The sequence below is a fragment of the Bubalus kerabau genome, chromosome 6 (genome assembly GCF_029407905.1).
Source record: "Bubalus kerabau isolate K-KA32 ecotype Philippines breed swamp buffalo chromosome 6, PCC_UOA_SB_1v2, whole genome shotgun sequence".
Classification (NCBI taxonomy): domain Eukaryota; kingdom Metazoa; phylum Chordata; class Mammalia; order Artiodactyla; family Bovidae; genus Bubalus; species Bubalus kerabau.
The window spans coordinates 43,430,517-43,502,605 of NC_073629.1; the positions used below are offsets into that span (position 1 = coordinate 43,430,517).

Below are 72,089 nucleotides of genomic sequence, written 5' to 3' on the forward strand. Positions count from 1 at the left end.
ATACAGAGGCCTTACTTCTAGTCCACCAGGAAACAGTTAAATGAGATCAGTTAGAGTTGCTTTTAGCCAAAAGGGATCAGTATATCTCCCTTCTCTAACCTTGCTAATTACAATATAATCACAAATGAAGGAGTGTTAGACAGAGCCCAGGAAATATAATAAAACAAATCTAACCCACTTTCCAATTTCAGGATAGGACAAGCTTGTGGAGGCAATGTGACATAATGCTAAGAGAAGAACGTTGTAGTCAGAAGAGAAAGTGTCACTCTTTACTCACTGAGTGACTGTGGCCAGCTCAAAATCTGATCTCTCCGTTTATTCAGCTGTTAAATGGTGATGATAATGACAACACCAAATTTACATATAAGAAAAAGCGGCTACCAACCCCCAGACTAAGTGTTTTAAATATATTCTAGCCTTATCACCAGCAATTCTACTCCTGGAGTAAAATTAGAGAGTCCAGAGAGATTCTTACACAGGTTCTTAAGGATCACATACGTGAACATTGACTTTGGCACCCTTTGGAGTGAGGTAACTAGAGGTAATCTGGGTGCATATCACTGAAAGACTGCATAGAGGAAATTGTCATTAAATAAATGTATCACAAGGAAAATATACACACTGTATGGTAGTTAGAAGCAAGGAACTAAATATACACATAGTACATGTTGTTGTAGGTGCTAAGTCATGTCTGACTCTCCTGGGTCCCCATGGACTGTAGCCCATCAGGCTCCTCTGTTCATGGAATTTCTCAGGCAAGAATACTGGAGTGGGTAGCCATTCCTTTCTGCAGGGGATCTTCCTGACCCAGGAGCTGAACCCATGTGTCCTGCATTGCAGGAGGATTCTTTACCGCTAAGCCACGAGGGAAGCCAGCACACAGAGTACATGTGCAAGTCGTTCAGTCATGTCTAACTCTCTGTGACCCCATGGACTATACAGTCCATGGAATTCTCCAGGCCAGAATACTGCAGTGGGTAGCTGTTCTATTCTCCAGGGGATCTCCCCAACCCAGGGATCAAAGCCAGGTCTCCCACATTGCAGGCAGATTCTTTACCAGCTGAGCTACATGGGAAGCCCACAGAGTACATGGATGAATCCTAAATATATGGTCCTGAGTAAAAGAAAATTTTAAAGTAAATAGAAACATAAAGCATGATATTATTTATGTAAATTAAATGCAAGCAAAAACACATGCATTTTACAAGAACATGTAAAAACCCAAAGGTACATGTTGAATACAATAAAAATGGCTATCTGTGGGGAGAAGGAATGGGAATGACAAACAGAAAAAAAAGAGAAAAAATAAAAAAGGACTCTTGCTTTGAGCAGTGATGATAATGTGTCAAATGAGGGAATTAACTCATCCCCTGATGTCCAGAAAGGGAAAAATTATGTAAATGAAATTTGTTAAGAAAATAATTGTTGCCTCCTCTCCAAACTCTTCATCTCTTTCTTTCAACTTTTCATTGAAGAATTTTCCTTCTTTTGATCCTCATTCATTAACTATCAGTTCAGTTCAGTTCACTTGCTCAGTCGTGTCCGACTCTTTGCGACCCCATGGACTGCAGCTCGCCAGGCCTCCCTGTCCATCACCAACTCCTGGAGTGTACTCAAACTCATGTCCATTGAGTCGGTGATGCCATCCAACCATCTCATCCTCTGTCGTCTGCTTCTCCTCCCACCATAACTCTTTCCCAGCACCAGGGTCTTTTCAAGTGAGTCAGTTCTTCTCATCAGGTAGCCAAAGTATTGGAGTTTCAGCTTCAGCATCAGTCCTTCCAATGAATATTCAAGATTGATTTCCTTTAGGATGGACTGGTTGGATCTCCTTGCAATCCAAGGAACTCTCAAGAGTCTTCGCCAACACCACAGTTCAAAAGCATCAATTCTTCAGTGCTCGACTTTCTTTATAGTCCAACTCTCATATGCATACATGACTACTGGAAAAACCATACCTTTGACTAGAAGGACATTTGTTGGCAAAGTAATGTCTCTGCTTTTTAGTATGCTGTCTAGGTTGGTCATATCTTTTCTTCCAAGGAGTAAGCATCTTTTAATTTCATACCTGCAATCACCGTCTGCAGTGATATTGGACCCCAAAAAAATAAAGTCTGGCACTATTTCCCCATCTATTTGCCATGAAGTGATGGGGCCAGATGCCATGACCTTAATTTTCTGAATGTTGAGTTTTAAGCCAACTTTTTCACTCTCCTCTTTCACTTTCACCAAGAGGTCCTTTAATCCTTTTCACTTTCTGCCATAAGGGTGGCGTCATCTGCATATCTGAGGCTATTGATATTTCTCCCAGCAATCTTGATTCCAGCTTGTGCTTCCTCCAGCCCAGCATTTCTCATGATGTACTCTGCATATAAGTTAAATAAGTAGGGTGATAATATACAGCCTTGACATACTCCTTTTCCTATTTGGAACCAGTCTGTTGTTCCATGTCCAGTTCTAACTGTTGCTTCCTGACTTGCATATAGGTTTCTCAAGAGGTAGGTCAGGTGGTCTGGTATTCCCATCTCTTTCAGAATTTTCCACAGTTTATTGTGATCCACACAGTCAAAGGCTTTGGCATAGTCAATAAAGCAGAGATAGATGTTTTTCTAGAACTCTCTCACTTTTTCGATGATCCAGCGGATATTGGCAATTTGATCTCTGGTTCCTCTACCTTTTCTAAAAACAGCTTGAACATCTGAAAGTTCACGGTTCACATACTGTTGAAGCCTGGCTTGGAGAATTTTGAGCATTACTAGTTTATGAGATGTCCATGCGTAGAGTATTCTCTTGTGTTGTTGGAAGAGGCTATTGAACGCACTATGACCAGTGCATTCTCTTGGCAAAACTCTATTAGCCTTTGCCCTGCTTCATTCCGTATTCCAAGGCCAAATTTGCCTGTTACTCCAGGTGTTTTTTGACTTCCTACTTTTGCATTCCAGTCCCCTATAATGAAAAGGACATCTTTTTTGCATGTTAGTTCTAGAAGGTCTTGTAGGTCTTCATAGGACCATTCAACTTCAGCTTCTTCAGCCTTACTAGTTGGGGTATAGACTTGGATTGCTGTGATATTGAATGATTTGCCTTGGAAATGAATTAACTATAGCAATTCTTTATTAGAGAAGTTGATATGAATAACTTATTTAGACATTGTTTTTTGTATCCCATTGTGGTATTTGCTATAATACTATTTTTACTACTAGGTAGAAACAAAACTTAAAAGGCTCTCGGCTTTATGGTGGAATTTAACACCAAGGCAAATGGGTGGACTCTTTGCGATCATAGTGTGTCCTCCACCGGTGCAAGATCACAGACATCCAAGGTCATGAGAGATCTGTGGCTGTAGATTACAAATTTGAGTAAGGTCTCATATAATCAAAGTTACCACAAGAATCTGATTACCTTCTGTCTTTGAAAGTTGGCTTAAATTAGAAGCTTTCGGGTCAAAGTGGATCCCGTACCATTCTTCCCTAACAAACAGAAGGTTTATTTAGTGAATATGCCTACTTTAGTCTATTAACCCCTTTGTGATTTTGTGAGTGGAGTGATACAGGAGAAATGAGGTACAGTCGAAAGACTTGAATATCCAGGATTTGGAAGTAACAAACAAAAGACTGTTTAATGTAAAATGCAGTTTCCTGGATGCGTTGTCCAGTTTGCTGCCCAGTAAAATCTCTCCCGCCAGGCACCCTCACCCTGCCTAGTCATCTAATTTACCCTCATGAGGAAGTGAAGGGGTTACAGTGAGAGGCTCTCCTTTATGTATTAACAAAAGGGCAGGTATTTGTAGGTGTACTGTGGAGGAGGCTTCTGACGTTTCTTATTCCATGGATTATGTTTAACTTGTCACCTTGACATCTTTCTTTTGTGTTTCTTATTCTCCCCCTTTAACATCTTCACCTTATTTTACCGACTCCTTTGTTCCATGAGATGTTAAGGGTCATCAAGCTTTCATAGCCGTTGTCAAGACATTGTCATTTTTCAGGAAAATCAGTCAATGCACTTGTCCCCTTCTACCTGGTAAACTTCTTTGTGAAGTTTAAAGTTTTGAAGACTCTTCTTCTTTGCCCAATTTTGATTACTTAGTCTCTCAGATCTTCTAAGACAATGAAAGAGCATAATATCTGACCTGTCCTTAATTTGGAAGACTTATCTTTCAAAATATCTTCCCCAAATAGTTAACAGCAAGAGTACTGACATCTCTTGCTCTTTCTCTCTATCTTTTTTACTTAATTTAGGAGCATTTTTATAATAACTATTTCACCAGCATGCTCTGTGACTTCTAAGAAAGATCCAAATATTGGGTAAAATAAACAATTTTAATACATCATTATTTATGGTATAAGTACTATATTTATTGGTATTTTGACTGACTTCCCTACAGGCTTTAATTTTAGTCATTTATGGGAGTTTAAATTCAGTTATTATGTCCAAATAAGAATAAAATTTCAACTATATTTTATTTTCCTGGATTTCCTGTGGCCTAGTATTACAGAGCCACATAGAAGTATGTTGTGGAAAATTCAACATAGAAGTACGTTGACCAGGATGGATGCTATTAAGTTGCACTAACCAGTCACAAGCCAGTGTCAGAAATTAAAGGCATAGGAGAGTTGTGAATTTTTTCCCTCTTGGTTTCTAATTTGTGGATCCAAAGGAAAGAATGATATTCTTAGGTGAATGATATTTTGTACTAATAAGAGCAGGTGTTGGTCAAGGTACAGCTATATCTTCTTATCTTTAGGAGCAGTTCAGACAACCAGCTTTCCTTAAATGCACATCTACTCTTATGCCTAGGCTGAAATGTACAATTAAGAACTTTTTAAAAATCCTATGATCAGAGCATAATCTTAATTGTCTCTTTCTCCTCAGAATGATTTGTCAGAAAAGAAGAGAGCTGTGTGAAACATATCGCCAGAAAAGCAAAACAACATTACCAATAAAGTTAATCACTTTCCATATGCTGAGGTTGCGGTGGCTTTGGAATGTATCAACTTGGCTAGTACGAACTACATTGCCAAGAATTCATTTCTCTGTATTTCCAGTTAGACTTCTGGGCAATATTGGATGGTGGAAGTGAAGTAACACTCAGATTATTTTGTTTTCTTGTTTGGTTGTTTTTGTCTTGTTTGTTTATTTTCTCAAACAAAAGCAAGATAACCAGGAACTGTTGAAACTCATAAGCATTGCCAGTTTGCTGGCTTACTTCATGGACATCCAATGATCCAGATTCTCCAGAACCTCCTTCATCTTTTCTGATTCAAGAGCCAGATGTGTTTGGGTCCACAATGAAGGGTTCCAGTGTCTTACTGCCTTGAGACTGAAAGCAGTGGGAACTGACATGGGTTCCCATCCATCATTGCAGGTTCCAGCTGATGCTTATAAGTTCCAATTTTTCCTTGCTGTCTCTGACTTTACATCCACATTTCCCTTCTGACTGACTTCCCTACAGGCTTCAAACTCTAGCATCAGAAATGAAGACAACAGCCTTGCAGAGACAGTTTAACCAGCTCTTTTCCACTGTGTAGGCTTGAATCACTATAACAAATCCCTTAATATAGAGAAATAGATATATTTCCTTCAAATGATTCTTCCTGGACTGATGCTGCTACTGCTAAGTCACTTCAGTCGTGTCTGACTCTGTGTGACCCCATAGACGGCAGCCCACCAGGCTCCCCCATCCCTGGGATTCTCCAGGCAAGAACACTGGAGCGGGCTGCCACCTCCTTCTCCAATGCATGAAAAGTGAAAGTAAAGTCGCTCAGTCATGTCCGACTCCTAGTGATCCCATGGACTGCAGCCTACCAGGCTCCTCCATCCATGGGATTTTCCAGGCAAGAGTACTGGAGTGGGGTGCCATTGCCTTCTCCGTCCTGGACTGATACAGAGATCTAAAAGCATGTTACAAGGAAAGGAAAAAGAAAAAGCAGTCCTCTAAGTGAAAGCATGACAAAAATTAGCCAGAGAACAGTGTCAACTGTGGGGAAGAGGAATAATAAAGAGACAATGGAGAGTCTTGACACCCCTCCTGGGATGGCTTCCCTATTCTACCCTTATCCTTAAATTTACCACAAGGGTAACAGTTAACCTGGAATTTAACCTTCTCATGAAGGCTAGTGAATACTCCGAAAGACTGTGAGCTCACAGGCACACTAACAAGATGTTTGATACCAGGATTAAAAAAAACAAACCAAGAAACTTATACCTGAAAAATAACACTTAATTAGCTAGAGACTTAAAGTGAGCATTATAATCATCTTCAGAAAGATGAGGAAGATATTATTAACATAAAGAAATAGCTAGCAGTTATATGGTATAACCAAGTGGAAATACTATAGCATAAATAAAAATTTGAAATAAAGAACTCAATGCATGATATGATAGGAGAGTAAAGACAGTTGAAGAACAAGCTAGTGAGCTGAAAGGTAAGAATGAAGAAATCTATGAAAGCACTAGGAAGAAATAAGGGCTTCCCTGGTGGCTCCGATGGTAAAGAATCTGCCTGCAACGTAGGAGACCCAGGTTCAATTCCTGGGTCAGGAAGATCCTCTGGAGAAGGGAATGGCTACCCACTCCAGTATGATTGCCTGGGAAATTTCACGGACAGAGGAGCCTGGCGGGCTACAGTTCCTGGGGTCACAGAGAGCCAGATACGACTTAGCTACTAAACAGCAAATACCCTAAAGTAACTACTAAAAAAATACAAGTAAGCCAACAAGAAGGATAAAATGTAATTGCTAAAAATATAATAACCCAAAATAAAGCCAAAGAAGAGGAACTATAGATTAAAGAACAGTGGGATTATTTTATACCATATACAAAAAATTAATTCAAAAGAGACAAAAACATAAACATAAGATCTGAAACTGTAAAACTCCCAGAAGGATACAAGGGGAAACCAACAAAGGACTAGCATCCAGAATAAATATATATGTGTGTGTATGTGTGTGTGTATGTGTATATATATATGTGTATATATATATATAAAATGATCCAGGAATAGAATCTGTGTCTACTGCATTGGCAGGCTGATTCTTTACCACTAAGCCACCCGGGAAGCCCATTGTTTTAGGGTAATACATGTACATATTCTAAAATATATAAACATATTTTAAAATCTCCCTGAAATCAATAAGACAACCAATCACCAGGAAATCAGCAAAAGAAATGTACAGATATTCCACAAAAGGGCCAGCTCCAATGATCCTAAACACAGAGTCCTTAGATATATGATAAGATGTTCAACCTCACTAGTAATCAGGAAAATACAAGTTAAAAAAAAATGGGAAATGATTTTAAGCAATAAGAAAGGCAAATTTCTAAGTCAGACAATGTCACCGGTAAGCTGTTTAGTAATAAGCAGCATTTATTTGCTGCTGGTGGGAATATAAATTATTTCAACTGCTTCAGAAAATAATTTAGCTTTCCTTATAAACCTGAAAGTGTACATTTCCTACAATCCAGTGATTTCATTAGAATATATACACTTTAGAGGAATTCTTGCACCCTAAGTTAATTCTTACTTGTAATTCAGGAATATGTAAAACAGTGTTTATAGACATTTTGATCATATTGTAAAAACTGTAAACAACCCAAATATCCATCAACAGTAGGAGATACACACACACACACACACACACACATACATATATCCTATATAAATAAGTTGTGGCAAAATCTTATAATGAATAGACATAGCTAAATATAACAATATGGATTAATTAAGCAAAAACATAATTTTGAGTGAAAAATAAAGTCACTATCAAATATACCATTTGATTATATTTAGGGGCTTCCCAGGTGGTGCTAACAGTAAAGAACTCGCCTGCCAAAGCAGGAGACACAAGAGACAGGGTTTCCATTCCTGGGTTGGAAAGATCCCCTGGAGGAGGAAATGACAACCCACTCCAGTATTCTTGCCTGGAGAATCCCATGACAAAAGAGCCTGGAGGGCTACAGTCCATGGGGTAGCAAAGAGTCGGACTCGACTAAAGTGACTTAGCAGGCATGAGTCATAAGATTCAAAAGCTGGCAAACGAAACAGTGTTCTACTTAGGGTTACCTATATAGGTATAAGGGCTTCCCCGATGGCTCAGCGGGTAAAGGATCTTCCTGCAAAGCAGGAGACATAGGAGACGTGGATTCCATTCCTGGTTTGGGAAGATTCCTTGCAGAAGGAAATGGCATCCCACTCCAGTATTCTTGCCTGGAAATCCCATGGACAGAAGAGCCTGGCAGGCTCCAGTCCATGGGGTTGCAAAGAGTTGGACACGACTGAGTAAGAACATACATAGGTATAAAATCCCAAAGAAAGGCGGGGAAAAGTTAATGTATAATTCAAGATATTGTTGAAGTCTCAGTAACAGAGCTACAATCAATGAATGGCATCTAAGAGGCTCTGAAGACCAATAATGCTCTATCTCTTCACTTGTTTACTTGCTGCCCTTTAACATGTCCATGTTCATCTGCATTCACTCTTTCTGTGCATACCATATTAAAATTTTTTTTAATTTAATTAATTTTTAATTTTAAATTTAATTTTTTAATTTAATTTAATTTTTTTTAATATTAATAGTTCCAAGGCTACTAAACCAGGTATTTCAATTCAAAAAGTTAGGATGAGGATGGCCCCAAGATAAGTAAATATCTGTAAAGTTCTCATGGTGATTCTGATAAAAGTAATCTGAAGAGCACACTTCAAGTAGATATTATTTCTGTGGGTTTGAACTCTCCGGTATTTGGAACTTGACATTATCAAAAGAGCTACAACATGATTAAAGGAGGCAACTTATAATAAATAAACACACAACTCTTTCAATTCCAGAAATCATCGCTTTACTATACAAAAAACCTAACATTTACAAAAGAAAATCAAAAGAGGTTGAATTTTTAAACCACTTGGGAAAATTACACAAGAGTCTAATGAACAAACAACATCAAAAAACGTCTCCGTACCGTGTCAGTACCTCCCAGAGAAATCCAGTTAACCATTATACCATAGATTGAAGTGTTTAGTACCTGAAAGTCAACCCAGTGCCCTCTTGGTTTATCGTTTGCCTATGAGAATATAAAATCCTGGTATCTTTACACAACATGAAATTGTTGCCCATGAACTTTATAGGAATAAAACTTTGTTAAAGGAAATAAAATATTAAAAAGATGACATAGCTCAGCTGCCAGTTGATATTAAGTGCATTAAGTTATAACAATCAGTTCAAGCAACATTTTAATAATTTTAGATATAGTGACTCTAGTGTGCTGATATTCCAAGCAACCTTGCTACAGCATAGTTTTACATATATACAAATCATGTTATTGTATATACACATCAAGAAATTACTCCAGTCATCTCAGTGGTAGTGCCTAGTTTTTAAGCAGAAATTTTCCTTTGGCTTTTTGTTCACAGTAAGGCCATAGGCAGCCATTTCTTTCCAAGCATTCACTGAATTCAAAGAAGCCTGAACTCGCAGTTTCTGTTTTTCTCATTGAATGAGGAGCAGTATCGAGGATCTGAACTGATAGTGTCTTTGGTAGAACCTTTCAAGCATTAGCTACACTTTTGTTCTCTGTGCTTCTACAAGGCTGTATGACCCTGTCATGTTGGCTTTTCTAGCAAAGTAAATAATAATTCCAATGGCAGTTAATATTAAGGCGGATGCGCAATAGAGCACGAGAAATTCAGGAGAAAAATAGTCCTTGTTACTTTCTCTTCCTGGAAAATAACAAAATGGATGCAATTAATGTCTGGTATGAAAAGAAATTTTTTAATAATAACAGTCACAAGTTTTATTTTAATAGTACCACTAGTTCTCTGAAGAAAAGTGAATTAAATCAGTGATAAGAACCAACAGGACTCAAATGCACATTTCTCTGAATTAATCAAATAATCAGTTAGCAGTTGCTATGGTCATAATGAGTGTAAAGATGACAGCTGCTGACTTTCACAAACTTGGATTCACATCCAATAACAGGATGGAAGGAAGAGCGCAACTTTTTAGGTCTCATTTAGAAGAGTAAGAATGGGACAAGAGTGTTTGCTTTGGGAAATAAAAGTATGTACTAAAGAACTAGGACTCTGATTATTAATGAGTTAAAATAACTAACCAATTCTCCAAGAAAGGTCTTGAAATACCTACAGTGCAACCATTATAGTCAAACATCATGTACGAAATAATAAGAGAAAGAATTCTTGCTGATGGTTTTTTTAGAAATATATAGAAAATTTTATATTTTGTATCTCTGAAGTAGGGCATCTCAATATACATTATTCCTCTTCAGCATTTATATCATTTCTTGACAATATGAAGTTCTCTGGATAGCTTTATATTTTTGCTTAAGTGTTACTTCCTCAAAGAGGTATTCTCTGACCTGCATTACCACCAGCCTAAATTAGGAATCTTAACATACAGGAGGAGAAGGGGGCAATAGAGGATGAGATGGTTGGATGGCATCACCGACTCAAGGGACATGAGTTTGAGCAGGCTCCAGGAGCTGGTGAAGACATGGAAGCCTGGCGTGCTGCAGACCATGGGGTCGCAAAGAGTCAGACACAAATAAGTGACTGGACAACAACAATGCACTTTTTCCCCTGTATGCTTTTATAACCCACTACATTTTCCCTCCATAGCCCTCATCACAGCTTATATTTAAACATTTGTATGTTTGATTATCCATTAATTTTTGTTCCCTCCTTCAGACTGAATTACATAAGGGCATGTATCTAGTTTCTTTTGCTCCACCACTCAATAGCTAGTAACTGGCTCACTGCTTGGAGTAACTTGCACCCAATAAATATCTTTTTTTCCCCCAATAAATATCTTTTGAATAGCAATGTATATTGTTTTCTTTCTACATCCTGTCATTGTCATTTAGTTATAAATGATTAGCATTGATTATATACACCCCTGTGTCATTTTGAGTGACATGATCCAAGGGATATTGTTGTGTTTCGAGGAGGTATTGTGAAGAAAACATGGTAAAGCTTATAATCTTGAGAGATTTGATGAGATGAGTAAAATTTGAACCCATTTTCTGACCCAGGTTTAAATTCTCTTTACATTGATACTTGTTGTCTCTGGGAGCCCAGTGCCAAAGGCTCTTAAGAGTTGTATTTGTTTACAATCACGTTTGTTTCAAGTTTGGCTTCCAGTACACAGTGGGAGCTGCTTACCACTCAAGGCGTGGAAGACTGAGCAATAAACGCTGACACTTTCTACTTCCACTAATAAGATCAACAGATCCTACTGTGAGTTCACAGATGGACTGAAATTAATCTGGCCCCTGAAATTCCTCTGCTGGGGCCGTTGCCCCCTCCCTCCCTTTCTCCATCAGAATACAGCAGGATGGACAAGGAGCTTAGATATTCTAAGGAAGTAATTTTGTAGTCTAGAGACGCCTTTACATTGTTCAGCATTAAGATCATCATTCTCAAATCCAGAAAAGAGTCAATCTGGAAAATATGCAGTCACTTCTTGTTCAGAGAGTGATACTGTCTTTGGGTAGGAAGGAAATGGGTCTAGATAAACCTTTCTTTTTCCATGTGCCAATTCTACTTTTTTAGTTTCCCTATAACTCCCAAAGAAAGGTTTTGAAAATACATTTAAACATGCAAGATATGCAAGACCTCAGAGACCAAGGATAAATTGTCAATGTTTCAAATAGCAAATGGGAATTCTACACTGATTTATGATAAATGTCAGCATCCTGGCTAAACTCCTTGGGACACAACACCTGTACATGATTATTTTAGGAAACACTAAGAAATAACCATAACTGACATGGAATTCAGTTCCATTTTGCCAACTCATTCATCTAACCCTTGAAATTCTTTACAATCCACCAAGCTTCAGACCTGTTATAAAAATAACAAGAAACAAAAAACAACAAAAAAAACAAACTAACCTTTAACATCAAGTGTTAGGCTTCTTAGCTGTGAGCCAACTTCATTTTTAGATTCACATTGGTATACTCCCGCATCCTCTAACTGAGCCCTGTGGATGGTATATGCACCACCTGTAGACTTTAGCACTATGTAGCCAGTCTCTGCTTTTTTCTTCAGAATTATCAAAGTTGGGGGAACATTCCCACATATACAGGAGATAATGACAGTGTCTCCTTCCTTGACACTCTCAGAGGGAAAAGCTGTAAGTTGTATATCTTTTGGAGCAACTGTGGAAAGAATTTAAAGATACCTCTGATTGAATGAAATAGAAACAAATTCCGTATTAATTTAATGACAGTAACAATAGTTGTCAAGGTGGTATTTGTGCTTACTGTTTGCATTAAGTATTTAGAGGGACAATTAAAGAAGTCAAACATTTACTGGATTCTTATAAATGATCATATTTTTAATAAAAGAAGACATCTCCTGCTTCTCTCATGTCCCTTATACAAGGGTGCCAAACCCTCAGGCCATGGACTGGTACCAATCTGTGGCATATTAGGAACCCAGTCACAGGCAGGAGGTGAGCAGCAGACACGTGATGCTCCATCCATATTTACACTCCCACCCCATGGCTAGCATTACCACCTGAGCTCCACCTCCTGTCACATCAGTGGCAACATGAAAGTCTCAGAAGAATGAGCCCTTCTGCACTTGAATCACGCTGAAATGAGCCCCCTCCCCAACCCATGGAAAAACTGTCTTCCACAAAACCAGTCCCTGGTGCCAAAAAGTCTGGGGACTGCAGCCTTAATGTAATTCTTACCCAACCTTAGCCAACGAATGGGTGTTTAAAAACAGTTGGAGATTTCAAATGTGGAAAATAACATTTTTTTTGCTCACTAAGTTATGCAACTATTTCTTGAAGTATAAAAGGCTTCTGAGTTTTGAGCTAGATCATTCCAGATCAAGAAATTAAGCTGTGCAGAGATGACTCTTACAATCCTTAACACACCAGTTGTTATCCTGGGCTTAGCATCTGACATACAACATCTCTGTTAATATGTAACCTGTGGAGGGAGGTACCACATCACCATTGTATAAGTGAGGTTCCCATTAAGATTATTTGCTTTGTGACTTGATACTCTTTCCTCAACCAAATCTACATCCTAAGAGCTTTCTTTATGGTAGTGCATTGTTTTTCCAAGTTTCTTCCTTTCCTTTAAAATACAAATAATTATTGTAACAAGGGAACAAGACAGTCACTAACACCTTAGTGGAAATGATACCAAGGGATAAGAGAGGAACTGACAGCCCTAGTGAAGAAGAGAACCTCGAACCCCAAAAGGGAAGATATGAGGGAAATCCAAAATGACCACTTCATGACTTTGCCCAAAACTGCCTAGAGCTTCAACGTGTCAACTAGAAATTATTTTGTTCTCAGTTTTGCCTCTCCATCCTGCAAAGAATAGGCCTGGATCTCCTAACTTAATCCATCCTAGTGATTCTGTGCCATTAAATTTATGAATCAGAGTGAAAGGTCAGTGCTACTCAATCTCTGAATTTATAAAAGATTTAAGTGCCTTCTTAGGCTTCTAAGCAAATCCTAGCAGTCATCTTATGAGATTACCATGAGGAATTTAACCCAGTTAGATAAGGTGATTTTGTATGGTAGGTGCTAAGTTGCTTCAGTCATGTCCGACTCTTTGCAACCCTATGGAGAATAGCTTGCCTGGCTCTCCTGTCCATGGGATTCTCCAGACAAGAATACTGGAGTGGGTTGCCATGCCCTCCTCCAAGGGATCTTCCGGATCCAGGGATCGAATCCACTTCTTACATCTAACTCACGTTGACAGGCAGATTCTTTAACACTAGTGCCACCTGGGCCCTAAGAAATTCCAAAATATGTATGTACATCTTCCTATCCTTTTTTCAACACCATAATCAGTGCCTCATAAGTGTTACTGGAACTATTGGCACAGTTCCTAGAGCTAGCCTTCCACTTGAGGTTGAAAGAATTTTAGGATAAGTGACTTGGAATGGTTCATGAAGAAGTACTATTCCAGATTTCCACGCAGAGCTCTTCAAAACGTTCAGTGCATTTTGTTTTAGAAAATTTGTTTTAAAAGGCCTTTACTCAAAACCAGTAACACAACCGAAATAAGACTAGCACTAATAACTCATTTAATCACTTTAGCTCACCTTGGATAATTAAGTTGACTTCTTTTCTGCTTATTCCACCCTGGTTAATGCCTTCACAGACATAAATACCAGAATCTTCCATTTTTGTAGACATGAAGCTGAGAGTTGCATTCTCAGAAATAGGCTGTAGATCCCCATTACTTAGCTGCCTGCTCCACAAGATTTGGGGAGCTGGAAGACCATTGCTAGAGCATGTCATATTCACAGAACTACCTTCCTCCAGGATGGAGGAGGGACTGACCAAGATGGTTGTATCCCTGGGAGCAACTGAAAAGGTAGGGACACTTGTTAGCTTGGCTGTTTATACCCAAGTTCCAAAGAGTTTTTATCAGTGTTGCAAAATTGGCTATGTATTTGTGGATTAGAACTATTTATAAACCTTGATAACTTTACCAAAGGAGTTTTCTGCCCTCATTTACTTTAGCAGATACAAAATGATTGTTTTTGTTCTTTAGTCCCTAAGTCATGTCTGATTCTTTGTGACCCCATGGACTGTAGCTTGCCATGCTTCTCTGTTTATGGGATTTCCCAAGCAAGAACACTGACGTGGGTTGCATTTCCTCTCCTGGGGCTCTTCCCAACCCAAGGATTGAACCCAGTCTCCTGCATTGGCAGACAGAGTCTTTACCACTCACCCACCATGGAAGCCCTATACAGAATGATCCAGAGTAGAATATGAACATATCAGGGATATTTTCTAATGGAAATAAATTCTATAGAAACATTCTTGTTGTCAAAAATGGATGGTCAATGATAGTGTGTATTGACATTTATAGTACATTAAACATGAACATGAACTTTGTAAATCGCCTATGAAAAGGTGGACTCTATTTGTCTACCTCTTGAATCTAGGCTGTCCTTGTGACTAACTTTGACCAATATACCCTGGAAGAAGTAACTCTGAAGGACTTTCAAGCCTAGGCCCCAAGAAGCCACCTTCATTTTCACTCTCCTGAAGCCCTGCACTCTGGTGACTAAATCTATGCTACCTCTCTTCATATGAAGAAAGGAAGGTCCAGGAACTCCCAGAGAAGGCCCAGGCTTATCAGTGAGGCTACCTGAGACCATCCCCCACTGAACTTCCAACAGACTGAAAATGAATATGTGAGTTCATCTGATATCATATTGAATAAACTGCTCATCTGACCTCTTCCCAAACTGCCAGCTTAGAATCACAAGCAAATAAACAGTTGTTTTAAGTTTGAGGGGTTTTTTTAATATAAAATCATTATTTTGTAGTTTCTTTTCAATTATTTCATTTCACACTGTTTTTAACTATTAACTTCATGTTAACTATTACCTGGCAAACATGATAAAAAAAATTCACATTAAATTGTGGATACATCACACATGTACTTACCATTAACATAAAGTATCTGTGTACTCTGCCTTTGTTTGGGTTCAAATTCCATTTCATCAATAGGTAACTGAGCCAGACAAACAAGAACATTTCCAGTATCTTCAATGGTGGGGATGAAGGTCATCTCTAAACTCTTGGTCTCTAGGGCTTTCTTACTTACATCTTCCAAAAAGGTTTTATTCATCATAATACTCTCCCCTTTAAACAATTCAATCTCCAGCCGGTCAGAAGGATACACATTAGGAACTCTGCAGCTTACAGTGACTGGGTTTCCACTCACTAATGGACCACTCATTTCAATTTCTGGATCACTAGGGAAAGCTGCAAATATCAAGCAAAATATGAGGTTTATACGTGACACTAGAGGAAAAACGGAACTAATCTTTATTAAATGCAAAGTTCTCAAAGTGAAGGTTTTAATTCACCTGGGATAAAATGATTACTAATAGATGCATCACACCATTAAATATAAATATTTATGATATCAAATATAAATAATGCTGGAAACAAAAAATACCTAGCCCATCAAATCATCAAGAAATAAATATACTTCTTACTCTTCTCTCCTTAGTGATACAGTCTTGCTGACAGCTAAGGACTAGTCTTTTCAAAGGACATATCAGCTTCCACCATCTTACTTAGTATACATATATTTTAAACATTTTAAATATTTTCCATGATGTATTGGATGTTTATTATGTGCTGCGGCTGCTGCCGCTAAGTTGCTTCAGTCATATCTGACTCTGTGCAACCCCATAGACGGCAGCCCACCAGGCTCCCCCGTCCCTGGGATTCTCCAGGCAAGAATACTGGAGTGGGTTGCCATGTCCTTCTCCAATGCATGAAAGTGAAAAGTGAAAGTGAAGTCGCTCAGCCGTGTCCGACTCTTAGCGACCCCATGGACTGTAGCCTTCCAGGTTCCTCCATCCATGGGATTTTCCAGGCAAGAGTACTGGAGTGGGGTGCCATTGCCTTCTCCGTATTATGTGCTAGTCCCTTAATATTCATTATCTCAGTCTTCGAAACAGTGTAATCTAATGGATATTAACTTATTTTAAAGCTAGAAAAACGCACAGAGAATGTATTTGATAGCTAGGGAGACTTATTAAACTTATAAAGGCTAAGAGTCTGCCATTTGACACCATACCTAGTAAGTCACCCAGCTGAGATCAGAATTTCTATTTTCTGAGCTCAGAGCCCAGGCTTGGGTTCACAGAGCCATGCAGTTTATACATTTTTATTTTGAATGGCCAGGTTTAGGCAGAAAGTTTTAAATGTTTCTTGAATAATACTTGTAGTTCAGAAAAAAATATAAGAGATTCAGATTCTAAGTAATATTTATAACACATCTTGATACAAATCAACAAAAGTGAGATGAGAACAGTTATCGAGAGCAATGCTACAATTTTTTTCTCCTGAAGCAAAATGTTGTCAAGTGACAGATTCACTAATGTTTCCACGTGACATAAGGCTTCACTGCTGGTTCTCATTGCTGTGGGGAGTGTGCCTGCATCAGCAGCTCCTGGACTCTTGGTAATAAGATAAAGCAATAAGTTAACCTGTCTTTTGAGAGATTCAAATCCCTTTACAGACATACTCTAACTCATTTTGAGCAAAATCCTGAGGGGTAACACAAGTTTGGGCAGAATTTCTGGAGGAAAATATCCACAATTGTTCTCTTGGATTCTGCTGAATAAAAAAAAAGGCAGAATGTGTGTGCTGTGTGCTGCGCTTAGTCGCTCAGTCATGTCTGACACTAAGCAACCCCATGGACTATGCAGACCCCCAGGCTCCTCTGTTCATGGAATTCTCCAGACTGGAATACTGGAGTGTGTTGCCATTTCCTCTTGCAAATGATCTTCCTGACCCAGGGATCGAACTCACATTTCCTGCATTGCAGGTGGATTCTTTACCATCTGAGCCACCAGAGAACTTTCTGATCACTTTGCGTATCTTGTCCTCATTCATTATAAACTGAGGAATTCCAGCAATGTGAATTCATAGAAATTGGAAGCTCTACGATTTTGTTAAGGTGACAGGAATAGCAAGAAGTGTAGCATATGTATGTGGTATAAATCAACACTCAAATCCAGTGCAATCCTCTGCTTCTTCTTTTCACGTGAGCTGCTGTGCTGACCATCCCCGGTGATCATTTTAACTCCCAGGTTTTCTCCTGCTCCCCATTGCCTCATGTCTCCATCCTGCCAATCAGCTTTCAAATGTGCCTTCAAAACAGTAAACTTGGGCCTCACCCTCCAATTCGAATAATTCATCATCCCACCCCATTATCTGAATGGGCACTGTTTTTACTCTTTGAAGACAACCATCTCTGTACACACCATATACAACCAGAGTAGGGTGGGTAGCAGGAGGCATGCAGTATGTTCAAGTCCATGATGAGAGAGTATAGACAAGACACAAACTAAGGATCAGGGATCTGGATTCATATGTAACATATACATCAAAGTTGCATCAAAAACTTTGGTTTGGAGATTTGAGAACCATTCATAATGCTAAATTCCCTTCCTAAACACAAAGATCTTGTTGTGTATCACAGATTTGCATTCCGCTTCTTCCAATGGAACCGGTAAAAACAACAACAACAAAAACAGTAAACAGTTTTGAAATCTACTTACAGTAGAGCTCCACCTGGATTCCCTTTTCCAGTTTCTTTTGCCCACATATCACAGTGCACAGGTAAAAATGTTCGTTCTCAAAACTCACAGGGCTCAGTGTCAACGTGGACTTGGAGCCCTCCCTCCTCACCTTCCCATTCAGAGGGCTGTCTATCTGGGTTCTCCAAGAGAAAGATGGGGACTCGCAGTCCCTGACATCACAGGTCAACACGACTGAGTCGCCAACCTGAGCAGCAATCTGGGGTCCAGGAGAGATCTCAACAGTAAACATTTTCTCTGGTGGGGAGAAAAGAACAAGACAAAAATAAAATTCTTCCACCAAATTTCAATATACAGTCTTTTTTCCCTGACTTCTTTTTAGCTAACATCTGTGCCAAGAATATACTACTCCTTTCCACATTGGGACTATCAGGAAGGGAACCACATCTTTTAAGAACAAACATACAGGATGCTGTGATTCATTCATTCAACAGAATGAACAGGGATAAAAATGTGTCAAGACAGAGACTGGCACATTTTCATAACAAAAATTCATTCTCCACTCAACGTGTTTATCATATTCTTATAACTATGGGACAATAGCTCAAAAATATAAGGTTCCAGTGTGTCAAGCACTGCTTAAACCACTTTACATATATGAATATTATCTCATTTAATCCACACAACTTCAGGATCTGGTATCCTTGCTTCTTCTCCTTGACTCTCAGTGTCTCATTCTACTTTTCCTTATTTTCCTTCCCTTCCTCCTTTTCCTTCTCCTCCCCTTTCTTCTTGAGGAACAATAACACCACCCAACCTGCAAGTGGCAAAATTAGGGCTTGAAGCCAGGTGAGTCTGATTTAAGATCCCAGCTTCTCACTTAAACAACTAAATCAAAATATCCTCAAGTGGAGATAAAACCAAATCTAAGGAAAGTACTGAAAAAAAGCTATATAAATATGGCTTCTGATTAGAAACATTACCTGTAACAGACCAGTATTTAGAGCTTCTGTATCAACAGAATTGTTGTAACATGAAAGTCACACAGAATCACACTGAAAACACATACTGAAATCCCATTATCAGTATGAAATCAGTATGATTTCAGAATCACACTGAAATGTCAAAATCTAAGCATTAAAGTGGTATGCAAGCCACCTCTTAAATTTGCTTAATACAACATAAAAATACTTTACAATTATTTCAATGGCTGAAATGCCAGGGCAAACTCCTAAGTCTGAAATATCTAGCAAAGTTCTTTGACTGCCAATTCAATCCCCGCAGAGCACCCCAGCTGCTTTAGGATGACTACTGTCTAGGGAGAAAAGTAATTTTAAATCTTGACTCTATTCCCCTAGCAAAAGTGGGAGTGGTTGGGCACCTCTTAAAGTGACAGAGACTCCACAGAAAACTCACTAAAACTTGCCCTTGTAAATAGCCAGCTAGAGATAGAAAAAAGAAATCACAGCATATACATAATCCAAAGGCACTACATTTTGAAGGGTTCTCATCCATGCCAGAAGATTTTTTTCAGTTTGATTTGTCTAACATGGTCATTATGGTATCTTCCAAAGAATGCTTCCCTCAAATTACCGTAACAAACTGACATGCTATCAGATTTTTGAAGGAGAAAGTTCATTCAGAACAATAACCAGTGTTTCTGAATTCCTTATATGCTAATGTGAGAATGGAGAACATAAAGATCTACTTCCTGCCTGTGAACAGTCTCAGATTGTATTTTACAGTAGCTGCATATGTTACCATGTAAACGCATGACTGCTGAAAGAGTAACTGTGAGATAGAAAAAAAGTGTTAGTCGCTCAGTTGTGTCCGACTCTTTGTGACCCCATGGACTATAGGCTTCCATGCTCCTCTGTTCACAGAATTCTCCAGACAAGAATACTGGAGTGGGTAGCCATTCCCTTCTCCACTTCTCCAGAAGATCTTCCAGGTCTAAGATAACTGAAGTTCAATTCTCTCTTCAGCACTTAAGGTTGCTAATGTCCTGTGATGCAAAATGAAAAGCCTAATCCCAGAAAACGTTTCCTCTTCACATTGAAATGGGATACAGCTAATCATAGGGTAGAGTTATTCCAGATGAAAGATTAGCTTTACCTGCTTTTATCAGCGTAATGTTTTTCCTGGTTTCTTGAGAAATGCTGACCTAAAAGCCAACGGGTTCATCTTTTGAGAGAGTTTGATTTGTATCTTTTTAGCAATGCAAGTTCAAATTTCATGCTTTCATATTTTAAAAGTATGTTTTTTAATTTATGTTCACAAGTTATTCATTCAGTATCTACTGAGCATCTCTACATAGCAGGTACTTGTGAAACACACACACAACAGTCCCTACCTTTAAGGAGTTTCCAGTTTAATGGAAAGACACACTTACATAAGGATTGGCTCTTACTAAAAAAGTTTAAATTATCTATTTATACATCTACCAATCTCTAGATTATAAGTTCCTCTAGGGTAATCACTATAACTTTTTATGTCTGTACCCCCAGCACCAAGCACAATTCTTCAATTCTTGGACAAGGCACCTTAATTAATGTATGTTAAACTGAACAACCTAGAGCCAGAAGTCCTGGAATGTGAAGTCAAGTGGGCCTTAGAAAGCAGCACTACGAACAAAGCTAGTGGAGGTGATGGCATTCCAATTGAGCTATTTCAAATCCTGGAAGATGATGCTGTGAAAGTGCTGCACTCAATATGCCAGCACATTTGGAAAACTCAGCAGTGCCCACAGGACTGGAAAAAGTCAGTTTTCATTCCAATCCCAAAGAAAGGCAATGCCAAAGAATGCTCAAACTACTGCACAATTGCACTCATCTCACACGCTAGTAAGGAATGCTCAAAATTCTCCAAGCCAGGCTTCAGCAATATGTGAACCGTGAACTTCCTGACGTTCAAGCTGGATTTAGAAAAGGCAGAGAAACCAGAGTTCAAATTGCCAACATCCGCTGGATCATGGAAAAAGCAAGAGAGTTCCAGAAAAACATCTATTTCTGCTTTATTGACTATACCAAAGCCTTTGACTGTGTGGATCACAATAAACTGGAAAATTCTGAAAGAGATGGGAATAACAGACCACCTGACCTACCTCTTGAGAAACCTATATGCAGTTCAGGAAGCAACAGTAGAAGTGGACAACAGACTGGTTCCAAATAGGAAAAGGAGTACGTCAAGGCTGTATATTGTCACCCTGCTTATTTAACTTCTATGCAGAGTACATCATGAGAAACGCTGAACTGAAAGAAACACAAGCTGGAATCCAGATATCTGGGAGAAATATCAATCACCTCAGATATGCAGATGACACCACCCTGATGGCAGAAAGTGAAGAGAAACTAAAAGGCCTCTTGATGAAAGTGAAAGTGGAGAGTGAAAAGTTGGCTTAAAGCTCAACATTCAGAAAATGAAGATCATGGCATCTGGTCCCATCACTTCATGGCAAATAGATGGGGAAACAGTGGAAACAATGTCAGACTGTTTTTTGGGCTCCAAAATCACTGCAGATGGTGACTGCAGCCATGAAATTAAAAGATGCTTACTCCTTGGAAGAAAAGTTATGACCAACCTAGACAGCATATTGAAAAGCAGAGACATTACTTTGCCAACAAAGGTCCGTCTAGTCAAGGCTATGGTTTTTCCAGTGGTCATGTATGGATGTGAGAGTTAGACTGTGAAGAAAGCTGAGCACCGAAGAATTGATGCTTTTGAAGTGTGGTGTTGGAGAAGACTCTTGCGAGTCCCTTGCACTGCAAGGAGATGCAACCAGTCCATTCTAAAGGAGATCAGCCCTGGGTGTTCTTTAGAAGGACTAATGCTAAAGCTGAAACTCCAATAATTTGGCCACCTCATGCGAAGAGTTGACTCATTGGAAAAGACTCTGATGCTGGGAGGGATTGGGGGCAGGAGGTAAAGGGGATGACAGAGGATGAGATGGCCGGATGGCATCACTGACTGGATGGACATGAGTTTGGGTGAACTCCGGGAGTTGGTGATGGATAGGGAGGCCTGGCGTGCTGCAATTCATGGGGTTGCAAAGAGTCAGACACGACTGAGCGACTGAACTGAAGTGAACTGAAACTGAACAAAAGCACATACAAGTTCATAAGAAGTATTGAATGTACATGAAGGCATCAAAAACTAGCTGTGCCTAACACAAACTGGAATTGGGAGGCTGACATGAGCTTGATCTTGAAGGATGGCTAAAACTTTGCCAGGTAAGGAAAGAAAGGACATTTGAAGCAGAAGTTATAGCATAAACAGACACAGAGTCACCCACAAAGATGCAAAGGTCATTTCTGACTAGATTCTGAAGAGTTTTATGCAACTATTTTAAGAAATGTGAGTTTTAATTTATATACAATTAGGGTCAAATTGAAGTCATATAAAATATGCGGTCTTCTTGTTTCAAGTAGATAACTCTGGTAGGAGAAGGCAATGGCAACCCACTCCAGTACTCTTGCCTGGAAACTCCCATGGATGGGGGAGCCTGGTGGGCTGCAGTCCATGGAATCGCTAAGAGTTGGACACGACTGAGCGACTTCACTTTTACTTTTCACTTTCATGCATTGGAGAAGGAAATGGCAACCCACTCCAGTGATCTTGCCTGGAGAATCCCATGGACAGAGGGGCCTGGTGGGCTGCAGTCCATGGGGTCACTAGAGTCGAACACGACTGAGCGACTTCACTTTCACTTTTCACTTTCATGCACTGGAGAAGGAAATGGCAACCCACTCCAGCGTTCTTGCCTGGAGAATCCCAGGGACGGGGGAGCCTGGTGGGCTGCCGTCTATGAGGTCGCACAGAGTTGGACACAACTGAAGTGACTTAACAGAAGCAGCAACAGCAGCAGCAGTACAAGGGATTATGTTGGGGGACAGAATGATAGTAGGGGAACCATTTAAAAACAATTAGCCATAGTTAAAAAATCATGGAGTTTGGAGATTAAATGGGTCTATGTTAAAATCACAGTAAATGCCACTAATGAGTTATGTGATGTGGCAAATTGGAACTATTCTGAGCCTGAGCTTATTCACTTCATAAGGTTGTGGCAAAGCCTAAAGTGGTAACATTTATAAAGTAGCAAGGAAACTTCTGGCAAGTATTAGATGTACAATAAATAAGAGCCATTATTAATCTCTGTGAGACACTATTCTCTCACTGCTAAAATGAATATAAAGTACTTACTCCTTAGTCATTTCTTAAAGATCACAGGAAACATGTGTAAAGTGCCTGGAATATAGCTGATGGTCAGTAAAGGTTATTTAAGAATATCTTTCAGGAGCCCATGGGGCTCAGACGGTAAAGCATCTGTCTACAATGCGGGACACCTGGGTTCCATCCCTGGGTCAGGAAGATCTGTTGGAGAAGGAAATGGCAATCCACTCCAGTACTATTGCCTGGAAAACCCCATGGACAGAGGAGCCTGGTAGGCTACAGTCGGCTCCTCTGTCCATGGGGTCACAAAGAGTTGGACATGACTGAACGACTTTCACTTTCCTTTCAGGAGCCCAAATGAGAGATGATGAAGTAAAGCTATGGCAAGAGGTTTGAAGAATAGAGGTCAGATTCTAAGAGGGATCATTTTAAAGTAGAACCAACAGGTTTTGATGATATGGAATAGGAACATGAACTTCAGAGTAAACAGCATATATCCATAATACATAGCTCAAATATTGGAAGTGACAAGGGAAGAGGACTAGACATGCGAAACTGAGAATACTAATATACAAGGGGCAGAAGGAAGAGCTGAGGCAATGAAAGAATGATGAGAAATGAAAAGGAACCAAAACAGCAGAACCAAGGAAGCTCTGGCAGAAAAGATTTCATCCAAAAAGCATGAGCAAGGTGAGTATATAATTGTGCTACAGTACAGAACAGACAAATGGATCATCGTGAAACATAATGAGGGTTTCCCCAGTGGCTCAGATGGTAAAGAGTCTGCCTGCAGTGTGGGAGACCTGGGTTCAATTCCTGGGTTGGGAAAATCCCCTGGAGAAGGAAAGGGCAACCCATTCCAGTACCCTTGTCAGGAAAACTCCATGGACGGAAGAGCCTGGCAGGCTACAGTCCATAGAGTCACAAAGAGTTGGACATGAGAGCGACTTCACGCACTCACTCAAAACGTAATGAAGTATTTCTGGCACTGAAGTTATTTCACTATTGCTTAAATCTGAATGATGGCACCTTTTTCAATTGTTGCTTACCTTGAACAATTAATTTCACCTCTTTTCTGTCTTTCCCAACAGGGTTATTTCCTTCACACACATAAATCCCAGAATCTTCTGCCCTCATAGAAATTAAAGTGAGAGTTGCATTCTCAGAAAGGAGCTGTAGATTCCCATTGTCTAATTTCTTGCTCCAGAGAATCCGTGGAGCTGGCAGACCTGCACTGGTACAGGTCATCGTCACAGAGTCACCTTCCTGCAGCCTCGTGGAGGGATTCACGGATATAGCTGTGTCTTTGGGGGAGACTGAGAAGGCAGGGCACAGTATTAGCCATTGCTAAGCATCATAATGGTCCCACAGGGCGACTGTAAATACTCTCATGGACTGTATTTACAGCTTTCTCAATCTGACAAACTTACTCTGCCAAACTAGTATAAAGAACTGCTGAGTCATGAAAATTAGTCAATCCAGTTTCTGACTGATTTGATGGAGTTACTTTTTTTGATGGTTGGTGTTTTCAGATGGCCATAGACACTCAGAAATTAAGAAAAACCCTTAGAATTATGTGATTCAATCTCCCAGGTAAGGTACAAATTCCAGCTCAGCTTCCTCGCCGAATGTTCATGCAAGACAGCTTCAATACTTCTGGCGCACAAGGCAGTCCACGGCCTTATAGTAAATATCATCCATTTGATTTTTGGACAGCTCTGATTATTCGAACATTTTCCCTCTATTGAGCTGAAATCTTTCTCTTTGTAACTAACTTCTGTACACCGGTCATAGTTCAGTCCTCTATTGCTAAAGAATAATCCAAATTTCACTTCTACATGACAGCCATTCAGATACTTAATTATAGCTCTCATTTCCAAGTTTTATATTCTCTAGGAAAAATATCTCCTATTTCTGACTATTCTTCTCAAAGCATTTATAAAATCCTTTCCATCTCATTCTGTCTCAGCTAGACATGTTGTAGAAGGCAATGCTCCTTTTAACTATGGTGTCTAGAGAAAACCAGGGCATTTTAGTCTAGAAAGAGCTCAGTGAGTCACTCCTACACAACTTTGGGATGACAAGACTGCCTCAAATTCCCCGGCCATCTCCGAGAGAATGGAGACAATCAAATCTCATCTCCTCTCTCCCACCCCATGCACACGTGTCCAGGTGTGCACACACGTATACACTCACACACAGACTAAGTGCTCTTGTAGAACTTCTATACCTTGATATTTCAATGCATGATGTAAGAGTTTACAAAACATAATTTAAAAATTTTATCACTTGAGCCTATTATTTCTCACTACCCAATCAGGTGGTGGTGATTTAATCAAGTAGGGTCCGACTCTTGTGATCCCATGGGCTATAGTCCACTAGTCTCCTCAGTCCATGGGATTTTCCAGGCAAGAGTACTGGAGTGGATTGCCATTCCCTTCTCCATGGGATCTTCCCAATCCAGGGATAGAACACTGGTCTCCTGCATTGCAGGCAGATTCTTTACCGACTGAGCCACCAGGGAAGCTTCCCAATCAGGTGGTATTATTATTATTCCCCTTTGATAGACTGAGAAATTAAGTGAAGCAAAATCACAATTAATGGAGCCATCCATACCTTAAGTTCAACTTTCTCAACCTTAATTCGATGTGCTTTTTATTGCAGTTGACAAGAATTATGCTCTCAGTGAATCAAAATGGTATAAAAACTACAAACATGTTTCTTCTTGACTGTAGCTGCTCGGTTTATTGCTGTGTACATCCAAGAGTATATTCCCATAGACAGACACAAGTACTTACTGTAGACTTCCAGTTCTTTTGTAGTTTTCCTTACTTTGGGTGGAGAATCATCATCATAAATGCGTAATGTAGCTTGACAAACAAGAGCTGTCCCAATATCCTCATCAGTAGGCGAGAAGGTCACTTCCAAGCTCTTTGTTTCCTGGGCCTTTTTTTCTGAAGGCTCCAGAAATTCCTGTACTTTCATGGAACGGTTGCCTTTCAACAACTCTATCTCCAGCCTTTCAAATGGGTAAACATCAGGTACTGAACACGTGACTGTGACTGGCTTCCCGACCTCTGGGGGGCTACTCAAATGAATCTCTGGATCCTTAGAGAAAGCTGCAAAAGTCAAATGAGTACATGCATGTGGATTTTTTGTTCATATTGTGCAAAGTCCCTTATGGGAGTTGGTGATGGACAGGGAGGCCTGGCGTGCTGCGATTCATGGGGTCACAAAGAGTTGACATGACTGAGTGACTGAACTGAACTGAACTGAATCTGAGTCTAATATTTTTGTGAATACAATCTTAATACAGCAGAATGAATTATTTAAATAGCCTTTCATGGTTTGGGGTGCATTCAAAATCAGAACAATCTGTTAGACAGTTCTTCAGGTCTTCTGATTCTTCATGTACAAAGGGTTGCATGTTGCCAAAGTAAAAGGAGGGAGAAGAAACTTATGTTTATTGAATACTGATACGTGCCCATCCCTGTACTATTCATTTAACATTGATGACTTTATTTGATACTCACAACAACCCTAAGAAATAGGTACCACATTTCATAGATATGAAAGCGTAGACTCAGCATATTTGCATAACTTTCCTAAGGTTACACAGCTAGTAATGGTGAAGCTGGGATTTAAACCCAAGATTTTTATTATTCCATATGACTACTGGGACTTTCATTGTGTTATATCACAGTCTTTTATTTTGGTCAGGGTAGATATATTTCATCTTACAGATAAGGAACCTGAAGCTTAGAATATCATTGCAAAGAATAATTATTAGGTAAGACATGCTAAGAAATGAAAAGAGCAGCTCTAAATAATTGGCTTTGAACAGGCATTCATCTACCAGAGACATACACCTGTGCAATCTTTAAGTTATGGAAGGCAGATTTGCCTCCCAAACGCCTGACTCAACATCTAACTAATATCCCACTTGAAATGTTTAGTGCCAAGGAAAGCAGTAGTTCAGTGAGCCATTACTTTCTTTGCAAGGCTGCTTTCTATCGCAAACCGCCATGATGATAACATATTGGCTTGATTCAAGACTGTGAAATAAGAAGAATACAAAGGTCCCAACTCTAAAAAATACTATAATCAAATGTGGAATGGAGACAGGACTGTTAAATATAATGAAAGACAGACACTCTTGAAGAAAAAAAAGAACGAAAGACACTTCAGGCAAGATAACTAAAGCCAGAAGGGCCTTCATTTTCATTTTTAAATCTTCAACTATTTGGTTCCTGCAAGGAGAGGCTAAGGAAGTGGCAAAAATTTGTTATGTGAAGAAAGAGTACTTTTCATTTTTCCACCAATAATTTTGTTCCTTGTATTCTGAAAGAGATGTGCCTATAATCCACATAGTTTGCTGTCAGATAATGTAAGAACTGCTACTTTCCCCTGTATTTACATAAGGGAGCCTTTCAAGGACCTCAGAAAGCTTCACAGACATAAACTCTGCATGTACAACCAGCATAATTGAAAGCAGCTGGCCAAGCACAGTTTATTGAGAAACATTAGCTACATAAGGGATTATTGAAGAATCAGTTAAGGTTATTGGACCAAGTTGAGCTCCGCTATTGCAAAAGAAAAGCAAAATAATTAGAAAAGATAATCAAATAAGGTCTTCCTAAAGAGATGACGATCAAGGAGTCCAGTTTTCTGGCAGAAGCAGTAACCAGAATGCAAGTGATGTATTTCAGGTTATTTTTCACTCCTTTTTGCTAACTTTCTTGCTGGATTGAGAATGGACTGAAATACATTTTGGTAGGCTAGTAAACACAGGCTATTCATTCACATTCACTAGGCAAATCGAGTTCATTTTCCAAATATCCTTGAAGTTAAGCTGTTGAACATTAAGAGTTAATTGCACCAAACAAAAACAGAAGTAAAACCTTCTAAATTTATCTCTGCCGAAGTCAAATGAGTGAAAAGTTTGCAGATATTTTTCTTCTGTCTAAGGGGGAAGCATTTGTACCAAAGCCCAGTATTAAATTATATATCTCCTCCTTAAACTTTAAGTACCAAATTTTATAAGAATAAACAGAAAATCCCTGAAGTATGGAATTCATAAGTCATTTGGACATATGAACAAGTAAACATGTAAGAAACCAATTGGATCAAATTAAACACACACACAAAAAAATAAAAAGAACCTTAGAGAACTTCACTTTATGGCTAAGAAAACTGAAGCCTAGAGAAGCTGAACCTCACCCGTGGTCACCATATTCGTGGCAGAGTTGGAAACAAAAGCCAAGATTTGGGTCTCTAGTCTGGTGGTAGATTCAGCTGTCTTCTAGATTTCTTGCTGCCCTATGTCCCCTAGCCAAGAATCTGGACATGAGTATTCTTTTTCTTTTTTTCTTTTAAAATTATCCTTTTAGAAAATTTATTTTAAAGCAAAATGGAGAGAAAATCAAATATCGACTGAAGTACTCACAGTAGATCTCCACTCGGATTGCTTTCTCCAGTTTCTTATCCTTGCAAATCGCTGTGCACAGGTACTGGTGTTCATCCTCAAAACTAACAGGATCCATGATCAGCGTGGATGTGGTCCCTTCATTTCTCACCTTCCCGTTCAGTGGACTGTCCATCTGAGTTCTCCAAGAAAATGATGGAGACCCACAGTCTGTTGCGCTACAAGTCAGTGAAACAGAGTCACCAATCTGAGCAAAAATCTTCGATTCATCTGGGAATATGCCAATTTTGAAAGCTTGAGCTGTGAAGGCAAAAAGAGAAAGACAAGCTTACCACTGGTTTGTTTAGTATTCTACTCCATCTTCTCTGTTCTAGTATAACACTCAGATCTGACTGCTCTCTTTCCTAAACTGCTTCTAAGTAACGCAAGGCAGCTCAGGAGTCACTGCCAAAAGAAGTTGTTAAAATCATCTTTGCTTCTGAGAATTCTCATTTCTGACCTTGATGCCCATCTATTAGTTGTTTTGTCACTTGCCAAGTTTTATCTCATTATCAAGCATAGGAAACTAAAGAGACAGACCTTCCTAGAAACAGAATCCAATTTCGCACACAACATTTAAAAAATTCAAAAAACAACAACTTTGCTGCTCTAACGACGACAATATAACGGTACATATTAACAGCAGTAGTCAGTAGCACATTAAAAGTTAGGCTAAATTAAGTTTTCCGATTCTTTAAAAATCCAGAGCTACGCTGGTGGCTCAGATAGTAAAGAACCTGCCCGAAATGCAGGAGAGTTTGATTCCTGGGTTGGGAAAAGCCCTTGGAGGAGGGCATGGCTACCCACTCCAGTATTCTTGCCTGGAGAAACTCCATGGACAGAGAAACCTGGTGGGCTACAGTCCATGGGGTTGCAAAGGGTTGGACATGAATGACAAAGTACGCACATTGCCTTTCTTTATTATCATAACAAGGTGAAGTCAAAGTCAGGGCTAAAATGGAATGCTAGCATTTGGAGCAAATCAAGGAGAAGAACTTACAAACTGCAAACACCATCCAAAGTATATTTGAGACTCCAAAGATCACAAACATCTTCTTAGGCATTTACACTGCTGTTCTTATGAGAAAATAATGATTCCAAAATACTTCTTTCTGTTCCTCTTGAAGCTTCCTGGGAAGAATCTTGAGCTCTTAAAGCCAGTGAGGTTCGGTGAGGAATGAAATAGAAAGTCGGCTCTTTATATAGGGTCTTGTTGCAGAGATGCAGAAGCAGAGGAAAATCCCCTCAAGGGGAAACCTGGAACAGAGCCAGAAAAAAAGTTTAACTGACACTCAGCCAAGTCCACATTAACCCCTTCCGTGGCACTCAGTACTGAAACTGCTCTCTCCATCATAGAGAAAGAAAACACTTTCAAGGCTAAAAATTAAAACTTTTCCTTGCTTTTCATTCCAAAAGGATGTTTTTGCGTGAAACTAATGTTTGTTTCAGAATGGGATTTTCTGAATCCAACTGGGGAGAAGAGAGACAGAGAAAGAGTAAATTACACTCTAGTTCTTGAAGTGGCTGAACAAGCACTATGTCATGTGAACTGATTTTTCTCCCTTATGAAGATATGTTTGCAATTCAAAAACAGAGACTATATTTTCTCTTGCAAGAAAAAGGAAAAGATGCTTTCTTTTGATGAATTATTTTTAAATAGGGAGACAGCGTAGCTTCTGAGTTTCATATATTTTATTCACAAAATAGTTTTTTAGGCAGCAAAGATCAAGTTTCTGAAATCATTTTCTTGAGTAGAGAATAATGGAATGCTACCAAAAGAAGAGAAATATTTTCTTCTTTTGTTTTAGAAAAGTTATAATTCTCTATTCAGTTGCTGGATAATTGAGAGTCTTACATGCAGACTCGCATGCAAATGATGGAATTCCTCTGAAGTGGTAAATCTCTTAGAATGTGAGACTTAACCACAAAAGCTTAAAACATGAAAAATAATTTGTTTCTCTTATATGAGATGAGGACAACAATTTTATGCTCTTTATTTCCCCTCTAAGGAAATTACTTTTTAAAAGGTATTTTTAAATAGCTGTTTTTGCCTTGCACACATGTACTTCAGTCTTTGCAAAACACTTGCCCATCATAAAGAAACCAGAACAGCCGCTTCCTTGCGATATACATGTGCAGGTCTTTCTCCCCTGTGGATCATCAGTTCTTACCACGGTCTCAGATCAGTTCTTCTTCATCATTGTATCTACTTCTGCCTTCCCAAAGTCTAATGCATGTTTTTACACTTAGCGGGTACCAAAGAAGTGTAGCCATAAGTAGTTTAAATTAAAATTTAATTTGGAAAAGAAACTTCCAAAATGTTAGCAATAATATGTAACTACTGCATGAGAAAAAATGTTGGATTCTAAAAAAAAAAATTCCAAAGCTCACAGACTCCAAGGGATGTGTACAATAAACAGCCCTGTGCCTTTTGACAGAGGAAGACCATAACTGAGATTTGGAACTAATAACTGTTCCTCATGGCTGGAGAGGCTCTGGACCTCCTCTTGGGTGCAGATGAGGCTCCCATTCAAGGATAAGGAGAGAAAAAGAAGCGGAAGCAGCTACTGACTGTAATAACATGTAAGTGTGACTTCATTTGCCAAATAGCTAAGGATCAGAAAAGTAGCTTCGGGCAAAATTAGCTGATGAGCAAGTAATCTACTTGCTGATGATGCTGTGAAAGTGCTGCACTCAATATGCCAGCAAATTTGGAAAACTCAGCAGTCCCACAGGACTGGAAAACATCAGTTTTCATTCCAATCCCAAAGAAAGGCAATGCCAAAGAATGCTCAAACTACCGCACAGTTGCACTCATCTCACACGCTAGTACAGTAATGCTCAAAATTCTCCAAGCCAGGCTTCAGCAGTACGTGAACCGTGAACTTCCAGATGTTCAAGCTGGTTTTAGAAAAGGCAGAGGAAACAGAGACCAAATTGGCAACATCCGCTGGATCATGGAAAAAGGAAGAGAGTTCCAGAAAAACATCAATTTCTGCTTTGACTGTGTGGATCACAATAAACTGGAAAATTCTGAAAGAGATGGGAATACCAGACCACCTGATCTACCTCTTGAGAAACCTATATGCAAGTCAGGAAGCAGCAGTTCGAACTGGACATGGAACAACAGACTGGTTTCAAATAAGAAAAGGAGTACGTCAAGGCTGTATATTGTCACCCTACTTATTTAACTTCTATGCAGAGTACATCATGAGAAACGTTGGGCTGGAAGAAGCACAAGTTGGAATCAAGATTGCCAGGAGAAATATCAATAACCTCAGGTATGCAGATGACACTACTCTTGTGACAGAAAGTGAAGAGGAACTAAAAAGCCTCTTGATGAAAGTGAAAGTGGAGAGTGAAAAAGTTGGCTTAAAGCTCAACATTCAGAAAACGAAGATCATGGCAACTGGTCCCATCACTTCATGGGAAATAGATGGGGAAACAGTGGAAACAATGTCAAACTATTTTTTGGGCTCCAAAATCACTGCAGATGGTGACTGCTGCCATGAAATTAAAAGACGCTTGCTCCTTGGAAGAAAAGTTATGACCAACCTAGACAGCATATTGAAAAGCAGAGACATTGCTTTGCCAACAAAAGTCCATGTAGTCAAGGCTATGATTTTTCCAGTGGTCATGTATGGATGTGAGAGTTAGACTGTGAAGAAAGCTGAGCTCCAAAGAATTGATGCTTTTGAACTGTGGTGTTGGAGAAGATTCTTGAGAGTCCCTTGGACTGCAAGGAGATCCAACCAGTCCATTCTGAAGGAGATCAGCCCTGGGATTTCTTTGGAAGGAATGATGCTAAAGCTGAAACTCCAGTACTTTGGCCACCTCATGTGAAGAGTTGACTCATTGGAAAAGACTCTGATGCTGGGAGGGATTGAGGGCAGGAGGAGAAGGGGATGACAGAGGATGAGATGACTGGATGGCATCACTGACTCGATGGCCATGAGTCTGAGTGAACTCCGGGAGTTGGTGATGGACAGGGAGGCCTGGCATGCTGCGATTCATGGGGTCGCAGAGAGTCGGACACGACTGAGCGACTGAACCGAAATGAACTGAAGTAATCTACAGGTCCTTTACAAGCTCATGTCATGGAAGAAGATGATCAGAACCATGAAGGTTGACTGCTTAACTCAGAAGAGATAGAAAGGGAATTATAGAATTTCAGTGTAATTTTTTGGAGTGTAAAGACAAAAGTGAACAATAGGATCCCAAAATGAGATCACCAAGAACAAGTTATTGCAAAAATCTTCTCTTTCACACTTGAATAGGATTCTAAACTTGGAACATTGGGGAAATATCTAATCTATTGAATTAGTTCATAGTTGTTTCAGCAAAATTGCCTCATGGTATCTTTGAGTTGGATGCCATTTCAGATCCTACCTGTTCCTCCCAGGTTGAGATGACTGTATTCTCCTCTGTGACCTCTCCACAAGAGCACACTGGCAGTGAAGCACTTGTCATGCTGCATTTACCTCTTAACATGTTGATTGTTCCTAACTGACAAAACTCAAATAGTTTCATTTTCCATTATTGCATCTAGACTAGAATAAGGTATTCATTAAAATTCACACAATGAATGATTGAATAGAAATTCAAATATAAAGATAACATATTGAGACTCATTAGAGCATTACTGTATTCTGTGTTTGAAATTGTTCAGTTCAAATTTTTATCATTAACATAGAAGATCTGATTGTTTAGCATTCATAATGCAAGATAAAGATAGCTAACCTTAGAATCAAGATAAGGATGATCCAAAAAGATGTAATAATTGTCCAGATGATGAAGTGAAATTTAATGGAATGCATTAAAATCCCACATTTAAATATAGAACATCAGTTCAGTTCAGTCACTCAGTCGTGTCTGACTCTTTGCGACCCCATGAATCGCAGCACGCCAGGCCTCCCTGTCCATCACCAACTCCCAGAGTTCACTCAGACTCACGGCCATCGAGTCAGTGATGCCATCCAGCCATCTCATCCTCTGTCATCCCCTTCTCCTCCTGCCCCCAATCCCTCCCAGCATCAGAGTCTTTTCCAATGAGTCAGCTCTTTGCATGAGGTGGCCAAAGTACTGGAGTTTCAGCTTTAGCATCATTCCTTCCAAAGAAATCCCAGAGCTGATCTCCTTCAGAATGGACTGGTTGGATCTCCTTGCAGTCCAAGGGACTCTCAAGAGTCTTCTCCAACACCACACTTCAAAAGCATCAATTCTTTGGAGCTCAGCCTTCTTCACAGTCCAACTCTCACATCCATACATGACCACTGGAAAAACCATAGCCTTGACTAGATGGAGACCTTTGTTGGCAAAGTAATGTCTCTGCTTTTCAATATGCTATCTAGGTTGGACATAACTTTCCTTCCAAGGAGTAAGCGTCTTTTAATTTCATGTCTTGAGTAAAATATGGAAGAGATTTGACTTGATGGTCATCATAGGAAGATTGATGGTTTTAGTGAATGACAATGTGTACACATGCCAGCAGTGCCAAGGGAAACCAAAATAGACATTGATAACCTCAATGTGCACTCAGTCAAGAAAGCATTCAATCTTCACATCACCTGAGGCCATGGTCTCTAAGACCATATTGGGAGCAGAGGTGTCAGTTCAAGGTTCTAGGCCTTATGTGAGAGACTGACAAAATAGAGGGTGTCCAGAAGAAGTGATAGGGCAATAAATGACTCCAATATCCCTAGCCTGGTAGGAGCTGTTGAAAGAATTGGATATTTAGTTTGTATAAGAGACACATGAAGGCCATGGATAACTTAATGACTGATGTGCAGAGGAAGGAATATACTTGCTGCACTGTGTTATATCAAAGGCTAAGTGTAGAGTTTTTTGGTAGTAATTACTAGATTATTAGCAGCAAGAAGATCGGGAGTATGTGTCCAATTCACCAGTAGATCCTCAGCACTTAATACAGTGACCAGTAGATAGTAGGGGGCTCAGTAAATCAACACTGAATGGACAAATTAACAATTTGAAAGAGATCTTGACTTGGATCTCATTAGTCTTAACTACAAATCCACTACTTTATGTAGGAAGTATACCTTGTACAAGCATAGGCAGCCTCCCTGCACTTTGTTTACACAGGTTCAAATAGGGATAATAGTATCATGTCAAGTAATTCACATGATTTTATGATTATCAAATCAAAAGTGATTGTGTGAAATCTCTTTAAATATAAACAGCAAAGTGATATGTAGTAATATTTAAATACAACCCTATTAAGTTCACTGTGAAGAAGGACATTCTAGTTACTAAATCTTTTCAGCAGTGGAATGGGTCCCCTTAGGAATTCGGCAACTCCTAGTCACTGCAGGTTGTCAAGCGAGGTTGGTGACACGTCCTAAAAATGTGATAGATGTCAGGTTTTGTTTCTATGAGATATCTAACTGGGTGACAATTAAGGTGACCTCCAATATTAAGATTTTCCTTCTGTGTTATCCACCCTTTCTCGTCTAACTTCACCAATCCCCTCGTTGTCCATTTCAAAATTCTAAGCATCTTCTGATGCTGCTCTAGTTGGACCCTGAGAAGTTTCAGGAGTACTTCTCTCAGCTGGTTTCATAACCACGACATTTGTAGCAACTATTTTAGGACTTCCAAGTAATCAATTTGTTATGTTATGGGCCTCTCTGGAGCTAAAGTTCCTCGCTTTTTCTACCACATCAGAGGTAAGTGACATTCCTCGTAGTAAGAGTGGCTCTTTATGCAGCCGTACTCACCAAGGTGAGAGGAGGAGCAATTCCTTTTCAGGAGGGAATATCAAAATGAGAAGGGAACCTAAAAGACCCCTTCAGTAAATTCTACAATGTCAATTCCTCCCCACTTTGAGAAGTGCTCTGGATAGCTTAAAAAAAAAATCAATCTCTGTTACTTCATTAGGCCCTATGCAGTAGGAGTCTCTCATAGTGACTTAACAAATATGAGAGCTAAGGATATGCAGTTCAAGGCTGTTTCAGCTACTTTAGAAAAACTGTGAAAACCAAGATTTATTCTAGTTTAAGAGATTGTCATCTATAGCTTGTCACTAACCCTCATGATCATAGGACAGCTGCTTCATCTCCAAACATCACATCTGCATTTCAGGCAAGAAAACCAGAGAAAGGCAAAGGAGCAAACAGAAAAAACCATTGGAGATTATCCCCTTTTAAAGAGCTTTCCAAGAAGTCCCAGGGAGTAACTTACAGTTACATCTCATTGAAAAAGGTGAAAGATTGAATATTTTAACTGAATACATTGTTGCCCCCAAATAAATCAGAATTCTGTGTATAAGAAAAAGAGAATGGATAATAAAAAGGCAATTAGCAATATCTGTCACAGTTTCCAAATTCAGCTCAATTCAAAAGATGTTTACCAAGAAACACTATACAGGCACATGCTAGCCCTGGGGATATATAAATGAAGGTGAACATAATTCCATGTCAGAATGAAGAATAACTGCACCATATCAGAGAAGAACTTCCACATAATTGAGAGGCCACTTGATTATCTTTGTCTATAATTAGAAAATAGAATGTGGGATTCCTTGGTGGCTCAGTGGTAAAGAATCCACCTACCAATGCAGGAGACATTGCAGACCAATGCAGGGTTCGATCCAGGATCTGGGAAGATCCCACATGCTCCAGGGCAACTAAGCCCAGATGCCACAGCTACTAAGCCTGTGCTCTAGATCTTGGCAGCCACAACTACTGAGCCCTCATGCCATAACTGCTGAAGCCCGTGTGCCCTAGAATCCTTGCTCTGTAACAAGAGAACCCACAGCAATGAGATGCCTGCTCACCATAACTAGAAAAAGCCCGCATAGCAATGAAGATCCAGCATAGCCAAGAACAAATAAGTAAATAAAAGGAAAGAAAAGGAAATATATTTTAGCCACCTGATATAAGTTTGACACTTTCTGGAAAACAAACTAGAGGAAGGATCATTGGTTAAATTCTACTTCATCATGGATTTATTGTGGCTTCTGGAATTTTGAGGAACCCATTACTTATCATTAAGAAATATCTATTTAATGAATATATATACCTGATAAGAGTGACTTACTGAATTTTTAATCTGGCATTAATTATTGGACAAAATAATAATAGGAAGAAGACTGCCAACATAAATATTATTTCTCCTTTCCCTTTCACATGTATATTTCACAGAATTCAGGCTTTAATCATTTGTGCTTTGACTATCCCATGTATTTAAGTTCAACATTTCACACGGACAAAGGTGTCTTTGTGTATTTCAGTTCTACTGTTTGGGATAACTTTCCTCTACTCTCTGCTAATTCCCACCCCTGGCCATTTTTGAAGGCTAAGTACTGGAACAACTTTTGCTGAGCCTTCAGAATCTGCTGCAGGTGTAGAAGAATCAGAAGCGTGAGCAGACACTATGGGAACACATTGTTCAGACTGACTTTTAGTTTCCTACTGAGGTATAATTCACATATAACACTGCATTAATTTCAAGTGTACAACATAAGGATTCAATATTTGTATATATTGTGAAACTATCACCACAATAAATCTAGTTAATATCCATCACCATGTATAGTTACAAATTTTTTTTCTTGTGATGAGAACTTTTGAGATCTACTCTTTTAACAACTTTCAAATACACAATACAGTATTATTAGCTACAGAGACTATGTTGCCTGCAATGCAGGAGACCCAGGTTCAATCCCTGGGTCAAGAAGATTCCCTGGAGAAGGGAATGGCAACCCAATCCAGTATTCTTCCCTGGAGAATTCTATGGGCAGAGGAGCCTAGGGGGCTACACCCCATGGGGTTGCAAAGAGTCAGACACCGCTGAGTAACTAACAATTTAAGTTTCACTATGCTGTACATTGCATCCCCATGACTTATTTTATTTTATGTTTTAGTGAGGTATAGTTGAATTATAATGTTGCAGGTGTGCATCAAAGTGATTCAGTTATATATACACATACATATATATATATATATGTGTGTGTGTGTATATAATTCTTTTCAGATTCTTTTCCATTGTAGGTTATTACAAAATACTAAATATAGTTCCCTGTGCTATACATTAGGTTTTTTTTCTTCAATTTTATGTATAGTAATGTATACATGTATCCATTCTAAATTCTTAATTTATCCCTCCCTCCTTCCCCCTTTGGTAACCATAAGTTTGTTTTCTATGTCTATGAGTCTATTTCTACTTTGTAAATAAGTTCATTTGTATCATTTTTTTTATATTCCATATGTTAAGTGATACATGATAGATGTCTTTCTCTGACTTACTTCACTTAATATAATAATCTCTAGGTCTATCCGTGTTGCTACAAATGGCATTATATTATTCTTTTTATGGCTGAGTGGTATTTGATTTGTACATCCCATTTGTATATATGTACCAATGTACATATTCCATTTGTATGTGTGTACCGCATCTTCTATATCTATTCATGTGTCAGTGAACATTTAGGTTGCTTCTATGTCTTAGCTACTGTAGTGCTGCTATGAACACTGGGGTGCATGAGTTTTTCAAATTAGAGTTTTCACCTGTGACTTATTTTATAACAGAAAGCTTATACCTTTTGATTCCGCTTTATCCATTCTGCCCACCCTTCACCCACTCAGATTCACTCTTGGTGGCTAAGACTCTAACTTCAAAAGAGGAATTCTCTTTGTCTTTTGTTGGAGTTTAGAAGGAGAATTAGAGCCCCTGAGCATCAAAACATACTTCCTAACCATTCTTGGAGCTGCCTCCAGTCAGTTTTAAGTGGGATTTCCTCAGAAACCAGTACCCTAAGACTGTCCAACCGACTTCCTGGCCCCAAATGATTCTAACTCCATTCTTCATTTGCAACATGAGCAACACTAAGGAATTGAGGAGATGAAAATAATCAAGTCCCCATCTGTTCCAAAATTGTTATGAAACATCTGTTTACATTGTAAGGGGAGACTTGGAGAGGGCATTTCATGAGCTTATGGTAGATAGGGACAAATAAAAACATGAGAAAGAAGAAAAAGCAAATGCGATGGGAGAAAATCACTCTAAACCAAAATATGTTAGATATATAAATAAATTACATTTTTTATTTGGGAATAGTCTTAGGATTTACCCTGACCATAGTTTTGTGTAAAAACAACAAAAATATTTTTCTGCCATTTGACTAGCATATCTATGACTAGCTTAGATATTTTTCCCCTAAAGCACAAGAAATCACCCTTTAAAACATAATTGTTTAAATTTATGTGCTGAAATTCCCATATTCTTAAACAACATACAATTTTTTTTGTAACTTAAACCCATTTTAAGAATTGTAGCTCAGCATTGCACTAAACTGTTTAGGAAGACATTTTAACAGTTGTATGATGCCATGAAGAAATGGGCTTCCCTGGTGACTCAGCGGTAAAGAATTCACTTGCAGTGTAGGAGCAAGGGTTCAATCCCTGGGTTAGGAAGATCCCCTGGAGAAGGAAATGACAACCCACTCCAGTATTCTTGCCTGGGAAATTCCATGGATAGAGGAGCCTGGCAGGCTATAGTCCATGGGGTTTCAAAAGAATAGGACATGACTTAGCAACTAAACAACAAGAAACATGAAGAAAAAAGAAGTAGTCACGAGTAAGGACACCTGGGTTTTGCCTCTATAAATAAAAGTGTAATCTAGAGACTGAGACTTTACTTCCAGGGTCCAAGATTTTTCATCTGCAAAACAGAAAGGGGCAGGATAGACGGCTTACAAAGTCCTTCCCTTTCATCATTATGATTTCTAGGCTAAAAATGAGTAGCTAAAGAACCATAGACATGCTGGCCAAATATTTGCTTGCCCAGGTTTTATGTGTCTAAGTAAACCAACACAGGTCGTTTTGCAAGGCACATATTTCTTTGCAGGAACCTCATGGAAATCTTATCTCATGGCATTTTAAAAAATGGACGCCATTGCTTTTTTATGCCTTAAACAAACTTTCAGCTGTTGGCTGAGGCTCTGCGCTCTTGTATTTACTCTGCATGTCCCAATGTTTGTACTTGAACTTCTGGAAATAAACATGTCTATTTCCTCTCCACAGCTAAGGTTGGTGACAAAACGAATAGACGAATAGTGAAAATGTTAGTGGCTCAGTTGTGTCTGGTTCTTTGCAACCCCATGGACTGTAGCCCATTAGGCTCCTCTGTCTATGAAATTCTCCAGGCAAGAATACTGGAGTGGGTTGCCATTCCCTTCTCCAGGGGATCTTCCCAAACCAGGGATCAAACCCAGTCTCCTGCATTACAGGCAGATTCTTTACCATCTGAACCACTGGGGAAGGAACAGATTGCCCGCTATGTGCCAAGCACTGCTCTAGGTCCTCAAGAATACAGTGATGACAAAGCAAACGATACCCCTGCTTGCTTTCGTGAAGTCCACATTCTAGTAGAACTAAACAAAAAATATAAAGAGAAGTGAACTAGCAGAGGGAAAGTGTGAAAAGACAGAGAAACAAAGCAAACCCCAGGTGAAAGTTGCAAAGTGTTTGAAAAAGAGGATGGTGAGTGTCTTCAGAAATCCCTCCTCCCATTTTCTTTTATCTATTAAAAAAAGGTATGAGTAGCCTGAGATATAGAATACGGTGTGAAATGAACATCTTAAGAAATCACATTCCTAAAACAGTCACTGATTTTGCCCCAAGCAGGTTTAGCTTCAGCAGTGCAAATTCTGCATGGTGTAATGTTGGAATGAACAAAGTTCAGGGTTTGCCAGGTATGGACAATGGAGAAAAATAAGGACACAGGAGGTGAGGGTTAATCTGGAATACAGTATATGGTAGCAATAAGACAGAATCAAAGAACTATTAAATCTGGATTGTAGAACAGTAAGTGAACTGAAGAAAACATAAGGAGTTAGCAGTCAGAAAATAGGAATCTGGGGACTTCCCTGGAGGTGCAGTGGTTGAGACTTTGCCTTCTAATACAGGGGATGAGATTTCAATCTTTGATCGGGGAGCTGAGATCTGACATGCCTCAGGGTCAAAAACATAAACATAATCATAGAACACAAGCAGTATTGTAACAAATTCAATAAAGACTTTAAAAAAAATGGTCTGCATCAAAAAAAGTTTAAAAAAAAGAAAAAGGAATCTTGATACCAAAATTTCAATTAGGAATAGTTTTGGTGATGACAAGTTTTAGAGAATGACTATGAGAAGGAAGGACTAAGGTTTGACAGAGGCAGTGATTGTTATGAACAAAGAGGTCAAAGAATTTAGAGGTCAGGTCCATGAAGGTATTTGAGCTATTAGGTTAAAAGTAAGAGTAATGGAGAGGAAGAGATTGAACCACATGTCAAAATAATTAATAAATAAAGTAGGGTCACCAGAAGTTATGGACCTTAAAGAAGATGGACTCTGAGAGGTAGTGGAGAAGACCAATGCTTGAGAATTGGCACTGAGAAGAAGAAAGATCCTTAATCTCAACTTAAGTTCAGTGGTCACCATAGGTCAGGACTCCAATGGAAAGAGTGTTATAAAACCAAGCCAGTTTTATATTGTAATAAAAAGATGAAAGAAAGGCTTAGTGAAGGTAGAGATTATCAGAGATTTTGCAGATAACGAATCTTAAATTCTAGAGATCACAGTGAAAGTCTTGGAAGACCAATAATTGGTACAGAATAAGGGAATCACAGGGAACTGGAATGCCAAAGTAGAAAGTCAAGAAATACCTGGAGTAAAAGGCAAGTTTGGGCTTGGAGTACAAAATGAAGCAGGGCAAAGTCTAACAGAGTTTTGCCAAGAGAACTCACTGATCATAGCAAACACCCTTTTCCAACAACACAAGCAAAGACTCCAAACATGGACACCACCAGATGGTCAATACTGAAATAAGATTAATTATATTCTTTGCAGCTGAAGTAGGGAAAAGCTCTATACACTCAGCAAAAACAAAACCAGGAGCTGACTGTGGCTCAGATCATGAACTCCTTACTGCCAAATTCAGACTTAAATTGAAGAACCACTAGGCCATTCAGGTATGATCTAAATCAAATCCTTTATGATTGTACAGTGGAAGTGACAAATAGATTCAAGGGATTAAATCTGATAGACATAGTGCCTGAAGAACTATGGATGGAGGTGTATAACAATGTACAGGAGGCAGTGATCAAAACCATCCCCAAGAAAAGAAATGCAAAAAGGCAAAATGGTTGTCTGAGGAGGCCTCACAAATAGCTGAGAAAAGAAGAGAAGTGAAAGGCAAAGGAGAAAAAGGAAGGTATATACCCATCTGAATGCTGAATTCCAAAAAATAACAAGGAAAGATAAGAAAGCCTTCCTAAGGGAATAATGCAAAGAAATAGAAGAAAATAATAGAATGGAAAAGACTAGAGATCTCTTCAAGAAAATTAGAGATACCAAGGGAACAATTCATGCAAGATGGGCACAATGAAGGACAGAACTGATATGGACCTAATGGAAATAAAAGATATTTAGAAGACGTGGCAAGAATACACAGAAGAACTACACAAAAAAGATCTTAATGATACAGATAACCACAATGGGGTGATCAGTCACCTAGAACCAGACATCTTGGAGTCAAGTAACCTTAGGAAACATCACTATAAACAAGACTAGTGGAGGTGATCGAATTCCAGCCTAAAAGATGGATTCTGTTAAAGTGCTGCACTCAATATGCCAGCAAATTTGGAAAACTCAGCAGTGCCCACAGGACTGGAAAAGGTTTCATTCCAATTCCAAAGAAAGGCAATGTCAAAGAATGTTCAAACTACCACACAATTGCACTCATCTCACACGCTAGTAAAGTAATGCTCAAAATTCTCCAAGCTAGGCTTTAACAATGCATGAACTGTGAACTTCCAGATGTTCAAGCTGGTTTTAGAAAATGCAGAGGAACCAGAGTTCAAATTGCCAACATCTGTTGGATGATAGAAAAAGCAAGAGAACTCCAGAAAAACATCTACTTCTTCATTGACTACGCTAAAGTCTTTGTGTGGATCACAACAAACTGGAAAATTCTTAAAGAGATGGGAATACCAGACCACCTTACCCGCCTCCTAAGAAATCTGTACACAAGTCAAGAAACAACAACTAGAATTGGATATGAAACAACAGACTGGTTCCAAATTGTGAAAAGAGTACACCAAGGCTTCATATTGTTACCCTGCTTAGTTAACTTATATGTAGAGTACATCAAGCAAAATGCCAGGCTGGATGAAGCACAAGCTGGAATGAACATTGCAAGGAGAAATATCAATAACCTCAGATACGCAGATGACACCATCCTTATGGCAGAAAGCAAAGAGGAACTAAACAGCCTCTTGATGAAGGTGAAATAGGAGAGTGAAAAAGCTGGCTAAAACTCAACATTCAAAAAACAAAGATCATGGCATCTGGTCCCATCACTTCATGGCAAAGATGGGGAATCAATGAGAAAAAGACAGACTTTATTTTCTTGGGCTCCAAAATCATTGCAGATAGTAACTGCAGCCATGAAATTAAAAGATGCTTCCTTCTTGGAAGAAAAGCTTTCAGTTCAGTTCAGTTCAGTCGCTCAGTCATGTCTGACTATTTGCAACCCCATGAATCGCAGCACGCCAGGCCTCCCTGTCCATCACCATCTCCCAGAGTTCACTCAGACTCACGTCCATCGAGTCGGTGATGCCATCCAGCCATCTCATCCTCTGTCGTCCCCTTTTCCTCCTGCCCCCAATCCCTCCCAGCATCAGAGTCTTTCCAATGAGTCAACTCTTCACATGAGGTGACCAAAGTACTGGAGTTTCAGCTTTAGCATCATTCCTTCCAATGAACACCCAGGACTGATCTCCTTCAGAATGGACTGGTTGGACCTCCTTGCAGTCCAAGGGACTCTCAAGAGTCTTCTCCAACACCACACTTCAAAAGCATCAATTCTTTGGTGCTCAGCTTTCTTCACAGTCCAACTTTCACATCCATACATGACCACTGGAAAAACCATAGCCTTGACTAGACGGACCTTTGTTGGCAAAGTAATGTCTCTGCTTTTCAATATGCTATCTAGGTTGGTCATAACTTTCCTTCCAAGGAGTAAGCGTCTTTTAATTTCATGGCTGCAGTCACAATCTGCAGTGATTTTGGAGCCCCCAAAAATAAAGTCTGACACTGTTTCCCCGTCTATTTCCCATGGAGTGATGGGACCAGATGCCATGATCTTCATTTTCTGAATGTTGAGCTTTAAGCCAACTTTTTCACTCTCCTCTTTCACTTTAATCAAGAGGCTTTTTAGTTCCTCTTCAGTTTCTGCCATAAGGGTGGTGCCATCTGCATATCTGAGTTCATTGATATTTCTCCTGGCAATCTTGATTCCAGCTTGTGCTTCTTCCAGCCCAGGGTTTCTCATGATGTACTCTGCATAGAAGTTAAATAAGCAGGGTGACAATATACAGCCTTGACGTACTCCTTTTCCTATTTGGAACCAATCTGTTGTTCCATGTCCAGTTCTAACTGTTGCTTCCTGACCTGCATATAGGTTTCTCAAGAGGCAGGTCGGGTGGTCTGGTATTCCCATCTCTTTCAGAATTTTCCACAGTTTATTGTGATCCACACAGTCAAAGGCTTTGGCATAGTCAATAAAACAGAAATAGATGCTTTTCTGGAACTCTCTTGCTTTTTCCATGATCCAGTGGATGTTGGCAATTTGATCTCTGGTTCCTCTGCCGTTTCTAAAACCAGCTTAAACATCTGGTAGTTCACGGTTCATGTATTGCTAAAGCCTGGCTTGGAGAATTCTGAGCATTACTTTACTAGCGTGTGAGATGAGTGCAATTGTATGGTAGTTTGAGCATTCTTTGGCATTGCCTTTCTTTGGGATTGGAATGAAAACTGACTTTTTCCAGTCCTGTGGGCACTGCTGAGTTTTCCAAATTTGCTGGCATATTGAGTGCAGCACTTTCACAGCATCATCTTCCAGGATTTGAAATAGCTCAACTGGAATTCCATCACCTCCACTAGCTTTGTTCGTAGTGGTGCTTTCCAAGGCCCACTTGACTTCACATTCCAGGATGTCTGGCTCTAGGTCAGTGATCACACCATCGTGATTATCTGGGTCATGAAGATCTTTTTTGTACAGTTCTTGTGTATTCTTGCCACCTCTTCTTAATATCTTCTGCTTCTGTTAGGTCCATACCATTTCTGTCCTTTATCGAGCCCATCTTTGCATGAAATGTTATCTTGGTAACTCTAATTTTCTTTAAGAGATCTCTGCTGCTGCTGCTGCTAAGTCGCATCAGTCGTGTCTGACTCTGTGCGACCCCATAGACGAAAGCCCACCAGGCTCCTCTGTCCCTGGGATTCTCCAGGCAAGAACACTAGAGTGGGTTGCCATTTCCTTCTCCAATGCATGAAAGTGAAAAGTGAAAGTGAAAGTGAAGTTGTGTCCGACTCTTAGCGACCCCATGGACTGTAGCCTACAAGGCTCCTCCATCCATGGGATTTCCCAGGCAAGCGTACTGGAGTGGGGTGCCATTGCCTTCTCCGAAGAGATCTCTAGTCTTTCCCATTCTGTTATTTTCCTCGATTTCTTTGCATTGATGGCTGAAGAAGGCTTTCTTATCTCTTCTTGCTATTCTTTGGAACTCTGCATCAGATGTTTATATCTTTCTTTTTCTCCTTTTCTTTTCACTTCTCTTCTTTTCACAGCTATTTGTAAGGCCTCCCCAGACAGCCATTTTGCTTTTTTGCATTTCTTTTCCATGGGGATGATCTTGATCCCTGTCTCCTATACAATGTCACGAACCTCCATCCATAGTTCATCAGGCACACTATCTATCAGATCTAGTCCCTTAAATCTATTTCTCACTTCCACTTATAATCATAAGGGAATTGAATTAGGTCATACCTGAATGGTCTAGTGGTTTTCCCTACTTTCTTCAATTTAAGTCTGAATTTGGCAATAAGGAGCTCATAATCTGAGACCAACCTAGTCAGCATATTAAAAAGCAGGGACATTACTTTGCTAACAAAGGTGCATCTAGTCAAAGCTATTGTTTTTCCAGTAATCATGTATGGATGTGAGTGTTGGACCATAAGAAGGCTGAGCACTGAAGAATTGTTGCTTTTGAACTGTGGTGTTAGAGAAGACTCTTGAGAGTCCCTTGGACTGCAAAGAAATCAAACAAGTCCATCCTAAAGGAAATCAACCCTGAATACTCACTAGAAGGACTGATGCTGAAGCTGAAGCTCCAGTACTTTGGCCACCTGATGCAAAATGCCAACTCATTAGAAAAGACTTGATGCTGGGAAAGATTTAAGGCAGGAGAAGAAGTGGACAGCAGAAGATGAGGTGGTTGGATGGCATTACTGACTCAGTGGACATGAGTTTGAGCAGGCTCCAGGAGATGATGAAGGACAGGGAAGCCTGGAATGCTGCAGTCCATGGGGTTGCAAAGAGTCAGACAAGACTGAGGGACTGAACAACAGTAACAAAGGAATGCACAAAGAGTTATTGATAGTGAAGCTTGGACTTATTAAGAAGGACATAAAAAAAGATGGGATTCATCTTGGTGATCTCTTAGTGGAAGGTCTATGATCAGACCTGATTATCACCATCTTCTGGATTTGGTTTCATCTTTTGGATTTGGCAATTTGTAGTGGTAAGACTAAGATGATCAGGGGAGTGGTGATCTTTCCAGGAGGTCACTGAACTTTGGAAGAAGAACAGAATGGAATAATGAGGTCTTAACAGGAATAATGCAATAGTTTTCCTTTAAATCCTATAGCAGAATCAAAAGATTTGTATAGCCACTAAAGAAAGCAGTATGGGAGGTTCCTTAAAAAACTAAAAATAAAACTACCATATGATCCAGCAATCCCACTCCTGGCCATATATCTGAAGAAATGCATGGTTCCAAAGAATATATGCATTCCAATGTTCATTGCAGCACTGTTTACAATAGCCAAAACATGGAAGTAACCCAAATGTCTATCAACAGATGAATGAATATTGAAGATGTGGTACATATATACAATTGAATACTACTCAGACCTTGGAATGAAAGAGCTCATAAAGTATAAAATAGTGTAAATAAGAAAAAACCTGTACCTAAGCATCTCATAATAAAATATTAAAAATTAAGTAAAAAAAATCTAAAATATTGTTAGGACAAACCACAGATCACCTATAAAGAAGTAAGTATAAAGGTAACATCAGATTTTCTAACAGTTAACTGGAATGCAAGAAAACAACAGATATTATTTTGAAAGAAAAGAACTTCACTTTTGTACTTTCACAATCAACTAAGCTATTATTGAAATGTGATTGAAAAGTACATTTCTTTTTGGGCATATTAAGTCTCACAAGTTTACTATGCAAGAATCTTTTTTGAAAAAAAAAAAATCAAAAACCTTTTGGAGGCACTTGCCTGGCAGTTCAGTGGCTTAGACTCTGAACTCCCAAAACAGGGGGCCCAGGTTCAATTCCTGGTCAGGGAATTAGATCTTAACTATGGAGACAAAGAACCCATGTGTCCCAACTAAGACCTGGTGTAGCCAAATAAATAAACAAAAATTTAGAAACTAAACAACAACAACAACAAAAGTAAACCTTTTGGAGAAAGTGATTTAGCAAAATCAGCAAAAAGTTCAGAAGGAAACTATAGATTACATAGTGCTTCAGTTACCCAGTATACCAAATCACCCCAAAACTTAGTGGTTTAAAGCAGTAGCCTTTCTTTTGCTCGCTAATCTGCAAATTAGGCGGGCAGACTCTCTCTGCCTGCTTCCCACCACCACTTAGTATGGCTCAAAGGCTGGTATTGAGTATGATCTGAAGATTCACTCTCTCATGTGACTGGCACCTAGACTGAGGAAACTCAAACCCCTGACAACTAGAGCAGCTGGAACTCCTTCAGTATCTCAAATGTAGACTCTCCATGTAATCTTTCCAGCACAAGTGCTTCAAGGTAGTCAAAAATATAGCATATCAACTCAGGACTCCCAAGGCATGCACCTCAAGAGAATAAGCCAAGTGGAAATTGTACTGCTTTCTAACCTAGACTATTCAATTCTTCTGTCAAGAACTGTGATGAGTATGAGAGTTTCCATTGCTTACAGGCTAACAGGTTAGCCTGCCACATTTTCATGAATGCTGGCAGAAGGCACAAGACTCCTAGGTCAAAGACAAAGGACAGTTCATTAATTGCAGTAAAAGCAGTAGATGGAGAATAAGCATTCTCTCCCACTAACGCCTTGAGCCCCGGTTTCACAGGGTGTTGCGTAGAGGGTCAAGCTCCTCACACACTGGGTTGCGTTTCTAGAACAGGAGCATTGAGCTTAGGAAACCCAAATATATTTTACTGCAATAAACATTTTTATACTTCACTCTGGAGAGAGACACTCTCTATTTTAAGACTTTAAGCAAATCTGTTCTTTGCCCCAGAGGGAGATATTATCTTCTAGGTCAGTTTATTACCTAAATATCCTTCAAAAGTTAGTGTAGAACAAATATGGTCAGTGCCTCTGCTTGGAAGATGTGAGGAAGTGCAACAGACCCATAGAGAATTATCTCTCAAGAGTCTCATTTCTACTACATTCTATTTGTTAGAAGGATAAACATTTACTGAGAGATTGAGGCACAAGGACTTTTGCTTTCAACAAAGATAGAGTAACAAGGGCCAGCTTTACTCTCTAGTCTGAAGCCCAAAACTGCACAAAATATATGAACAATGGATTTCAAGACTGGAATTAGAAAATGAGTGATGGTAACCCCCGAGAAATGGAAAACAAACAAGTAAACTCTATGATTCCTCCCACTACTGACTTGAGAGAGTTTTTGGACCTTGACGGGGGGAGAGCGATCACAAACAGAGCTCAGAAAATTCCCTGAGGCCAAGCTGAGAGTCTGGGGAGATCAAGGTGGTTAGAGTTCTCAGGGCAGAGTATAGGGGAGGAGAGAGCTATACCCAGAGATAGAACCACTGGGCTAATAAACTTACTAAAAATTATTGTTGCTCTTTAAAATAAAAATGGCTGCACTGGACCTTTGTTGTGGCACGTGGGCTTTGCTGGTTGTGGCACATGGGCTTCGTCGCCCCACAGCATGTAGGATATCAGCTCCTTGGCCAGGATTGAACCCAAGTCCCTTGCATTGAAAGGCAAATTCTTAATCACTGGACAACCAGGGAAGCTCCTTTAAAAAAGTTTTTTTAAGTTATTGCTATCTTTAAAAAAAGAACCAAAACAAACAAACAAAAAATCCAATGCTCAAGATCATTTCTATCAACCTAGAACTAAAACTGCAGAAAATAATAACAGGCAAAAGTTAGAGACAGGGGACAAAAAGGAATTTTTTAAAGGAGATTAAAATGTGTTAAGATGTTTGTCTGCTTGTATAGAAGGGAAATACGAAGGGTAATAAATTGATAGAAGAAAGTTTGTATAAGAAAACCATCCAAAAAGAAAAATAGAATATAATTTTTAAATAACCAGAATATAATTTGATACACCCAAACAGAGGCAGAAAAGGATTATTTGTAAGAAAAACAAGGTGTTTAGAATATATTAAATGAGCTAGAAATGTTTTAATATGAGTAGTTAAAATAAAACATATGGATAAACTTAATGATCAAAAGAGGAGAGTCTTAGCTTGTGTTCTCAAAACCAAGACCAGGAGTAAGTAGTTTACAAGAATCAACCAGCTATAAGAAAAAGATAAAGAAAGTTAAAACTAAAGGGAGAAAAGAAAAATATGAACCAAAAGAAAGCCAGGATAGTCATTTTAATATCAAAATACACTTGAAAATAAAAACATCCTAAGTGTTGAAGAGGGGTGTTCTCTAGTGCTGAGAAAATGAATAATAGTTCAGGAAGCTGCTACTGGTAATTGGAAATACTGACTCATGTCTCAGAAAGTGTTATGTGAAGCAGAAATTTTCTTGAGAATTAAAATTAATTAGCTATCATTAAAAGATCATGGGGTTTGATATCAATTCAAATTGCCCTCATCTCTATTAAGTTCCAGTTTCCTTCTCTATTTACTAGCTTTGCTCCTTTCAACAAGTCACTTATCTTTTTTTGGTCAGTATCCTCCTCTCAACAACAGGATACACAATATCTAGCTAACCAACTGTGTGACTTTAAGTTTGTCTCTCTGATTCTCAACTTCCAACTTCTAAAGTAGATACTTAAAAATACCTGCTATGCCAAACCAGGTTGGTAAGAGAAAGTGAATGTAAAGGGTTTGGTGAAATGTGACGTCTTATCGATATTATTGTTGTTTTTACCATTATAGCAGCAATTTTATCACTGTTCAAAAATTAGATCATGGCTTCCCAGGTGGCGCAGTGGTAAAGAAGCTGCCTGCCAATACAGGAAACCAAAGAGACTTGGGTTCGATCCCTGGGTAGGGAAGATCCCCTGGAGAAGGAAATGGCAACTCACTTTAGTATTCTTGCCTGGAAAATTCCATGGACAGAAGAGGAGCCTGGTGGGCCGCAGTCCTTGGGGTCAAAAAGAGTCGAACACAACTGAGCACACACAAACACATCATTACAGCAGCAATTTTCTCACCGTTCAGCTGTTCAACTGTATTTGCTCATTGAAACAGCTGTATTGTTTCGAAAATTAGAACATGGCTTCCCATGTGGCGCAGAGGTAAAGAATCCGCCTGCCAGTACAAGAGACCCAGGAGACTCAGGTTTGACCCCTGGGTAGGGAAGAAAATGGCAACTCACTCTAGTATTCTTGCCTGGAAAATTCCATGGAAAGAGGAGAAGCCTGGTGCGCTACAGTCCATGGGGTCGCAAAGAATCAAACACAGCTGAGTGTGCACACACACACACTTCATTATAACAATTCCCTCACTGTTCAGCTGTACTGTTTGAAAAATTAGAACATGTCAATATAATAATGTCATCATGTGTGTACACAGAATGCATATATTTTCACACGATTTTTCACCACCCAATTAGGTATTGCTATTCCCACTGTAAGACAATGACAGTAATTCAGAAAGGTCACAGAACTGGACAAGGATCATTCAGCTAGAAACCTACAGGGCGTGTACTGAACTCATATCTTTTGGACACCACTGTTAAAATGTGGCAATCTATTTGCCAAGTAAAATACACACAACAAGCGTTCTAATCAAACATTGAAGAGACACTCTGGAATGAGTTAAAACTAGGAAAGGAAATGGCCCCTTAGTCCTTAAAGAGGTGTAGAGGCGTAAGGAAGTAATTAGAGAAGTAGTCAGCTTTCATGGCACCGCAGAGCATGAGAGAAACCAGTGTCATAAAGGCAGTGAGGCGTCCAGTTCTCTGGGTCTTCAGCCAATGGAAGTCAAGAATGGCACAGAAAGCCCTCATACTGTCAACTATTCCACACAATGCTCTATTTCAGGGGAAATATAGGGATCATTTCTTCTACACATGGCATTTTCTCAGAGAGCACAAAATGAAACCAGCTGCTGAAACAAAGGAATGACCTTTCTTAGCAGCAGCTGAAAGTCCTGGATTCTTTTCTTCTCTCAGAAGTCAACGAGATCCAGGAACTCACTGCCTTTCTGGGCAGGGAAGAGCAATCCATGGATGAGCAATGGAGACAAGAAGGGAGGAAGAGTCTCATTGGTGGAGTTGTTTGGGAGACACCCAAGTTGTCTGTCAAGTACTTTCTCAGTGTTAGTGAAAGGTGAGACTGGGGTAAAATTGTGAGGAAGCCACTTGAAGTCCTCTCCCCTCCCCCAGTCCATATTTCAGAATCTTCTTGCTGGGAAAGCCCCATTTCCCTTTCCCCACACTAGCCAGCTTTCTCCTACTTCCTCATTGTTCTGATTACAAATCTGTTTTTAAGCATTTACACCTAGGGGTAAGAACAAAAAGCATTTGCTCTGGGCACACTTGCTCTTCAAGCTTCATTTCCAGTTATTGACTGAGGGAGTCAGTCACCTCATTGAGGCAATTTTGAGGAGAAAAGAGGAGAAGCTCTGGATGGAAGAAGCTGAGGGTCCCTCCATGCCTGTGAAATCTCAGAGCTGAGGTGTAGGCTTACTCCTAAGACAGCAGGGCAAAGCAGTGGGCAATTCCCTTTCCACTTTCCAGCTACAAGCTCCATATTGCACTATTTACTAACTAAGGATTTTGAGGAAGGAAATTTTGTGGCTACCTTGTCAGTGAGGGAGAAAAAATTCCACCAGGGGTAAGTGGGCTGTTTTATGAACCACAAAGAGGAAATTAAAATCCTTTCCCATCACTTCTTGGTATTTTGGCTAGAATCAAGTGTAGTTTCTGTTCTTATCAGTTTAATATCTTTTCCCACTGAAAAATGTGGCTCTGCTATGTTGGGGCCAGGAGTAATTAAACCAGTGTTAGGAGGAAAGAAAGTGAAGTCGCTCAGTCATGTCCAACTCTTTGCAGCCCCATGGACACCAGGCTCCTCCATCCATGGGATTTTCTAGGCAAGAGTACTGGAGTGGGTTGCCATTTCCTTCTCCGGGAATCTTCCTGACCCAGTGATCGAACTCAGGTCTCCTGCATTGTAGACAGACGCTTTACCGTCTAAGCCACCAGGGAAAACAAACACAAATTATGAGATTTTCTAATCAAATAATGTAGCTTCCCAGGTGGCTCAGTGGTAAAGAACCCGCCTACAATGCAGGAGACTCAGGTTCGATCCCTGGATGGGGAAGATCCCCTGAAGGAGAAGATGGCAATCCACTCCAGTATTCTTCCCTGGAGAATCCCATGGACAGAGGAGCCTGGTGGGCTACAGTCCATGGGATTGAAAAAGGGTTGGACACAATTTAGCGACTAAACAACAAGTAAATAACACACTACAACCTTTGATTTTCCAGCATAAACTAAGGCTTGAGAATAAATGTGGTCTTAGGTTTTTTACCTTTAACCATGAAAGTTATCCACATTATGAACTTCTCAGGGGAAACTAGTTAACCAGAGCCTAACCTGCTGGGGGTATTATCAGAGTTGAACTGATATGAGGGAAGAACATTATCTAATTACAGTCACCTCTAGCCTTCTATGTGAGTATAGGAAAATACCCAACCCCAACCTGTTCTAGTCATTCTGTCTGGCCTAAGGCAGGGAGGGAAAAATGAGAAACACTTCTGAAGTTCCCACTCTAGAGGCACAGGCTCATTAAAAGACTGAGACCTAGTCAGAGACGTTAGAACACTTCCCTTTCCCCCACACCTCACCACCATACTGTGAATGGTGCTTTGACAGCATTTCCTCTCACCTGGTACATTATGTCTAGCTGCCAGGATACAGCAAGGACGTGGAGCCACAGGAGTTCTCATATATTACTGGGGGGAATACAAAATAGCACAGCCACTTTGGAAGACAGTTTCAGAGTTTCTTACAAAATTAAATATACTCTTACCATACAACCCAGCAATCACTCTCCTAGGTATTTTCTTAAATGAGTTGAAAATTTTGTTCATTGTTGTTCAGTCACTAAGTCATGTCTGACTCTGTGACTCCACGGACTGCAGCATGCCAGGCTCCCCTGTCCTTCCGTATCTCCCAGAGCTTGCTCCACTTCTTGTCCATTGAGTCAGTGATGCTATCCATCTCATCATTTGCTGCCCTCTTGTCTCTTTGCCTTCAGTCTTTCCCAGCATCAGGGTCTTTTCCAACGAGTTGGCTCTTTGCATCAGGTGGCCAAAGTATTGGAACTTCAGCTTCGACACCAGTCCTTCCAATGAATATTCAGGGATGATTTCCTTTAGGATTGACTGGTTTGATCTCCTTGCTGTCCAAGGGACTCTCAAAAGTCCTCTCCAGCACCACAATTTGAAAGCATCAGTTCTTTGGTGCTCAGCCTTCTTTATGGTCCAACTCTCACATCTTTACATGACTGCTGGAAAAACCACAGCTTTGACTATAGGGACCTTTGTTGGCAAAGTGATGTTGAAAACTTATGTCCACACAAAATCCCGCCAAGGGATAGTCATAGTGAAACAGCAAGACCCTATGGTCCTTTCCCACTATGTCCTTTGCCTGACTTTGTGGGAAAACCTTAACCAAAGGATAAGTTTAATCAAAGAAATGAGAAAATACAAAAACAAAGGCAAACACTCCAATAAGACTAAATACTAATAGTTTAGTCATTGAAAGTGAAGGACAGTGAAAGTGTTAGTCACTCAGTCACGTCCAACTCTTTGTGACCTCATGGACTGTAGCCTATTATACTCCTCTGTTCATAGAATTCTCCAGGCAGGAATACCGGAGTGGGTAGCCATTCCCTTTTCCAGAGGATCTTCCTGACCCTGCAATTGAACCAAGGTCTCCTGCATTGCAGGCAGGTTCTTTACTGTCTGAGCCACTAGGGAAGCCCAGTTTAGTCATTAAGCCCATTTAGTCATTAAGCCCATTAAGTCATTAAGCCCAGTTTAGTCATTTAGTCATTAAGCACCTTTCACCTTTAGTTCCTTCTCAAGGACTATAGATAATATTCTAAGCCATGTCCTGTGAGTTTTCTTATAGATACTGAAACTCCTACCACGTAGAAGTTAACTACATGATGACTAGACCATAGCCATTAAATAAACTGCCACAATTCCCAGAATTGGCCTCAAAGAAATAGGAACACATCAACCCTGGAATTGAAGATTGACATGTCCATTATTAACATCCCCCATCAGAATGGTACATTTTTAACCTCAGATGAGGTTATTATTATATTGACATCTCATAATTATCCAAAGTCCTAAGGGCTCACTCTTGATGTTGTACATTCAATGGGTTTGGATGAATGTATAATAATATATCTTGTTGTTGTTTAGTTCCTACGTCATCCCTGACTCTTTTGTAACCCCATGGACTTTACCCTGCCAGGATCCTCTGTCCGTGGGATTTTCCATGCAAGAATATTTGATTGGGTTGCAATTTCCTTCTCCAAGCAATCTACCTGACCCAGAGATTGAGCCTGCAAACCAGGAGACCTAGGTTCGATCACTGATGGTGGATGCTGATAACGGTGGGGGCAATGCATGTACAAGTATAGGGGATATATGGGAAATCTCTATACTCTTCTTCCAATTCTATTTTTAAAAAGTAAAGTCTTTAAAAAAAAAAAAGAACCATTTAGCCATGCTACCTCAGTGTCTGACCACTTCCACAACAAACAAAAACAAACAAACAAAAACTCCCCTAAAGCAAAAACTCTTACACAGGGGAGAAAGTATCTCTTTTTAGTACCGAATGTATGGGTAAGGTAAGCTGTTGTTTAATAACGAGGGAGTGTAGCTGGAAAGTCAGAGCTAGTGGTAGAACTCAAGGTAAGTAGAGTCCACACAGAGGCTTTATTCACAGCTGTCTTCTTTGCTTATAAAACTTCAAAACCATAGCTTTATAATGAGCATTTAGTGGAATAAAACTCATGCATCTCAAGATTGTTATTAATTTCAATTATTTGTGCTTATTGGTCCAATCTTGCTGCCTGTCACCTGGAGACTATTAATTAAACAGTAGCAACAGCAGCAGGTGGTGCTGTAATTCTAGTGTGCTCACCAAAGATATTTTTTAAGTAATTATTTTGGCTCAAGTTCAAACCAACCACTTTCAGGTTAGTAGGTCTTTGGGTCACGTTTGGAAAGGCAGAGATTTCCTGTCAAAATGTGGACAGAAAGAATAATCTTCCTCTATCTTTACTTCAATTGCAAAGTAAACTCCCTGTAAGGCATTTAATTTATTTATTTTCAACAAAAAGTTGATTGATTGCACCCAGATGAAGAAGGGGATTCAGGAAGAGGAAAAGATAAATGGGCATTCCTCTGCCCAAAGGAAACATTCAAACTCTTATGTTTAGGTCACAGGACAGGTCTGTTCTCCACATGCTGGCAGTCTTGGGGTCCAGTGGGGAGCAATTACTAAACATGTGTGCACATCGCATAAACCATAGAGCCCCAGTGCCCCTCATTGTAACCAGGATGTATATAACTTCCCTTAAAACAACAACACTGACTATTCGCACACTGCCATGGGACCTGATTAAGTGCTGGAAAAATCTAAGCTTTTATGCTTCAACCACTGCCTGGATATGGAAAGGGAGAAAAGACAGAAAAGAACTGATAATGAGGGAGTGGAGGTGGGGGGGCAATGAGGAGATTTGTCAGAAAAGATTTCACAGAAAGGATATCTCTTGGACTAAGACTTACAAGATGAGTGTATAGTCTTCTGGAATTCTGGAAGAAGGGACAATCTAAATAAAGATTCAGAGATGAGAAACAGCCAGGCACAACACACTCATGGCTTCTGCATCTCCTCATCTTTTGGTATGAGCTCATGATTTGGGATGGTAGCATCATAGCCTGCACTATTTATTTAAGTTTATTTATATTTAATTAGATGATAATTGCTTTACAGTAAGCAATTTTGTGTTGGTTTCTGTAATATATCAACATGAATCAGTCATATGTATATGTTTGTCCCTTCCCTATTGAACCTCCCTCCTACCTCCTAACCCATCCCATCCCTCTAGGTTATCACAGAGCACCTGATTTGAGCTCCTCACATCAGACAACAAATTTGCACTGATAGCCTGAACTATTTAAATGGTTTTTCTCTCCTGCTGTCTTCCCAGTGCATGGTGTATCAGATCCATTCAAAGGAGTTTGACCATAGGCAATTTGCAACCTCAGAGTTTTAAGGCAAAGATAGCATGATGGCAGGGAGAATGACTGGCAGATCCATTTGGAATTAAATATAATAGTTCACAAAGAGAAAGAAAAACTGCTGGCCTGAACTCAGGGCCAGACTAAGATACATGGGGAACATGAGTTGTCTAACTATCTACCCACGTAACTGGTATTTTCTCATATTTGCTCCACATTTGTATAGAGGAGCTGGGTGCTAATCCCCACTCAGCAAACACCCAGCCCTGCATTACCCACAACCCACCTGTTTCCTAAGGCAGCTTAGAGACTACCTGCTGTTACTGAAGCAGATTCCATGAAGGTCTCAGCCCTCACTCCAGCTATGCAGCGTCGTCCTTAAAAAATTATCAATATAAACAAAATTTTCAATAAACTTTAAGCACCTCTTATAGACTAGCATTCCAGCTTTCAGCTGGCCTGACATACTGCTTGGTCTGTCTCTGCTTAATTAAATCACAGCAGAGTACTTAGGTAGGAAAGGATTGACAGAGGCACTACCACAAAGCAGCGTGAGTTTGGGACCGACATGTATACATTGCTATATTTAAACTTAAATGCCCTTCCATGAAAAAAGAAAGTAAAATGTGACCTCGCAGCTGAAAAGCAAGAGTTAAGGCAGAGGGTAAAAGTCCTCCGTGGACAATAGGAAAGAAGAGCTGGAAAGGCAGGAAAAGAAACTTGAAGTAAGTGAGTCTTAAAACCTGTGTTAGGGTTGCATGTTATTGAGTCAGTACGTTGTGTCTGACTTTTTTGCAACCCATGGACAGTAGCCTGCCAGGACCCTCTGTGCACGGGATTTCCCAGGCAAGAATACCAGAGTAGGTAGCCATTTCCTTCTCCAGTAAATCTTCCTGACCCATGTCTCCTGCATTGGCAGGTGGGTTCTTTACCACTGAGCCACCAAGAAAGCCATTTGAGTTGAATAAGAGCCCCCAAATCACAGAGGCTTGACACAGAGGCTTAATAAAATCCCATGTGATTTGATTCTAGACAGGAGGGCTCTCTGGGGAGGCTTTCCTCAAGGTGGTGACTCAGGCTACTTCTCCCTGGGGCCCTGCCTTCTCGTGGTTTTAAAGTTGCCCTCGTGTTAGCCTGCCAGCAGGTGTTTAGAGGATCGTTCAGAAGTGACGTATCACTTTTCCCACATTGTTGACAATAACTAGTCATGAGGCCCACTTTGACATAAACAGGGCCAGGAAATGTAATCTCTATCTGGGCGATGCTGTCTAGCAACTCTCCACTATAGAAGAAGGACCTTAAAATTATCATCTCCCAGCCAACTCTGCCACAGACACCAAGGGGAGACAAAATTCAAACGGTAATTGATAAAAATATTCTTTATTCATCCCCAAAAATGAATGGATAAACAAATGTGGTATATACATAATATGGATTATTATCCAGCCTTAAAAAGAAAGGACATTCTAACATATACTAAACATGAATGAACCTTTAAAATATTGTGCTAACTAAAATATACTAGTCGTGCCATGTTAAGTTGCTCAATCATGCAACTCTTTGTGACACTTTGGACTGTGGCCTGCCAGGCTCCTCTGTCCATGGGATTCTCCAGGCATGAATACTGGAGTGGGTTACCATGCCCTCCTTCAGGGGATCTTTCCGACCCAGGGATCAAACCTGAGTCTCTTACTTTTCATCAATTGGCAGATGGATTCTTTACGACTAGGGCCACCTGGGAATGTATGGGTATGGCTGAATTTCTTCGCTGTTTACCTGAAACTATCACATTGTTTGTTAATCAGCTATACCTCAATACAAAATAAAAAGTTAAAAAAAAACCTAATAGATGTGCATTACCTTTAAAATCTGTTAGTCTAAAAGGCAGACAATTCTCAGGTTCTGAGACTGTTGGTTTTGTTAACTTTGGGAAAAAATTCTTACAAGGTATACGCAATGGTGGATCTCTGAGATACACCTTCCCCTACCGAGATTTGTTTTTTTCTTTATTCAAGAACATTTGACACCCTCTAACTTGAATAGGCTTGTATTTTCCCTGGTGACTCAGACGGTAAAGCATCTGCCTACAATGTGGGAGATCCAGCTTCAGTCCCTGGGTCGGGAAGATCCCTTGGAGAAGGAAATGGAAACCCACTCCAGTACTCTTGCCTGGAAAATCCCGTGGACGGAGGAGCCTGGTTACAGTCCATGGAGTCGCAAACAGTTGGACACGACTGAGCGACTTCACTTTCTTTTTTCTTTAACTTGAAAAGGCTTAATTGAATGCTGTAACTTAACATTTCTCAGAGAACCAGAAGATAAATCTCTTGCCAAGGAACATGCCACATAAACAACTTCCTCTGGGATTTTAACCTTTTTAACAAATAGCTCTGTCACAAAGGGTACAGAGGAAGTGACAGGATGTCCAAGTGAAATATACAAAGTTGGCAAGAAATGCATATGTGAAACTGCCCCCGAAGTCCTGACAAACAACATTTGTGCTCTCTTTTCGTCTTTGTCTCCATTCTTCTGACGCTCTGGTTCTGATTTTCTTACTTGCTTGTCCTTCTTCAGTCATCTCTGCAGCATCCTTTAATACAGTTATTGGGCAAAGGGGAACATGAACTCGGTGCTCATAAGAACAAAGCGCCTGGTAGAAAGGAAGCACTTAAGAACTTTTTTAAGGAGCTAAGATTGAAGATTGCAAAGCAGCCATTCATTACAAATGCAGTGTGTGTGTTAGTCACTCAATAGTGTCCAACTCTTTGTGACCCCATGGACTGTAGCCTGCCAGGCTCCTCTGTCCATGGGATTCTCCAGGCAAGAATACTGGAGTGGATTGCCATTTCCTTCTCCAACAAATGCAAAGTCTGGCTAATTCTTCAATATAGTCTTGCTATTGGTGAGAGTATTGAGTAGAGTTCCCTGTGCTATCTGTGCTATACAGTAAGTCCTCAGTAGTTAACTATTTTATATATAGTAGTTTGTATATATGTCAGTCCCAATCTCCCAATTTATTGCCCCCCTCCTTGCAACCTGATAGCCATATGTTTGTTTTCTACATCTGTAACTCTATTACTGTTTTGTAATAAGTTCATTTGTACTATTTGTTTTAGATATGAGTAGTAGCTCATCTTCTCCAAGGCTTCTTAGGGTCCGGAAGGGTCAGAATGTTTTTTCTAGCCTTCCTTATATCATTTACAGAGTTCAGCACTTCACCAGGCATGTAGTAGTTGCTTACTATATGTACATGTTGATTTGATTTTTTAATCAAGGAATATAGGCACTTTTCAAGCACAATAACAAAAATGCTTAAAAGACTTTGATAGAAAACAACAGCAGTTCAGTCTCTTGCACACATCCTCACCCATACCTGACTTAAGCAACAATTGAATTCTCATAGGCATTTCTGCTGGCACTTTTTCCATCTTACTTTTCCATATGTCTATTGTTTGGTTTATCTCCCCTATTGACTTTTTGCATTGATAGAGGATTTAATGTCATTAAAACACCACTACTCACACACTCAGTTCTCTTCTCCCCCTGTCTCAATAAAGTCATATCACAACAGTAAAAGAAATACTAGATATATTGTAAAGATGATGCAACTGTTATTCACTGCTGAGACAGCATATGCAAGAATTATATTTTTCCATATTAAAAATCTTCTGTTTCACTTTCTTTTATCATTTGCACAGTTTCCTATGTGACTAACGATTCCATCATATTTGCTAAATGTTTGTCTATGTTCTTTCTCAAGAGCTCTTTTCTTTCCCCTAGAGTTCTCCATTCTGGATTTCTGCATCCTTCTGCCCAACATCATTCTGGGACTTCCTTCCCTTGGCTGCTGTTCCTTAGCTAGCTCTTTCTCAAGTCTTGTCATTCTCAATCCAGATTTACCCATCCTCAGTAAATCTTGCCATGACAGGATGCATGGAAGTTACATCTTTTGATATCTTATATGCATAAAAATTAATTAGTTTTCATACTTGACTTCTGAATAAAAATGAACCAATAAGTGGGAAATGGAATAGCATGTTCAAGGGCCCAGAGGCAAGAAAACATGGCACATTTGTGCAACTATAAAAGAGTCATAGGCCTGCACCAAATAGATGAACAGCAAGACACTAAATTGCAGCATCATTTTTATAAGAAGATAATTTCAAATGAGAACAGAAGAAATAACTCCAGCTGACTATTAATTCAATAACTTACAAAAGCCAAGAATCATCTGGAGAAGCACAGAAGAGTCTTATCTATATAGTTGGACAGAATTAGGGACAAAACCATTAATGATTTTACATTCCAAAACAAAATTCTAACAGCAGCAAGATGTTGTGGAAACAAGATGATTCAAGGAAACATTTTCTGATGCCTTTTAATAATTTCATCTGCTTTTGAATGAGATCATTATGGCTATTTAGTCATTATAGTGGTTCCCAAACTTAACTATGTATCAAAATTACAAGGAGAGCATTAAAACAAATCAGGAGAAACCCACTTGTCTAGAGTTTAGAAATAAGGGGTGAGGAGAAAGAAACTGAGAGTATTGCGGTTTAACAACTAATGGAAGTTCACCTGTCTTCCATGCTCTCAGAGTGTCCAGTTACCGTCCTATTCAGGGAGCAAAGCCTATGCCTTATACCTCACTTTATCTCAATGCCCAGAACTCTCTCTGGCCAATGGCACACACTCAATAAACTTATGTTGGATAAAAGAATTGGTGATACTCTTCACTTTCAACTATAATTTCTGATAATCTAACTGCCCCACAACCCTACCACCCCTAACTAGCCTGCAAGATACTTGAGCACGTCAATGATATGCATTATATCAGCATACCTAAATCAAATATCAAAAGTATGAATACATGAAAAAATATAGTAAGATGGAAGTTATTGAAATAAAGAAGTTATATAGTATATAAACCTGATAACACTTTTAACTAATTATTTTTTCTGATATCAAAGGAACAAGTCAAGGCATGCTGTATTTTGTTATTTCTTAAGGAATATGTAAGCAACACTAAAATTTCAAGATTGGAGATGAGACTTGGAGGTGGGGAGAATAGAAAACAGCCATAGACCTCTGGGAGATTCTTCTGAGTGTAGGTAATATTGAATTGGATATAAGAGTCCTATTAAAAGGAAATCTTGCAATATTCTCACTACACAGCTGTTAATTAGCAGCATATAGTTTCTGTTGGATTTTTTGATAAATAAACATTTACAATACAGGTGCTCTATCTGACTATTATTTGCAAGAGATAATAAAAAGCTGACTAATAACATCTTTAGTGCAGACACTGAAAACACCCTCATCCAGGAAGATGATGCTTAACAGGATACGTTTAACCAATGACCTGCCAGTGTGTGAAAAAAAAAAAGAGTCAAATAATTACAATAGCAAGCTTCAAAACAATTTTCCTAAAAATTTAAAATTCAAGAATTGAGATTTTAAGTCACCTAAATGTAGCAAATCTTGAAAAACCATACTGCATACATGTTCAGAAGCCCCCGGATGTGTAATTTTGGGTGGTAAGTCTTAAACAAGGACAAACTTTGTGGTAAGAAATTTTCCTACTTTTCCTTTGGGAAGAAATAAAAATTCTGTCAGAATATTCTATGGTCATTTTCTTTCCTTTCAACTTTTACATTTCTTTCTGGTTATTAAAATAATATGCATCTACTTGTAAAGTACACATAAGTAGTTATCTAATTTTTTTTTCCGAATTCCTTACACAACTGAAATATAATGTGTACATTTAGAATCTTGACTTTTCTATTTACTGTCTTTGTGAATAAAATTTGACTTATTTCTGATTGTTCTCATGTAATACTTATTTATATTTATATTTATAAATATATTTATAAAATAATAAACAAGGTGTGAACACTAAGGATTTTAACATATATAGCTAGCCAAATTGCATTCCAGAACTTTTGTACCAATATACTTACCAAAATTTGATGGTAGAGCCCATTCTATTTCACTCTGTATTAGCACTGGATTTTAAAAAAATTATTCTTTGCTAATCTGAAAGAGAGAAATGTAGTTTCCTTTTTGTTTAGTTTGTACTTACTTAAGCACTAGTAAAGTTCTTTATTTTCTGGTTAGTTATATTTTTCTTATGCGAATGGGAGGTTCATGTTCTTTGCCTGTTTATCTCTCAAGGTATTACTACATTTATTATAATTTTGTATGACTTCTTAATATGTTAAGATTATAAAGCTATCTATCATGTTTCATAAAAATACTACACTTTCTTGATTCTAAATTGCCATTGATGGAAAGACATACCATTACTTTAATAACAGCTTTAAAGAAAAAAAATGAAATGCTATACTTAAAAGATGTTGATTATAAGACATCTTGATTTCAGAGATGTTAAGGTACAGGTAATTTTAAAATATTAAATTGGGGAGAATATTAAAATACAAAGTTGGTTCCAAAAGGAGGATAATGTCTTGTGTATAGTTTAAGAGTTTATATGTGCATGCTAAGTCATGCTTCAGTCATGTCCGACTCTTTGCGACCCTATGGACAGTAGCCCGTCAGGCTCCTCTGTCCATGGGGATTCTCAATATACAAGAATATTGGAATGGGCTGACATTTCATTCTCCAGGGGATCTTTCCAACCCAGGGATTGAACTCCCGTCTCTTATTTCTTCTGCATTGGCAGGAGAGTTCTTTACCACTAACACTGCCTGGGAAGCCCCTTAAGAGTTTATATTTGGGTATAAATATTATTCAAAATGTAAGATAATGGTTGATACCTCAGCAATATGATTTAAGATGGTTATTGGGTATCTTGCTTGCATGTGAAAATAATAACTACCTTAACCAAAGGCTCTTTGAAGCTATTTGTCAGGGCAGCCACCAACTAAAGCCTGTTAGTGAAGGAGCTGTTCCTCCCAGTCTTGAGGAGCAAACCCCAGTTCCTTGGGATCCTCTGGTTGCCAAAGCAAAGCTCACTCCAGTCTGCATTCTTGTGCTCCATCTCTTGCCTGGAGTGATGGGAAAATGCAATGTTCGCTCCCCCACTGACCTGGGGATATTTTTTCCCTTTTCCATGGATCTAGGCATGACACGAGGGAGCAATAAAGCATGTTTTTGTTTTGCTCACGCCTGTGAACTTCTATTTTCTGAGTAAAAGGTCATTCTACTTTTAGTTGGATTTTAAAAATCTGCCTTTAATTAGCCAACATGACATAGTCTGAATCACCTCACTGTTATCCCAGCTCTGTTGGCTCCTGTCTTAATTTAAAATTTTAATACTTTATTCATCATGAGTATTTTTGCATTAATTTTGATTTTTTCCAAAATACGGCATTAAAATATTTTTTCTCTTGATTACTGAGTGACTCCCTTCAATTTTGTACCTGAAATGAATGTCCTGCTCACCCCACCCCTAGTCCAGATCCTGCCCTGAATGACTGTGTGGAGCAGAGCCCATCTACCAACCACATTGAACTGGGAGTAATCAATGTTCATTGTGCTATAACAACTGAAGTCATTTACCTTAACTAATATAATTTATTAATTTATGTGATTAATTTTCCTAGATATCCAGCAGATGTTTCTTAAACGTATCCTTTATTTAACAAAGACTTTTATTTCTATAATATCCAAAACTTGTCTTGTGGCTAATTCAGGAGACATGCTGATAATTAGCTTCTATTATCATTTTGGAATCCATTAAATACCTTATATCATTGGTTCTGCTCAGAATAGTCTCCCAGATCTGATACTCCTCCAGGGGATCTTCTCAACCCATGGATCAAACCTGCATCTCTTTTATGTCTTCGTGTCTCCTGCATTAGCTGGTGGGTTCTTTACTACTAGCGCCACCCCGGATGCCCCGAGAGCACGCACATTCAGGTATCGGGAGCAGCAATATATACAGTAGTTATATGCACAGACTGTGGGATCAGATATTATGGATCCGAACACAAATTTGGTGGACTGAGTAATCTTAGATTTGATAGTAACTTCTTCAAACCTCAATTTCTTCATTTATAAAATGAGGCATGTATTAGTATCTGTCTCACAGTGTTGTGTGAGGAAGAATTGAGATAAGATTTGGCATATAGTCAGCAAATGAAAATTATTAGTAGTTATTCTAATTTTCTTTTGGGTAGAGGTCACTTTTTACCTCTCCCATTTAGGTGTTTGATGTAAATTTGAATTGAGACAATATTATCAACTAATGGTGCCTGATTTGTTTTAGCAGAATCATAGATGCTAGACAAAAACTTACACTGAAATTTAAAAAGCTGGACAGTAAAGAGGTCCTGTGCCAGTCCTGTTGCTGGGAAAGCAGTGGAATGGACAGGCAGGAACTGCAACAGCCCGGAAACTCAGGTGTCAGACTGGCTCCAAAGAGCTTGAATTACCACCCATTATGGGAGCTGTCAGCGGGGGAGTTATAAATAAGTGTGGAATCTCCTCTCCCATTGGATTAAATTCAAAATATGCAATAGCAACTAGAATTAAGATATCTTTGCCAAAAAGAAATCAAAGAAAACAATGGACTTTGGAATTTCTCTTGAAGTCAATTTCCCAAAGGGACTTTTTTTTTTTTTTTGCTTGCTTACTAACTTGTTACCTAAAAATGTCTCAATTCACAGAAAACAGTTAGCAGAAAAAAAAAAAATTATATTACCTCATATCTCAACAATTCATAGAAGAGGAGACCAGATAAGAAAATTGACTTTTTGTTTCAGTTTATCGAAAAGATTTGTGTCCTAGATTATGGACTCATGGATTCATAGCGCTTAAAGCCATGAGGGGCCCTTGAAAGCACTCGGACGTCTCCTCCATCTCCTCCACCTCCTCTTTCTTCCTGTTCTTCTCCTCCTACTTTTTCTTTCTCTTCTTCTCTTCATTCTTCTTTTCCTCCTTCTCCTCCTTCTTCTTTGCAGATGAAGAAACTAAGGCTTCAAAAAGAAGGAGAAGTTAGGTCCCTGACTTGATCTAGTGCTTATTCAGTATGATTCTTCAGCTGTATGTTGCCTAGTCTTTCTTAAGAGTTCTACAGTTGTACAAAAGCCCTGCAAAGACCTTCACTCTGTCCAAAGACTTCAGAGCAAGATGCTAAAAACATGATAATATTGGTAAATTCCAATTTCTTTTTAAAGTATTTAAAATGGAAAGGATCAAGCAATGGTTTTGAAACCCATGCTAATGTCTCTTTCAAAGGGCTGAGTGTTACATTTTAGTTGCTCAGGGCTGGGACCACAGACATACATCTGCTCTTTTATTTGGAATATCAGGCCTTCTCAGACAAGATTTAATAATATTTGTGTTTTGGTAGAACACAGAGAAAAGGAGGGACAGTTGTGAAGGGGTTGCTAGCCACAGAGATTATCTTCAAGGTGCTTGTGAGACATAAAATGACATGAACCACCCCCAAAAAAAGAACTATGCTTGTTACACTTATTTATGCATTAATTCAATGAATATACACACTCTGCACTGTGTACAAACTGGAGAATCAAAGGCTCTGCTAGGAAGGCAAACATGTAAGAATCTACAATGCAATCTGATCAGCATAGTAACCTGCCAGGATTTGAGCAGTCAGGCAAGGCTACAGTGATGGGGACTGGTGACTCCAGTTTTTCAGGATGAGTAAGTTGAGGTGGACAAGATAGGAAGAGTGTTCCTGGTAAAGGAAGAAATAAACTGCAAGTTTTGTTCTTCAGAGGTGGTGATTCATGGCTAAATTTTGAAGGATGAGTAAGAATATATAGACAAGATAGGAAGAGCAATCTGGGAAGAGGAAGCAGAGAAAATCTTTAAAGTTTGTTTCCAGTTTTGATAAGCTTCTGAAGGGCAGGGGCCATGTGTTGCTCAACTTTATAACCCTAACTCTAGCACAAAGCCTGGCTGAGGGTAGGGTATATGGAATGATTGACTGTTGAGTAAATGATGGATGGATGCAGAGAAGAGAGGGGTCCTCATTTTCAGTGTGCAGAACTTCACACTGTATCCCAAATGGGCCCCGGGAATCTATGTACTTTTCCAAGCTCCCCTGAGCCTCTGGCATGAGACATTCATCAGACCCCATGACCAAGGGCAACATCTGGCAGCAGCTGCTTGGCTGTCCAAGACACACCAGTCTGAAGAGGAAGGTACTGTTTTCTTAGTTTGGGGCTTTGGTGGGGAATGAAGTAAATCTTAACAAAGAGATAAAAATAAGCTGCAGGATAAATCAAGTTGTCCCTTAATAAAAACATGGACTAGGGGGTATGGTTGGGGGTGGTGAACAAATTAAATTCCCCTTAGTGGGAATTTAATGTTCCTTTGATGTTGGTTTTAAAATTAAGGATCGTTTTATAGTATCTAGATAAAGTAAGCTGTCCCCCTAGCTACAGAGCTGACAGAATTTAAGAGGAACATGGCTAAGCCCTCCCAGATCCCTAGTTTCTGAAGCCTTCTGCTGCTTCCAGAAACTAAAGTTTGGGTTGTGGTTGTGAAGGCATTGGGGAAAATCACTTTCATCATGTTGGATTTTTTTTGGCAGAAAAAATAATACAAACCAATGGTATTTTTTTCAAGTAGAACAAAAGGATAACATAAAGCAATATACATAATTGTTGGACCAGAGTAATGGGTAAATGGGCAGATGGCTCATTATATCATTCTTCCAGCCTGACAATGTTTAAAATTTTCCCTAAAAAGATATATTTTTAAAAAGAGCTTCCACTTATCCCCATGGTCTGTATCCTTTTAGACCTCCAATTCCACTCTCCAGAGTTACATACGGCAATTATTTCTGCTATATTCTTCCAAACATTTTCTGACCATTTATAAGCACATATCTGCACATACAAAGCCTGATTTTTAAAGTAGTATCTTATATGCATATTAGTTGGAACCTTCATTTTTTTTCTTAACATTACATTACATAAGTTCTTTCCACAGCAGAGCTCATTCTTTTAATGGCTATATAGTATTCTATCAATGCTCTGTACACTCTGTGGAATTCATGTTTTAAATATCCTTGCAAATACAGTAGGTGAAATAGTGTTTCATTAATTATAAGTAAGGGCCAGAATTTTTTCATATATTTATTAATCACTTGTATTTCTTTCTTTGTGAATTTCTCATTCAAATCTTTTACCCATTTCTCTTTCAGGGATTTTCTTGTTCTTTCTTTTATTTGCTTGTCATGTTTCTCTAAGAATTATAAGACTTTCTCAAGAACTTTCACAAGTGGATCTGATCATGGTGACTTCTGCCAAAGGCTGCAGTCTTTTCATCTTCCAGAACAATGACTTACTTGGAAGTACTGCCCTTCCAGGGTGATCTGACCACTGAACCACTCCCACCATTTTGTCCCCTCCTCTCCTCTTTTTCTTCTTCTTACCCTCTCACCCCTTCCCCCAACCAGAAGACTAACTTCTTGGAGTTCCCTCTTGGTGTTCCTCAGCCTGGATAATACACAGAAAAGACAGTCTGGCTCTTTTTGATCCCCAACCAAGGTGCAAGCCCCACTGGTTACTGATATTTTACCTTTTCCTCTCATCCCAGCTCCCCATTCCTTTTCTCTCTTCTGAATCTTTCCTCTGAGTCTCCCACCACTCTCATCCCATGATGACGCTTCCTACGTCTTCATGGCACTTCTCTCTTGGCCTTAAATAAAATGTAGCTCTTTCCTGAGACACCAAGCAGGCTCTTGAGTGACAGCTGCTCCTTTTCCCACATCCTATGTAAAGCTTTTGGGACTGAAAATTAAATCAGGACCTTCCTTACTCCCCACTATTGCTTTCAGACCATTTCTCCTCCACACTTTTGAAAAAGCCTCTATTTACTGTCACCAAACTTACAAACTTACCTGCAACTATACCCATAATTTCTCTCTATTTTTCTCCTATTTTAATATTCCTCCCTGCTTGGGGTTGATCTCTCCGCTCGTGCTCTTGGCCCCATTCCCCTCCCAGCTTTGGAGGTGCCTTGGAAAGTGAAAATGTTAATCATTCAGTCACGCATGACTCTTACAACCCCATGGACTATATTCCGCCAGGCTCCTCTGTCTATGAGATTCTCCAGGAAAGAATACTGGAGTAGGTTGCCATGCCCTCTTCCAGAAGATCTTCATGACCCAGGGATCAAACCCACATCTTTTTTGTCTCCTGCACTAGCAGGCAGGTTTTTTATCACTGAGCTACCAGGGGAGCCAAGTTGCCTAGGGACAATTCCTGACTTCATCTTGACAGCCATGTGGCCTTAGGCAAGTTCTTTGCCATTTGTAAAATGAGGACCATAAGATTATTTCCTCTTATGAGGATTAAGTCCGTGAATATGTGTAAATATAGAATATATCTTGGAGAAGGCAATGGCACCCCATTCCAGTACTCTTGCCTGGAAAATCCCATGGACGGAGGAGCCTGGTAGGCTGCAGTCCATGGGGTTGCTAAGTCGGACACGACTGAGCAACTTCGCTTTCACTTTTCATTTTCATGCATTGGAGAAGAAAATGGCAACCCACTCCAGTGTTCTTGCCTGGAGAGTCCCAGGGACGGGGGAGCCTGGTGGGCTGCAGTCCATGGGGTCATACAGAGTTAGACATGACTGAAGCAACTTAGCAGCAGCAGCAGCAGCAGAATATATCTGTTCTATATTTAGAACAGTGCCTGATCCATTGCAAATATCATAGAAGTGTTTACTAAATCATTCACATTTTAAAATATCTCTCCTGTGACACAAACCAAACCTACAAACAGTACACTTTCCCTAGATCCCACTTTCCTCTCTATGGGATCCCACTACCACACTATGCTTTTTGAAACACTGTTGACACTTACTGGGTGTCAACAGTAAGTGTCATTACCCTGTATTCGCAGCCTAACTTGCTGCAGATAGAACTCACTAAATCTATTCTTAAAAAGGATAATATTTACAACTTCCTAGTTGAATCCAATAGCTTCTTTCCAGTCTTTATTGATTTGTTATTGGTGTTTAATTATAAAGGCTCACTGCTGACTCTATAGCACCATCGTCCTCTTCTGTTTCTGCTCCTAAAAGTCCATCCACCCCTCTCTGTCCCTTTAACGGTCCTTTTCTTTGGCACAATCCCCTAAACAGAGATGTCCCCAAGATTCTGCTCTAGGTTTCTCGGTGATCTCAGGCACTAGCAAAGCTTTGATCATCATTTCTAATTTCAATCTCCATTCCAGTTCTGGGCTGAGACAAGGAGAGAGACATGCCTCCTGGACATCATCACTTGGATGAGAAGCTAAAACTAGTAAGTTCAAATGTGTCCACCAGTCTGCCACCTCCACATACTTCCTACTCTCTGAGGGTTTTTTTTTAAGGGAATGGTGCAGAGTCTACCCTGCCCCCTAAACCCAAATCCCATTTGTATTTCTTGGATGCCCCCGCCCCTTCCTAAGCCTCCACATCTGGTCAATTATCTGTTGCTCTGATCTCTTCTAAGTCCTTTTTTTTTTTTTTTCTAAATTTCAAATCCACTGGGTTTCCAGTCTGCACCAGCCTCTTTGCCTCTATGGCCTCACTGAAGCCAAAGTGATCTTTCTGAAATTTGGACCTGATGCTCTGCTTCCCTGGTTGCCAGCATATCACAGGCTATCTGTTGCCCTAGAGTCCAAACTCTTAGCCCCCAACCAGGATATACTAGACGTCACTTGCAACTGCCACAGAGCTGATTTTTAACAATCCAGGAATTTGGCATGCCCCCTTGTTAAGTTATTGATGACTGAAATCAGTCAGGATAGGCACGGTCTATGGACATTGGTCAAAGACCCCAGAGCTGGTTTACCAACATATTTCACCTACCACCTCATCTCCTAAAACTTCCCAGCTGGAGCTCTGTTCTCCAGCTGTACTGAAAATGAACTATTGCCAAGTGCCTACTACTTCTCCACCCTTGTACCACACTGCCGCCAAAGGGCATCTCCTCCTCTTCTATAGGCTCTCTCCTACTCATTCTTACATTAGTACTCACCTCCTCAAGGAGGCCTTTCTTGATGTTCCACCCTCAGATTAACTTATGTACTCCTTACCTGATGGCTCAGACAGTAAAGAATCTGCCTGCAATGCAAGAGGTCCAGGTTCGATCCCTGGATCAGGGAGATCCCCTGGAGAAGGGAATGTCAACCCACTCCAGAATTCTTGCCTGGGAAATTCCATGGACAGAAGAGCCTGGTGGGCTACAGTCCATGGGGTCACAAAAAGTCAGACTTGACTGAGTGAGTAACACACACTCCTTCTGTGTGGTCACAGCACCCTGTTCTTATAAGTGTGTTTGCATCCATGACTCCATATAAAATGAAGGCTTTCTATTTGCCACACAGTACACAATTGTACAAATGATATTGACTGAAAAGTTTACCCACGACTCTCCATAAACAGCTGGTGCAAGACTCCTTTTGCAGGCAGCAGTGATCAAGAATGCACCATAAACCCTATCACTAATCAGACCACAACTACACATTGCTTCTGGGTTTCCATCTACCTATCAAGTCTCGGCGGAGAAGGCGATGGCACCCCATTCCAGTACTCTTGCCTGGAAAATCCCATGGGTGGAGGAGCCTGATAGGCTGCAGTCCATGGGGTTGCTAAGAGTCGGACACGACTGAGAGACTTCACTTTCACTTTTCACTTTCATGCATTGGAGAAGGAAATGGCAACCCACTCCAGTGTTCTTGCCTAGAGGATCCTAGGGATGGGGGAGCCTGGTGGGCTGCCGTCTATGGGGTCGCACAGAGTCGGACATGACTGAAGCGACTTAGCAGCAGCAGCAGCAGCAGCAGCAGCATGTCTTGGGGGCTAGGGTTTCTGTCTTAAAAGCATTGACTTCCAGAGGTTCTGCAAGATGCTCAAGTACTTTTTCAGTGTTTTGTCTTTAAGTTTTGATTTCTCCATGACCACAGCTGAAATTCAGTTGACCTTTTCCCATGGTTTCAAAACAGCAGCTAAGAAGCTGAGTTTTAAAATTGAACCAGAGACAGGGGTTACGAACCTGAGTGCTCTCCCAGCCATTTGGTTGCACTGTAGACAATTAGGGCACAGTTTTTCCCCCAATGAAATGATATTCATTTGAGGATGAAACTGCTCCCAACTGACTTTACCTCTTGGGTTTCTTTGGCGTTCATGACAAGTGTCTGTTGTACCTTAGTGGGACCTTTCCTATCAATGGCATCCTTCACCTTTCTGTTGTCCCATTAGGTATTGGTTCCTTAAATGGATTCAAAAATCCTAAATACAAGAGAGCATTTCCTCCTTGGAATGGAACCATGTGTTTCCTGTAAGTAGAGCAATGGTTTATTTGAATCATTAAGAAAAATCAACCAAATCAAGGTAAAAGAATTTTTAAGTCAATTGATTAAAAATTGGTTCTTTTTTAAATGATGTGTAAAACTCAAAAGCTATTTTGATTAAAATTTTCTATTTTGTTTACTTTTCTAAAATTTGGTCCACAAACTATATTCACAGGGAAGTACTGGATACAGCCGTCATTGTATCATCAGTGTATCACCAATGAAGTGCTGCTATCTTGAGTATGAGCTTAAATTTTGGATCTCCAAGTATAAACTTCTGAAAAGGCTCCACTTCCTTCTATATTTTTTAATTTAGCTGTAATATACATATAATAAAGTGCTTAAATCTTACATACAGCTTAATTACTTTTTACATGTGTATACACCCATGAAACTATCATAAGGCTTCCCAGGGCCCATTCCAGATCAATATCCTCCAAGGATAACCACTGTTCTTCTATCTCCATGAGTTAGTTTTAACTGTCTTTGAACTTTATACAAATGGAAACAATTATTTTGTATCTGCCTTCTTTCACTCAAGGCTATGTCTGTG

The 72,089-nt window shown here is 39.6% G+C and overlaps 1 protein-coding gene and 1 pseudogene across 2 annotated transcripts; one reads left to right on the forward strand and one right to left on the reverse strand.

Moving 5' to 3' along the window:
- Positions 1–8,812: 8,812 nt before the first annotated feature.
- Positions 8,813–29,904, reverse strand: LOC129655057 (vascular cell adhesion protein 1-like). Of its 2 annotated transcripts, XM_055584954.1 has the most exons (9): positions 29,692–29,904; positions 28,674–28,952; positions 26,026–26,346; positions 24,277–24,543; positions 18,080–18,355; positions 15,444–15,764; positions 14,084–14,350; positions 11,902–12,168; positions 8,813–9,712 (listed from the first exon to the last, which is right to left on the reverse strand). In XM_055584954.1, exons 1-9 carry the CDS (start codon positions 29,753–29,755, stop codon positions 9,552–9,554), a joined length of 2,223 nt encoding a protein of 740 aa, XP_055440929.1. In that variant the 5' UTR covers positions 29,756–29,904; the 3' UTR covers positions 8,813–9,551. The 2 variants fall into 2 exon arrangements, with proteins under 2 accessions (XP_055440929.1, XP_055440930.1); XM_055584955.1 differs by lacking the exon at positions 24,277–24,543.
- A 21,963-nt stretch (positions 29,905–51,867) lies between these two features.
- Positions 51,868–52,031, forward strand: LOC129656743 (uncharacterized; annotated as a pseudogene).
- Positions 52,032–72,089: the final 20,058 nt, after the last annotated feature.

Excerpts from the sequence above, each read along its gene's own strand:
- LOC129655057 (XM_055584954.1), bottom strand. The coding sequence starts at position 29,755 with ATGCCTAAGAAGATGTTTGTGATCTTTGGAGTCTCAAATATACTTTGG. Across the intron at positions 12,169-14,083 it reads AGTCAACTTAATTATCCAAG|TTGCTCCAAAAGATATACAA; the intron begins GTGAGCTAAAGT and ends TTCTTTCCACAG. Across the intron at positions 9,713-11,901 it reads CCTAACACTTGATGTTAAAG|GAAGAGAAAGTAACAAGGAC; the intron begins GTTAGTTTGTTT and ends GTTATTTTCCAG.